At 36.7% G+C, this 72,089-nt stretch overlaps 1 protein-coding gene across 1 annotated transcript; it reads left to right on the top strand.

Annotated features, from left to right (window-relative positions):
• The first annotated feature begins 19,145 nt into the window (after positions 1 to 19,145).
• On the top strand, positions 19,146 to 65,195 carry trpa1b (transient receptor potential cation channel, subfamily A, member 1b). Its single transcript, XM_037534198.1, has 28 exons — positions 19,146 to 19,169; positions 28,137 to 28,234; positions 29,498 to 29,660; positions 30,829 to 31,004; positions 32,681 to 32,788; positions 33,149 to 33,257; positions 33,855 to 34,000; positions 35,545 to 35,681; positions 36,250 to 36,298; positions 36,423 to 36,522; positions 38,194 to 38,294; positions 39,349 to 39,518; positions 40,443 to 40,607; positions 43,581 to 43,695; positions 45,445 to 45,611; positions 45,873 to 45,963; positions 47,129 to 47,188; positions 47,310 to 47,408; positions 48,859 to 48,929; positions 50,028 to 50,181; positions 55,494 to 55,583; positions 56,606 to 56,775; positions 57,541 to 57,670; positions 58,447 to 58,629; positions 60,265 to 60,333; positions 60,474 to 60,581; positions 61,359 to 61,474; positions 63,759 to 65,195. The coding sequence occupies exons 2-28, from the start codon at positions 28,160 to 28,162 to the stop codon at positions 63,955 to 63,957; spliced, it is 3,321 nt and encodes a 1,106-aa protein (XP_037390095.1). The 5' UTR covers positions 19,146 to 19,169; positions 28,137 to 28,159; the 3' UTR covers positions 63,958 to 65,195.
• Positions 65,196 to 72,089: the final 6,894 nt, after the last annotated feature.

Genomic DNA, 72,089 nt, shown 5'->3' with positions numbered 1-72,089 from the left:
TATGCAGATTATTCGGGGCAGTCATGGGCTGGAGGTTAGGGAACCAGCCTCGTGACCAGAAGGTCGCCGGTTCGATCCCCAGAGCTGACAGCACATGACTGAGTCCGTGAGCAAGACACCTAACCCCCGGGTGCTGCGGATTGGGCTGCCCACTGCTCTGGGCAAGTCTGCTCACTGCCCCCTAGTATGTGTGTGCTCACTAGAATGCATGTGGTGTTTCACTTCATGGACGCGTTAAATGCAGAGGTGAAATTTCCCCATTGTGGGTCTAATAAGGGTCTCTTAATCTTATACCACAGATTAAGTCAGTTATTCATTATTAGGCTGTAGAGAAACTTACCAACTCAGATTTCTTCACAGTAGTAGTGATAGGAACCAGGGGTCATGATGTCTACAACACAAACACAGCCATTTTATTTACTATCCAAAACTATCTACATGTGTCTTCTGAGTTTAATACATAATGCTGATGATGGTAAAATAAGTTAAAAATGGTTAAGTTTTATTTAAATTAATTTTGTCTTACAACATCCTAAAAGTTTAAAATGACATTTAAGGTCAACATCTTTTTAAAACTAACGTAAAACAATGTCTCTGACATCATGCAGCAGATTCATAACCATGTCATGTAATGCCTTTTTGAGGGAGGTGGACATCTGGTTCCTATCAGCACCATGTGAACAATTCTGCTTCAGTAAGTTTCCCTACAACAGAGCATTTCTTGTTTACATCTTAACAGGGAATATATACAATTGGGTGGAATTCCTCTTTAAAGTTAGGTTGCTGAAGGCGTTAGCTGTGGACTGTATGTGTAATTTTAAATTCTTCATGTTTGTAATTTACTGTTTTTTCTCTATTTATTGTTGCTGTCCAAAGAAACCATGTATCTCCATTTTTTTATTTGTAGTTTTCTACATCATTTCAACAAACCTCTACATTGTGTAAAATTTTCATGATGAATGGACCAATAAAAATGCTCTAAAATCACTTGGAACAAAATCTCTTTACATTGACTTACACTGAAAGTTAAGAGTGTTTTTTCCTTCCCCAGTAAAATTAATATTTTTGAGATACTTGTTTCTCATTGTACAGCGATTATATACTTTCTACTTTTTCCTTTGTTTACTTTGAAAAGGTGCTATATAATTAAACTGTATTATCACTATTATTGTTATGATTCAATTCCACCTTGTGGTGCCTTCCTGCTATGGTTTGTAAGTAATGTTGTACCCCATTTAACTCATTTAACAAAAAGATTATCACTAAGAAACAAGTTGCTAATTTATTTGTGAGAAATGGTGATATTGCAGCCATTGTTAATGATGTTTTCATGCTGTTCCGTCAGCTCCTCACTGCACGTGCTGATCTATCAACATAGATAAACTCAGTATGTGTTGTTTTATTAAACTCCACCAGGTGGAGATGTGCTCATTAGCTATTTGCTTGGCTGCTTTCAGACTCTGCAAACTCACCTGGTTGACAAGTGAATCTTAAGCCAGGAAAGCTGTCTGAATACAGGTGCTGGTCATAAAATTAGAATATCATGAAAAAGTTGATTTATTTCAGTAATTCCATTCAAAAAGTGAAACTTGTATATTATACCCATTCATTACACACAGACTGATACATTTCAAGTGTTCATTTCTTTTAATTTGATGATTATAACTGACAACTAATGAAAACCCCAAACTCAGTAACTCAGAAAATTAGAATATTGTGGAAAGGTTCAATATTGAAGACACCTGGTGCCACACTCTAATCAGCTAATTAACTTTAAAAAGGCCTTTAAATGGTCTCTCAGTCTAGTTCTGTAGGCTAACACAATCATGGGGAAGACTGCTGACTTGACAGTTATCCAAAAGACGACCATTGACACCTTACACAAGCAGGGCAAGACACAAAAGGTCATTGCTAAAGAGGCTGGCTGTTCACAGAGCTCTGTGTCCAAGCACATTAATAGAGAGGCGAAGGGAAGGAAAAGATGTGGTAGAAAAAAGTGTACAAGCAATAGGGATAACCGCACCCTGGAGAGGACTGTGAAACAAAACCCATTCAAAAATGTGGGGGAGATTCACAAAGACTGGACTGCAGCTGGAGTCAGTGCTTCAAGAACCACCACGCACAGACGTATGCAAGACACGGGTTCCAGCTGTCGCATTCCTTATGTCAAGCCACTCTTGAACAAGAGACAGCGTCAGAAGCATCTCGCCTGGGCTAAAGACAAAAAGGACTGGACTGCTGCTGAGTGGTCCAAAGTTATGTTCTCTGATCAAAGTAAATTTTGCATTTCCTTTGGAAATCAAGGTCCCAGAGTCTGGAGGAAGAGAGGAGAGGCACAGAATCCACATTGCTTGAGGCCCAGTGTAAAGTTTCCACAGTCAGTGATGGTTTGGGGTGCCATGTCATCTGCTGGTGTTGGTCCACTGTGTTTTCTGAGGTCCAAGGTCAACGCAGCCGTCTACTAGGACGTTTCAGAGCACTTCATGCTTCTTGCTGCTGACCAACTTTATGGAGATGCAGATTTCATTTTCCAACAGGACTTGGCACCTGCACACAGTGCCAAAGCTACCAGTACCTGGTTTAAGGACCATGGTATCTCCATTCTTATTTGGCCAGCAAACTCGCCTGACCTTAACCCCATAGAAAATCTATGGGGTATTGTGAAGAGGAAGATGCAATATGCCAGACCCAACAATGCAGAAGAGCTGAAGGCCACTATCAGAGCAACCTGGGCTCTCATAACACCTGAGCAATGCCACAGACTGATCGACTCCAAGCCATGCCACATTGCTGCAGTAATTCAGGCAAAAGGAGCCCCAACTAAGTATTGAGTGCTGTACATGCTCATACTTTTCATGTTCATACTTTTCAGTTGGCCAGCATTTCTAAAAATCCTTTTTTTGTATTGGTCTTAAGTAATATTCTAATTTTCCGAGATACTGAATTTGGGGTTTTCATTAGTTGTCAGTTATAATCATCAAATTAAAAGAAATAAACACTTGAAATATATCAGTTTGTGTGTAATGTATGGGTATAATGTACAAGTTTCACTTTTTGAATGGAATTACTGAAATAAATCAACTTTTTCATGATATTCAAATTTTATGACCAGCACCTGTAATAAAGGCAATGTGTTTTCATGAACATGATATCACAATACAAAATTACAGACATGCTTTATTTAGTTATATTTACGTCTTATTTACAAATATTCAGATTATCAACACCTTATCACCTGCTAATTATCAACAGTGCTAGAGTTAGAATGAGATTAGATTTAGGTTTTGGTTGTGGGGTTAGAGTTAGAATATGGCCCAGGATTATGGTTAAGTTTAAGGTTAAGTTAAGTGTAAAGGTTAGGTTGAAGGTTTAGGCTTCAGGGTTTAGATCTAAGGTAAGGGTTAAAGTGAGTATTAGATTTAGGATTAAGTTTACGTATAAAGTTTATGGTTAGGGTTAGAATGAGCCTTAGCCTTAGGTTTAAGGTTATGGTTACAATGAAAGTTAGGTTTAGTGTTTAGGTTTATGTTTAGGGTTTTAGGCTTAAGGTAAAGCAAGTGTTAGGCTTAGGGTGAAGGTTAGACCAAGTGTTTGAGGTTAGGATTAGCATGAGTTTTTGATTTTAAGGTTAGGGTTAGAGTGAATGTTAGATTTAAAGTTTATGTCTAGGGTTCAGGTTAACGTTAGTGTTAGTATTAAGTTTAGATTTAAAATTAACATGAGAGTGTGTCTTAAGCTTAGGTTGAAGGTTAAGGTTAGGGTTGGAGTGAGTTTAGATTTGAGGTCAGGATCAGTGTCTGATAGTTCATTTTGTTGTAATGAAATGCTGCCCTGAAGCTGTTCATAATGAAGACTGAATGAGATACTATAAATCAGTTTATATGACATATATATTTATATCACAATACCTACATTTAGAGTGAGTTATTCATTCAACCTAATGAGAAACTGTAGAACAGACTCAGTTTATATCACAATACCTACATTTAGAGTGAGTTATTCATTCAACCTAATGATAAACTGTAGAACAGACTCGGTTTATATCACAATTCCTACATTTACAGTGAGTTATTCATTCAACCTATTGAGAAACTGTAGAACAGACTCCGTTCATATCACAATACCTACATTTAGAGTGAGTTATTCATTCAACCTAATGTGAAACTGTAGAACAGACTCAGTTTATATCACAATACCTACATTTAGAGTGAGTTATTCATTCAACCTAATGATAAACTGTAGAACAGACTCGGTTTATATCACAATACCTACATTTAGAGTGAGTTATTCATTCAACCTAATGAGAAACTGTAGAACAGACTCAGTTTATATCACAATACCTACATTTAGAGTGAGTTATTCATTCAACCTATTGAGAAACTGTAGAACAGAGTCAGTTTATATCACAATACCTACATTGGTTCCTCTTAGTGGTTCTTCCTCATGCTCTTGGAGAGTTTCTCCTTTTGAGTCTTGGTTCCTCTTAGTGGTTCCTCCTCATGCCCTTAGGGAGTTTCTCTTTTTGAATCTTGGTTCCTCTCAATGGTTCTTCCTCATGCTCTTGAAGAGTTTCTACTTTGGAGGCTTGGTTCCTCTTAGTGGATCTTCCTTGTGCTGTTGGCGAGTTTCTCCTTTGAGTATTGGTTCCTCTTGGTGGTTCTTCCTCATGCTCTTGGAAAGTTTCTTCTTTTGAGTATTGGTTCCTCTTAATGGTTCTTCCTCATGCTTTTAGGGAGTTTCTCCTTTTGAGTCTTGGTTCCTCTTAGTGGTCCTTCCTCATGCTCTTGGAGAGCTTCTCCTTTTGAGTGTTGGTTCCTCTTAGTGGTTCTTCCTCATGCTCTTGAAGAGTTTCTACTTTTGAGTCTTGGTACCTCTTAATGGGTCTTCATCATGCTGTTGGTGAGTTTCTCCTTTGAGTATTGGTTCCTTCTGGTGGTTCTTCCTCATGCTCTTAAAGAGTTTCTTCTTTTGAATATTCGTTCCTCTTAGTGGTTCTTACTCATGCTCGTAGGGAGTTTCTCTTTTTGAGTCATGGTTCCTCTTAGTGGGTCTTCATCATGCTGTTGGCGAGTTTCTCCTTTGAGTATTGGTTCCTTCTGGTGGTTCTTCCTCATGCTCTTAAAGAGTTTCTTCTTTTGAATATTTGTTCCTCTTAGTGGTTCTTCCACATGCTCTTAAGTAGTTTATCCCTTTGAGTCTTGGTTCCTCTCAGTGGTTCTTCCTCATGCTCTTAAGGAGTTTATCCCTTTGAGTCTTGGTTCCTCTCAGTGGTTCTTCCTCATGCTCTTAAATAGATTCTCTTTTTGAGTCTTGGTTCCTCTCAGCGGCTCTTCCTCATGATTTTAGGAATTTTCTCCCTTTGAATCTTGGTTCCTCTTAGTGGTTCTTCCTCATGTTCTTAGAGAGTTTTTTTGAGTCTGGCTTTCTTCTTATGCTTGTGGAGCGGGATCTGAACTGAAATGTTCAAATTATACAAAAACCCTTATCGCTATGCATAAATGGCATGTTTAGTAAAATCAGAAACTCCCTGCAGGTCTGAGGTCATTCTGCGCTCCTGAATGAGTCCTGGATGCAGTAATTGAATGACATGTCTGCAGGAATCCTCTATCAGTCTCTGAGGCCAATGTTCATTTTAGCCTGTCATGAATAAGTGATGAATGGCGGTACGCAGAAAGTGAGCGGCAAAGGTAATTCCGCTCAGATCTGCACTTAGTGAAGTGCACTTTTGATTGACACTTCTGTGCTTAATGCACTCTTAATGCACTCGTCTCATCAATCTAACACGCAGCTGCGTTTGTGTATGCATCATTTAGTCTGATTCTGATCAGAAGGGAAAATATTCTGCTGTCATTCACGAGGAGTTTCCTCAACCGAACTGCAGTGCAGATTAAATGTGGTCTTTACACAGCTAAAAAGGGTTCCTCATAAAGATGCATTTTCAGTTTAGGAGTGAGATCAGTCTGTCTCAATGTGTAGCTAGGTTTAACCCCTTTTATTACACACTGCTATAACCTAAAAGTTGTTCAATCCATTTGCATTGAAATACCTTTTGTTACTGAATAATAAGACTTAGTATGTAATAAGCCGGGGATTTTAAGGAGTTACCTGTCAGTACTTTTTAAAGCTACACTTTATAGGTTTTTCTGTTAAAAGTGACAGACGTAGCATTACTAAGTCATGAGAAAAACAAGCTAAACTGCAAGTTGCCCTGCAAAGCCTGAAATAATTACAACCCCAATTCCAATGAAGTTGGGATGTTGTGTAAAACATAAATAAAAACAGAATACAATGATTTGCAAATCCTTTTCAACCTATATTCAACTGAATACACTACAAAAACAAGATATTGAATGTTCAAACAGATAAACTTTATTGTTTTTTGCAAATATTCACTCATTTTGAATTTGATGCCTGCAACACGTTCCAAAGAAGTTGGGACAGGGGCAACAAAAGACTGGGAAAGTTGAGGAATGCTCAAAAAACACCTGTTTGGAACATTCCACAGGTGAACAAGTTAATTGGAAACAGGTGAGTGTCATGATTGGGTATAAAGGGAGCATCCCTGAAAGGCTCAGTCGTTCACAAGCAAGGATGGGGCGAGGTTCACCACTTTGTGAACAACTGCGAGCAAATAGTCCAACAGTTTAAGAACAACGTTTCTCAACATGTAATTGGAAGAAATTTAGGGATTTCATCATCTACAGTCCATAATATCATCAAAAGATTAAAAGAATCTGGAGAAATCTCTGCAAGTAAGCGGCAAGGCAGAAAACCAACATTGAATGCCCGTGACCTTCGAACCCTCAGGCGACATCATTCTGTAACGGATATTACCACATGGGTTCAGGAACACTTCAGAAAACCACTGTCAGTGAACACAGTTCGTCGCTCCATCTACAAGTGCAAGTTAAAACTCTGCCATGTAAAGCGAAAGCCATATATCAACAACACCCAGAAACGCCGCCAGCTTCTCTGGGCCCGAGCTCATCTGAGATGGATTAACGCAAAGTGGAAAAGTGTCCTGTGGTCTGACGAGTCCACATTTCAAATTGTTTTTGGAAATCATGGACGTCGTGTCCTCCAGGCCAAAGAGGAAAAGGACTGTCCAGATTGTTTTCAGCGCAAAGTTCAAAAGCCAGCATCTCTGATGGTGTGGGGGTGTGTTAGTGCCCATGGCATGGGTAACTTGCACATCTGTGAAGGCACCAGTAATGCTGAAAGGTACATACAGGTTTTGGAGCAATATATGCTGCCATCCAAGCAACGTCTTTTTCAGGGACGTCCTGCTTATTTCAGCAAGACAATGCCAAACCACATTCTGCACATGTTACAACAGCGTGGCTTCGTAGTAAAAGAGTGTGGCTACTAGACTGGCCTACCTGCAGTCCAGACCTGTCTCCCATTGAAAATGTGTGGCGCATTATGAAGCGCAAAATACAACAACGGAGACCCCGGACTGTTGAGCTACTGAAGTTGTACATCAAGCAAGAATGGGAAAGAATTTCACCTACAAAGCTTCAACAATTAGTGTCCTCAGTTCCCAAATGCTTATTGAGTGTTGTTAAAAGGAAAGGTGATGTAACACAGTGGTAAACATGCCCCTGTCCCAACTTCTTTGGAAAGTGTTGCAGGCATCAAATTCAAAATGAGTGAATATTTGCAAAAAACATAAAGTTTATCCGTTTGAACATTCAATAACTTGTCTTTGTAGTGTATTCAGTTGAATATAGGTTGAAAAGGATTTGCAAATCATTGTGTTCTGTTTTTATTTATGTTTTAAACAACATCCCAACTTCATTGAAATTGGGGTTGTATTAAAAAGTCAGAGCCATTGGGACAGGAGTTTTTTGGACCACATCATACAACTTTATGTATTTACATCACATGCACAGGATTAAAAAGAAGGTCTGACTGAATGTTTAGGTCTCAAATACAAAATAGATGTTATACTGATATGATGGAGTTTTTTTTTAATTCTCTTTGAGATTTGACTGAGGTCTCTTTAAGTTTTCACTGAGTTCTCTTCGGATACTCTTCCGGTTTTGACTGCGTACTCGTTTTGACTGAGTTCTCTTCAGATTCTCCTCAAATATTCTTAAAATTTTGACTGCATTCTCTTTGGATTTTCTTCCGGATTTTACTGCGTACTCGTTGAATACTCTTAAAGTTTTGACTGCGTCCTCTTTGGATATGCTTCAAGTTTTGACTGTTCTCTTCGAATACTTTTCAAGTTTTGACAAGGTTCTCTTTGGATTGTCTTCTGGTTTTGACTGCGTTCTCTTTGGATTCTCTTCTAGTTTTGACTGCGTACTCGTTGGACACTCTTCCAGTTTTGACTGCGTACTCGTTGGACACTCTTCAAGTTTTGACTGTGTTCTCTTTGAATGCTCTTTCAGTGCACTCACAATCATCAGACTCATTCACTCTGGGAAGGAGCCCAAAGCGCTACCCATGTTCAAACTGTTCTTCCGCAAGTTACATGCAATTACATTATTATCAGAGAGGTATCCAAATCCACAAAATCCACAAAATAAAATTAAAAGAAATATTTTTTTATCTTTTAAGTTGCTTCAAACAGAAGCTGTGGTACAATGGAGCACAGCTTCTGACTTTTATCCAATATTTCCTGATAACAAGGCATCTGCATAAACATGTACAGCCAAATCTATTACTAGTATATATACTTACTGGTCACTTGCTGGTGTACTTAGAGACTTTAGCTCATCCTTTGATGCACAGTTTGCATTAATGGTCAGTTTCAGAAGACCTGCTTCTGGGTGGATTTTTTTGGTTGGTGGGAAAGGGAGTAGGGGAGCTGACACATTTTGGTTTTTGCTTTTTTTTATACATTTGAGAAAGAATAATAATTTTTAATGCTCTAAATGAAAACAAACTTTCCAGTTCATACTGTCTATGAACAATTCAGCTGAAATTGGCATGAGTGCAAATTAGTGCTGGGCCATATGACAATATTTATTGATATTGTAATAAACTATGTCACCATAAGTCCCAGTATGCTTTTCTGAGCATAGTGTGGATATGAGCAGTACTTAAAAACACTTCCCAACTGCATCATTACAGCAACATCCTAATTAATCATGATTGACTGGATTTAGTACAGCACAGTGACAGCACATGTGAAATGTTGAATACAAATCATTGCCTGCTCTTACCAGATATTGTCACATATTGTGTATCTCACAAACTTCTTTGGATAGTTGTAACATTCTCTAAAAATCTGGTAAATCAATGACAGAACAATTACTTCTATGCTATATTCTACAAATTGTTTGACAGATAAGCTTTCAAAATGAATGCGATAAGTGAAAAGGACCATGTCAAACACTGACTACAACATGTAACAGCAAATATTAGCACAATACAACTGAAATCTATTTTATTTACTGCACATTTCTGATTAATCTGTGCAGATAATTTTCCAAAAAAAAAAAAAATAGACTGTTTTGAACGTATATGGGGCATATAGAGTTCTCTGAATGTTTACTTTGGGGACCTTATTTGTAACAGCATGTTAAACTAACTCCATCGTGTGGAGGCTGTACTTTAGCCTGGCTAGCTCTCTCTGTGAATTGTTTAACTGATTCTAAATGGTGCTGTATTACAGCCACCAAGAGGGACATACAGAACTGAATTCTGTGAACTCAGTAATCAAAAACACTTATGGTGAAAAAGTTACTTAAAAAAATCTGCGACACATTTTACCTGGCATTAGCCCTAAAATCCCCTAAAAGGACAAGGTAGGTGTTTCGAATGTTTAAAAATTGGACAGTGGGTGTATGTGAATATAAATGGCTTCATGTGATCATTTAAAGGATCATAAAAACAATCAAGAAATGAAAATGTATGGGTCTGTGCTGCAGGACATCACTGTAAGTGATGATGTGAATACATGTGAAAAGAGAGTGGAATAATGAGAGCGAGAGAACAGATTAGTTTCAGTTAAACTTGTTCAGTGTTCATGTGTCTTTACAATTACTGACAGTACAGGTCTGTGCTTCATGGAAGAAGATGACATGGCAAATGCTTTGCGTAATTCAGGAGTACCTTTTATGCCAAAAATGTCTGAGTATATAAGTAAAAGTTAGACTTTGTCCTCATGTACATTGCTGGATGTACACCATGCACACCTGAAACTCTTGCTTTATAATGCACTGTGTAAAAACATTATAATAGCTGGTTACTATGTTTATTACCATCCATCTTTAATCCTTGGGGTCAACTTGATCACAGCAGTTTTAACTTCCAGGAAAAATGAAAGTTCTCATGTTCTCAGCTCCCCCATGTGGTGTGAACTACCAGTAGATCTCAAACTACTACAGGTTTAGTTATGTTGGGTCAGGGCCGTCAATCACAGGGAAGTTTTTTACAGGACTCTGAAACATATCACCACATTAATTTTATGGTTCAATTTTACATTATATTTCTATTTTTATTGTCTTTCTTATGCTATTTTACATCTCATGTTATTTTTAACTTCTTTATTATCCCTATTATCTCATTTTAATTTGTCTGTAAAGCACTTTGTTAACTTGTGCTGAAAATATATAAATAAACTTTACTGCTTTTCCTCTCACACCTGTCCATGCAAAATAAATGTTTTACATGTTCCATATGGAAAAAACCATATCATTACATCGGAAACCTGGCAGTAAAATTATATCTGAACCTAGGCTGGGAATGAGCAGCTTTTTTTAATCAAAATATTACACCTCTGTATGTAATACATCAACATCATCTGATGGATTTGCTTTGCATTGCTAGCCAAACACTGAGGGCATATGCCAAGCTATTAAAGTGTCTGTACAGCTCAGAGGAACTGAAATATGACCTTGCAGAATAATATTAAAGTAAACATTCATTGATGCTAATAACCATTAAGGTGCACTGTGTAAAATGGAACAGTGCAAAGGTTGATTTGAACTGAAATTTGTACAGTTTTGATTAGCTGAACAGTTATTTTGCTTTACTTTACTGGAAAACTGTTATCACATGAAATGTTTTTTCAGTTATTAGTTACACTCTCAGAAAAAAACGTATGACACTGTCACTGGTCTGGTACTCCTCTTGTCACTGGGGTAGGATCCTCAATGGTGCATCTCAGTACCTTTAGTCAGGGAACATAATCATACCATAATGCATTGAAATGATATTTTCTAGGTTGTACTGACTCCACACAATCCATCTCACCTCCAGGCTTTTTATTTAATTGTTCTGTTTTAAAAGATTTGGTTATGAAAATTTTCAAATATGTACCTTTCACCTGGGAAAAACTTATTAAGGTTCACTATTGGACCTTAAAACCACTGTTGTACCTTTAAAGGTACATGTACATTGTGTGTACCTTGATGAACAAAAATGCTTTATTTCTGTACTGTAGTATACATAATAGCAGTATATACATAATAGAGATCTAGATCACCAAGAGAATGATCTCTAAAATGGTGCTGCATATAAACTGGAATAGTTCCCTATCGATTAGTAAATAACAATGTTGTTATAAAAAATGACTTCACTCACCCATTGTTGTATATTGCATCATCTTTAAATTAGCAGTGTTTCATGCGTAAACCTACCTTATAATTAGTTTTTGCTCACCAAATTTCTACAACTGTAGTTCTAATGTCCACCAGTGACTCAATGCAGTTGGGACACTGATTTTAACTCGTGTGTGTGTGTGTGTGTGTGTGTGTGTGTGTGTGTGTGTGTGTGTGTGTGTGTGTGTGTGTGTGTGTGTGTGTGTGTGCGTGTTTTAGAACCAGAATGATCTGTTTTATATCACTACATGTGTCTTTTGATAATCCTTAATTTACCAGATTACCACTATTATGATAATGCTAATTTCTGCTAGCACATATATAGGATTTGCAATGCCATGTTACCAGAGGTGTATGTTCACTTTCCTACATCAAGTTTAATACTTCTTATGGCTACTACTCTAGATTAAACTCTGAAGCTTGTAAGACACATAGCACTTTTTCCAGTAAATACTTCAGTACAATGTGAATGTAGGAGCCTGTTAGCCATATTTAATAAAACCATGTTCTAAAAAGGGGTATGATTAGTACAATTTCAAACATGACTTGCAGTTTCAGACTACAAATGCAAACTAAAGGCAAGATAGTCTTCTGCACAGCAGTACAGCAGGAGTGTATTAGTGGTTTGCTGTTCATCATCCTTATCATGTTGGATGCCACTTCAAACACTGATTCAGCAGCTCTTACACGCCTTAAGCAGATAAAACAACACCCTGCCGAACAGCATAATGATCTCAGCTCAGGTCCTTTTTAAAAGCAAACATCTATCTTTCTGAAATGGCAGGTTTTGGCCTTGGATGCATTTACCCCACCAAAACAACGAGCAAATTCTGACTGTTAACATCTCAGTACTTCATATTAGGGGTTTATATTAGGCACCTATTGTGTCTCCATGGAAATGGCATATCACCTAATTAAATCCATACAGCTCATCAGTTTACAGTTGTTCCGTTTTATAACTGTGCCCTTTGAACATTTTTCCTGATGGAAACATATCCACTTATTTTCATAGCCATGTGGGTTCCATTAATGTTATGTTGGGCATGGGCTTATTACACACTACAGAGTACTACAGACTAGCGGTGCGCATTAGACTTTTAACATTTAAATAATATTCCAAGGTATTTTGGCACATTGCATAATACATGTCTTAAGTGTAAATATAGAATATGTATGATAAGTATACTTAAGAAAGTATACTTAGAAGTATACTTATACTTAGTTCATCTATAACTAGGCTAACTAAAACCAAAAAGACTGATAATTTATTTGTTTGTTTTCGGTGTTGAATGGTCAACATGAAAAAAAGAACAAACGTCCACTGTAAATAGAATATTTGAGTGGTGCGGACTGGGCAAGCAGGAAGTGGAGCATTGTGATTTTGCCCAGACTGAAGTGTGGCTTTTTAGAAAGTTGTTCTCAAAAAATTTGCCAGTCCTTTTTTCCTCACTGAATACCCCTGTTTGACAGCAGTAATGTGGCAGCATGACAGCTACAGATCACACATGAAGGCCATTCATAAAGCAGAGCATTTATCATGCTCAGCATCACAAACTCGCTGTTTTTGGGGGCTGAAAGATATGAGGGGAAAAGGCTAGACTTGCCTGAGGTAACTTGCCATTAGCATTTTTCATCAAAAAGATTGACTGCCTTTCTCTGTGTAAATTTCAAGCAACATATCATCTACTATGGCTTTCTGTGGTCTCCATCTGGCTTTAATTGAATATACTAATGACAAATTGCAGAGTGGCATGTTGAGAAATTGAACAGTGTGCAGAGTGGCTGAGCACCAGCACTGGCTCGTGTGACTTAAAAACAATGCTTTGGAATTTTTGTGTGCTGTGGAGATGGTGCATCTGGTGGCCTTTAGCCTTGTGTTTTCTTTGGCTGCACAAACAATAAAGAATGTTGCATTAAAAGCATGTGGGTTTGTTTATATGGTGCAATTTTCTGGCTTGTAACTGGGTCATCGTTTTAAGTCTGTACCTACCAAAAAGTGTTTTGTAGCACAGTATATTTAACTTTTTTTCTGTTTAATAATGGTGTTAAATTATGTAGTTTGTGAAATAAAAGCTGTAGTGTTTTGTCCATATATTCAATACATAAAACAAACATCATAAGAGTGAATCATATGCATCAGAAATGAAGCAAGTTTTCTCTCATGTGAGCAAGGAGAAGGAAATAGAACCCAGAGTGGAGCTGGGGTTAAAAATAATAGGAAAACCATATTTGATGAAACAACCTAAAAAAAAAAACAAAACAACAACTACAAGCATGTATTGGTATGTGTTCATGAGCCCCAGTCTGCCTTGGAGGGCCATGGTATTATTTACAGTACTATACAAAGAAATAATGCACTACAGAATGCTGCATAGCGCAACAAATAACATTTTAAACTGTAATTTAATGCCAGAATGCCCCCTTAACTTGAGTCCAATAAATAATGATCAATTACAAGATCAGTGCAAATATATCAATTTAACCTGGAGAGGTTGCTGTTTCCACCAGTGATAGTAAAATCATACTGCAATTTTATTTGTGACTCTTAGCTTGCAGAAACTAAATTGTCTGGAAAATGCAGATTTTTTAACTTCCATTCCACAAGATATTTTTAATATGATCTATATTTGAAGAGTTATTGTTGTGTGTACAGTCTTGTTTTGCAGAAGCAAACAACATCCTTTCCATTGTTGCTGTTCGCCAATTTTTGACATTGAAACAAACCAGAAATCCAGACTTGAATGTGTCCATACAGAATGAAAATGTTCATTATGCACATAGATAATTATCTTAATAATTAATTAGATTTAAATACTCCACCAAACACTTTTTAACGTATTTATTGCTTATTAACCAAAGAAAACCTAGTCGATAATGGAAGTTTAGACAAATGATCATCAAAGGCAGAATTATTCCGGTAAGGATATTACTGTGACGGAAATTCAGTTATGAGATACAACACGTGGGCATTATAATGAATAATAATTACTCTTCATCTTTACTACTTTACTCTGTACCAGAGAGCAGATTTCATTTGCTTGTGTGCCAGTACCCTTTTCCAGACTGAAAATTCATGTTATAATCTTTCCAGTTGGCTTTTAAGGATATTTGCATAGTTAATTACAAATCCAGTGCCAAAAAAGCTGGTACAGCATGTGAAATACAAACAAAACCAGAAAGCAATGAATTGTATATACACTTTGTATATGTATTTAAATAAAAACAGTACCAAGACAGCATATTTATTATTCTATCTTATAAACTTTATTTTTTGTAAATACATATATGCTGAGATTATTGCTTCTATTATGCAACCTGGCATCCAGTAAACAAGCGAATCTCCCCTGATGAAAGCTCGAGCTGGGTGATTTCTCTGTAATGCAGCCTAATCCACAGTTAATGATATACCTTATCTGCTAATCCGTTTTGATAAACAGTGTCTCTTCCTCTAAGTCCTCTCCTCTCTGTCTCCTGAAGGAATATTCCATAATCCACATGCTCATCAGACACAGCAGGACACTTCACTTCTGGCTGATGTCATTTGGCCGTGCAGAGGAGAGGACTTGATTGATAAGTAAGCTTTATCAGTGTGTGTTTAGTGTTGAGGACAGATGTTATCAGGTTTGTGTGTGGAGTGACTTCACTGTCCTGGATGAACCTGGATGATGCATCTGATTCATTTAAATATTCATCAACAGACTCTTTAGGCCAGGCCTGTGCAACATAACAATTTAATCATCCCTACACAATCTTACACTATCACAATAATCAGTGACGTTTGCCATTTAACTCTCAAATTCACTAAATGTGAGAGATTTTACTTTCAGTTTAAGATTTTCTAGTTCTTGTTAGGTCATCTGCTGTGATCATGATTGCAGAAGTTGAAAGAAATAGCAGAATTAATCCTGATGAAATATGTGAAAACAAACAAGTCACAAAAAAAACACTTGGAATTTTCGCAATCTAAGGCTGGCTTTAAACTTCCCGCAGCTTTAGTTGTTTGATGTGGAGAAAATGATTGAATGCACTGAGTGTTTCGCATCAATTTAAAGTATTATTTTACAGCTGTACATGTCTATTACTGCACACTCCATCAGCAGTGATTGGAAATCAGAGTCAACATATCTCAAGACCAGCTGTTCCTCAGGCTCAGTTGTTTCAGACATAAACCTAAGAGTGGCTCTATAAGAACTACATAAAAACTGAGAGCACTAGTGAACATTTTCTGAGAGTTGCCAGTGCAAGAGGCAATTTCAGGCGGCCCAAATCAGGTTTGACCTCCCTCGGCATGCTCTCGTAATGGTAAAAGGCTGCAGCATAACTGCATCATTATTAATGTGTTATGATTGCAAAGCAATAGTCAATTATATTGTACTTCATATTCTTCTCTTTTATTACAGCTGCTCATAGCAACACCATAACGATCACTCAGCAATGTCCTTGCCACTTAGCAACACCATAGCAACCACCTAGACACCACCTACCAACCACAAAGGAACGCAAAGCAACCATCTAGCAATTACTTAATAACACCATAGCAAGCACCTGGGACACCATAGAACTATCACTTAGCAACACCATAGTTGTTGTTTACCAACACCATGTTGTTTACCAACACCATAGCAACCACCTACCAACTGCTTACCAACACCATAACATCCATCTGGGATACCCTGGCAAACTCCAAACAACAGCATAGCAACCACTTAGCAACCATTTATTAACACCATAGCAACCACCTACTAACCACTTACTAACACCATAGCATCCATCTGGGATACCCTGGCAAACTCCAAACAACGACATAGCAACCATTTATCAACCACCTAACAACCAGAGCAACACTATAGCAACAACCCAGCAAGAAGTAGGAATTTCAGCAATTTCAGCTGCGCAACCATTATGTTTCCTTCAGGAAATGCATGTTTCTAGTTAAGTTGGCTTGAAAAAGCCAACTTACTGTTCTTTTTTTTAAACAGTTTCTTGTCCCAAAGTATTCAAGCAGGAGCCACAAAACTTTGCAGGATTGTAGGGCCTATTCCCGATGAGGTTGCCTGTGCTTTGCTAAGCGATCTGACGTACGGTTTCCGGAATATTAATGTTCAAATTCGATTTTTTTTCCCATAGGGAATGAATGGGGAGGCTGTTGGCAGCTTGCCAGACATGATGTCACAATGGCTCCCTCTCTCACACAACACCTACAAACCACGCACGGAGCTCAATGTCTCACCAACTCCCAGCCTGATTCTCAGCAGTTCTGTTAAGGTTTAACTGCTTTTAAGGTGGAATTGCACCAAGATAGCACTGGATTTTAAGGTGGAACTTCAATTTAAGGTAGAACTAGCATAAAAATAAATGTAAGGTGGAACTTCAATTAAAATAGCAAAAAATTTAAGGTGGAACTGTTATTAAGATATCACTAAATTTAAGGTAACACAGTGTTTAAAGTGGAACTTTAATTAACGTAGCAATAAATTTAAAGTGGCACAGATTTTAAGATGGAACTTTTTGTGAGGTGGGAGAGAACTTAAGGTGGAACATTGCACTAAATTTAAGGTGGCACAGTGTTTAAAGTGAAACCTTTTTAAGGAGGCACAGAATTTAAGGTGGAACGTTAATTAACATAGCAATAAAATTAAGGTGGCACAGAACTTAAGGAGGAACTGCAAATAACCTAGCACTAAATTTAAGGTCGCACAGAATTTAGGATGGAACTTAGTTTAAGGTAGCGCTAAAATTAACATGGAACAAAATTTAAGGTGGAACTTCATTCACAGTAACACCTAGCAACAAATTACCATCGATCACGGACACCGCAGCTTCTGCTTTACAACTTTTTCGCAACATTTCAACAACTATTAACAGTTTTCAACCATTTTAACATTTTAACATCTATCAACCGGTTTCAACCAATTTAACATTTTAACTAAATTAACTGGCTTTTTCAAGTCAACTTAAAGTTCGTTCACAAACTTTCCCTTTCTAGTTATTATTGCACTTCACACATGACTGAAATGAAAAGCTTGTTCAAGACATTATTCATTACTGGTTGATGGACAGAAACATGCTCTCACATGATGCCCCTGTTGTTTAAACCTAATAACGCTCAACAGCACCACTCCAGGGTGTTAAAATTTTATGTGTGTAAGGTTTCTTAAAATCTGTTCTAGATGTTTACATCATTAAAGAGATTTTTAAAAATGGTAAATCACATGCAAAAATGAATACTGCATAAGCCTACAGTCAGTGGGGTGCCGACCTGATCCAGCCAGCGGACCGATGGATTCTTGTTATCTGGGCAAATAGACATGCTTTAAAATTGCTTGGAATAAAATCTCTTTATATCGTCTTAACATTAAAGTTAACAGTAGAACATTTAGCCTTCTCCTGTAAAGTTGTTATTTTGGAGATACTTGTTTTTGTTTTTTGCTTTTTTTTTGACAGCAACAATTTTTCAATGTCAGTGAATGTAGTTTTGTGCAAATGTTTTAGGCATGTGAGATCATTTAAAAAGCAGTTTATCTAGGCAGGGAGTGTTTTTAGCTCAGAATAACACATATATTAGAATAAATACAGATCAAATGATTTCTGGGAGTGTTTTAATGTATGTTAATGTGTTTCTTTAACCATTTCAATCCTCTCCTTGAGGAAGTCAGTTATGTCCATCTGATGTCTGGAAATGTCCAGTAGAACATCTGGAACCAAACATTGTCCTCCAAACTAGATATCTACAAAGTTTTTTTAAATGTTCCGCTGTTTATATTTTTTTGCATTTATTCAAACAACATGTGATGATTTTGGAAACAAGAAACAAACACCATAATAATAAGTTACAAGTTGTAATAAGGTTCTCTCTCTCTCTCTCTCTCTCTCTCTCTCTCTCTCTCTCTCGCTCTCTCTCTCTCTCTCTCTCTCGCTCTCTCTCTCTCTCTCTCTCGCTCTCTCTCTCTCTCTCTCTCTCTCTCTCTCTCTCTCTATATATATATATATATATATATATATATATATTACTGTCACTCCCATGTCAAATCCCAATAACTTCATTATTGCACATTATTTGGGAACAGCTGCTCTTTATATTATGTAAACATTTAATGCAGAATGGACCAATAGAAATGTTCCAAAATGACTTGGAATAAAACCATATTACCTTAATTTCCACTGAATGTATTTTCTTTCTTACTTGTAAGTGTGACAGTATATAAAGAATGTAATGGGGCTTTTGATGTTATATACTCTGTATGTTATATGATATTATATGCAGAAAATATATAGACACACAAAACTTTATTTACTGAAAAAATTGAATTTTGAACTGATTTATGTATGTACATTATTTCCACTTAAATAAACCATATTACATCAACGCTACTGTTAATTTAAATTTAATGCATTCTTTTTTTTGTGTAATCCTACATTAACTGGCCATTATGTTTTAGAATTGCTTTAGCTGTACTTCATGTCATACTGGTGAGGGGTTTATGATTGCATCAGAGGAAATTAGCTCCAACTAAGAGCGGCTGAAATAGGATCTGAGGCGGTATATAACCTCCCCATACAGACGGAGTGAACAGCACACAGCTGACCACTGCTCAGTATCTGGACCACAAACAGGTATGAAATTCTGTTCTCTTAAGGACTTTCACTTACAGCAGCTGTTTTATTGGTCAGGGATTTATACCCACTGTGGAAAAAGCAATGTGTGTTGTTGTGCTTTTGACACTGAGCAGTTTTAGGAACTTCTTGTTCTTCTGAAACTCTCTAGTGCGCACTTTTGTGTGGAACTGCTTTGTAGATTCACCCTAGATAGATAACAAGGAGATATTCAATAACAGGATAAAGGTTCTCCACGGGTTCATCATAATTGCAGTGGAAGAATGACACATCAGAACCGTTTGAATGTGGAAAATGTTTCTTTTTACAAGTGCCATTTTTACAATGTTAGTTGGTTATTAAATCCTCTTTTGCATTTACTGTTATTATTACTATTGTTGTTATTATTATGCATATTAATAATGGACAGCCTATGTGATATTTTAAAGATCTTTTTAAAAATGTTTCCATGAAAAAGGAGCATAGAACCAGAAACTAATAAAGAGCATGGATTATAAAAGAGTACAATAGCATGTGCAGTTTCCCATTTTAGGCCTAAAAAATATAACAATAAATAAGCAAAAATATAAATATGTATATATTGTCATTGTCTAAAAAACAACATGTCTATCCATTTGTCCTACGTTTATTTTTCTGCATTATTTGAACAGAGCACTCTTCCATGGTGTGAAAATGTCATGATAAAGGATCCAATATAAAAGCTCCAAAATAACCTGCAATAAAATGGCTTTAGATTTACATACATTAGAAGCAAAAATGTTATCTATTTTGAACATAACAATTCACTTTGGAAATAATTCTCTCAATACTTCTTTATGTCTGTTTAGGGCTTGTTTTCTCCTGCAGCGTAGCTGAATTAGGTTTAATATAAGCAATACGTTGCCTCACATTGATTTGTTAATTAAATGCTGTAATATTACTAGATGAAACTCCTGCTGCATAACTGTGGACACGTTGAATGAGTAATTAGTAAGGTTTGGTTATTGGCTGTAAAACGTGCCAGATGGACTATTTATTGGGTGTAGTGTACGCTCTGTAGTCTCATAACTTTTGTTTGCTCATTGCTAGACAGCCAGGTGGCGAACAAAAAAGCACTTCCTGACTCATCAGCTGTCTGTTCAGCAGGCTTCGTATACACAATGATCTGCTATATGAGACAGTCTGGCCAAAATAACATGAGGCGACTAGCAGGAAGTATATTAAAACCTTTTATTGAGTTGGTCTGAGTGATAAATACTGTTTATGATGCTCTCTAATAAACTGATAACTGCTAGTGTGTTTGCCATGCTGTATTACTGTTCAGTGGTACTTAAGCTTTTGCTAATTGTGCTGTTTGTTTGCATCTAATAAATGCAGTGGCCACAATAAACGAGGGATATTATGTATGTTAGCTTTGCCTGTGTATAAACTGTACGTTGTGTTTGGGCTGATTAGGCCTCTGGGAATACAGATTTATATTATACTGATTTACACACTGTCTGTGATAAAGAAATAAACAAAGAAATTAACACACACATATTACATACAATAAAAAGGAGTTATATAAAGAGAAACGGCCTTAGAATTTGACAAAATATTCTTTATAAAACGGATAATTCTGGTACTAAAATCTCATTGGCTGAGCCATGTTCAATGCCATTAGAAAATCTACGATATACCACGACTATGACTGCTTCACAACACCTGTATTACTGTGCCACAAAATCTTCCGCTGTTAACGGATTAATCTTTGACTCTAATGCTGATCACATGAGGCATGGAGTGACTGATGAAGTAAGAACCTGTTTGTGTTTAAACTGATGGGCTGAACACTTATTTTCTTGTCTAGGACTAGGCGCCACAGCTAGCAAACAGGCTAAAAGATACCAGAAATGCTAAACAACTCCAACATTAATATCACAGGCTTGAATTAAAGTATTCATGATAAGATTCACTGAAAACTGTCAAAAAAGTGTCTTACTGCTTTAATATATTCAAACGGTCATTATGAACAACAATAACAATAATTGGTTAATGCACAGATGTTTAAATTTCGCTAATATTTATTTCAATTATACATTTATTGTACTCCATAAGAGCAGAATGTTTAGGGGATTTGCAATTATCCACAAGAGTTAATGTGTGAATCTGGCTAACCGTACTAAACAGTACTTCGGCTGAAATTAATACAGTGCTGGAACTGGAGGCTTAGGCTTCTCAGGCGATAGCTCTGGTCCTAGGAAGCCAAAAAATTCAGCAGCACAAAAATCAGCAGCGAGCACAGGGATACATTAAAAAATAACATTTATATACATATTTTTCCCAGTCAAAGAAATCTAGTTATTGGTTAAGGGGTAAATGAGGCTTAGCTAATAGTACAGTACTACTAATACTAATTAGTACTAATACTGCTAACCACTACAATTTGGATGCAGATGAGGACTCATCATCTTACACAAGGTCTTTTTGTGTGTCTGAAAAAATGTCTTCACGTCTTCTGGACCGAGATAACATCTGCTAGAGTGGTTAGCCTAGTTAGCTACTCGCTCCCATTCAGGCACTTGTGTTTGGAAGTGGCCAAGTGTAATTTACAGATTTTCTCACTCGCAAATATGAGCGAAACCATTCCCATGTCAGTGTATCTCTAACAGGCGTGTTCAGTAAACCCTGTACACTACATGGACTTACACATACTAAGTCTTATTAATAATTAACTATATGGAAAACAATACACTGATGGGGTTAATATCAGGATGTTTGCCATGAATTTATAAAGTAGTAATAGGAATAGAACTGATAAATAAGTCAGTAAGTCATTATGTTTACACACAGTAAATCTGTTTGTATATATTCAGTACGGCTTAAATGCTCTCCACTAACAATAGGCCAGATTTTCATACACAGAGTATAGATTGATAAAATCTTGGTTGTGCAATCAGAAAAAGTGTGATTTTGCACCGTAGACGTGTTTCATAGCCTTCATCTACATCACAGAATTTCTCTACTTTTATATACTTTTATTTAGCTATTTTATGAGGTTTTATTTTGCATATTTCTTAGAGTTTTAGATGTTTAAATGTTTGTATGACACATTTATTTGTATTTTATCTATAGTATATATTTTAAGAATTGTTTTTACATTTTATTTTTCCTCCTTTTTTCAGTGATTTTATCTTCTCTAATTTCTTGATTGCTGGTTGTTACTTGCCTTCATCATTGTAAAGCATTTCAACCTGTATTTTAATGTCTGAATGGTGCTATACAGATGCTGGGTTACTGCAAAAAAATTAAGTTCATTTTACCAAATTTTTAACCCTACAGAAGTAAATGTTCTGTTATGACAGCACAAAAATACAATTTTCTCAAATCTTTTTTTATTTATTCTTAAAAACAGTATATATTGTTTATATATAGTTGTGAGAATATATATATATATATATATATATATATATATATATATATATAGACTGTTCCCCCTTGATTTCTTCTTCATCATTAACCTCGATCACACACCCTCCTTCAACCTCCTCAGTTTCCTTCAGTTTCTTTCTCTTCATCTCCTTGCCTGTGTTTAAGTAACAGAGAAATGCTGTTAAACAGGAACTCAAGACTTAATCAGAAATCAATCAATGAGATGCACAATGCTGTCACAATGCTGCAAACATGTCATGGCAGATGTATGTCCTGTCATGAGCTGTCATAACAGATCATGTTCAATAATGTTAACATTGTGTAATATTAACATATCACAGTATTAATTGGCCATTTGACACACATGAAGCTGTTGAAAATGAAGGATATATTATTATGAAATACCAGTGGTGGACAGTAACTAAGTAAATGTAATTAGTTTCTGTACTTAAGTAGTTTTTTTGTGTATCTGTACTGAAGTTTTTCCATTTTGGGCAACTTTTACTTTCACTCCACTTTTTCCTCCGCTACATTTTGAGAAATCTCGTTCCTTTTGGTTTCTGTGTGTATAAAAACATAACATGTCAAAACTAAAGAAGTGCAAGGCAAGAACACCAATTAGGGCACAGCGGTCACTTTGTTTTGAACTTGTTTTGACCTGTTGGTCATACCGACCCAGTGCAGCACACAGTTCAACGTCAGTGCAGCAGTGTAAAATTTTGGGAGAGTCTGTTCAACATAAATGATGAAAAAATCAATGTTTGGTAACTGAGGAGACCAGTAGCTGTAGTTTTGAAAGTGAAATGTTTTGCCATTTTTGCTTGATACAGGATTTCAGCTGTCTCCTTTGTCATATTTTTCATATCATAATGCGCCAAATGTTTTCAATGAGTGACAAGTCTGGACTGCAGGTAGGTCAGTTTAGCAGCCGGACTCTTTTAATATGAAGCAGTGCTGCTGTAGTAAGTGCAGAATGTGGTTTGGCATTGTATTGTTGAAATAAGCAAGTCCCTCCCTGAAAAACATGTTGTCTGGATGGCAGCATATGTTGCTCTAAAAGCTATATAGGTACATGATATGCAATACTATAAAAACTGTAAAGTAGAATAGAAAAAAATTGATTTGTCAGACCACAGGACACTTTTCCAATTCCTCAGTCCATTTTAAATGAGCCCAATTCTGGATCCTGTCCATGTGGTTTCTTTGTTGCAGTAGAGTTTTAACTTGCGTTTGGGGATGCAGCAACAACAGTATTCACAGACAGGGGTTTTTTAGAAGTTTTGCTTAGTCCATGAAATGATTTCCACTACAGAACTGTATCCGTTTTTAATGCAGTGCCGTCTGAGGGCCTAAAGATCACAGCCAGCCGATATTGGTTTTCAGCCTTTTCCCTTGCATACACAGATTTCTCTGGATTCTCTGAATCTTTTATATTTTTTTTACTGTGGATGGTGAACTCCCAAAATTCTTTGCTATTTTACATTAAAAATGTTTATTTTTAAATTGTTGCAGTATTTGCACACACAGTTTTTACAGATTGGTGAACCCCTCCTCATCTTTACTTCTGAAAAACTCCTTTCTGGGATGATCAGAGAGGCTGAGTCTTTCAGAAGTAAAGATGATGAGGGGTTCACCACTCTGTGAAAGACTGCATGGCAAATAGTACAACAATTCAAGAATAACATTTCTCAACATTAAATAGCAAAGAAATTTTTTTGTTTTTCATCATCTATGGCACATGATAACAAAACAAAAGCAAACATGATTCTGTAGTGGAAATCACTGCACAGGCTCAGAAACAGTTGTCGCTGCATCCACAAATGCAAGTTAAAGGAATGCTGCCACTTTCTCTGGGCCCAAGCTCATTTAAAACTGATTGAGGTGAAGTGGAAAAGTGATCATGGGCATTGTGTCCTTTGGGCTAAAGACCACTCAGCTTCAGGTCAAAAGCCAGTATTCATAATGATATAGATATAGGTACATAATGATATAGTACATAATGATATAATGATATAATGATATATAATATAGGTACATAAGTGCACATGGCAGGGGTGACCTGCACATCTGTGAAGGCACCATTAATGCCGAATTATATTTACATGTTTTGGCAACATATGCTGCCATCCAGACAACTTCGTTTTCAGGGAAGGACTTGCTTATTTCAGCAAGACAATATCAAACCACGTTCTGCATGTTTTACAACAGCATGGCTCTGTATTAAAAGAGTCCTAGTGCTAAACTGGCCTTTGGTGTTTTTGCTTTATTAAAATACCTTTTTCATGCTGCTTTTTTGCAAGCTAAAATAAACTCCATAAAATAAAATAAAATTGTTCTGTCAATTAGAATTTTCATTTGTACAGTTGCTATATCAGGGCTTTCAACATTTAGCCTGCTGTTTTTCTTAGCTGTTAGCCAACATCTTGTCATGGACAAAATAATTTTTAAATAATGAAGAAAGTCAGAAAAACTAATAATTTACAAAATAATATAAAGCCTTCTATAAATGGTCCTTGCAACTCCCCTGGTTAAGGTTAGTAGAATATAAAGATTTTATGCATGTTATTGATAATTTTTTGGCCAAAAATGTCTTATATAGTGACAACAAAAGGTATACATCTGCAATATCTTGGATTCAAGTTAGTGCTGACCTGCATTTACTTTTATATTTTACTTTAGCTTTGCATAGTCGCTGACTCTACTAGATTAATTTCATCATTTCATTTTTCCAATTCTGTAATGTAGGAACACCTGCAGCTATTCTGAGTATTGAACAGGAGGACAGCTATGAATAACAGTAGTGGCTGAGGTTAATAACTCCCATACAGTATTAATAAGCTATCATATTTGGTGTAGCTTATATTTACAGCTTTAGGTGGTGAATATATTAGCACATCTAAGGAAAGTCAATGAGAACTAAGGCCCAATGCAGTCAGACTGAGAGTACTGATCAAAGTAATGAGGAATACTCACACATTTTTTATTTTTATTCTTAATCTGCTCCATCTGTAGCATGTAGTTAATAACCACAATAACCACAGACAACACGTTTCCCTCAATTTAGAATAGAGCAGAAAACTTGTAAACTTGAAACACAGTAGGAACAGAAATCAATGTGCAAACGCAGAAGCAGCTGTGCATTGTTTTTATTACACTTTATTTCATTATAATAAAGTAATAAAATAAAATGAATGCATACTATTATGGCATAGTCTGGGATACTCAGCATGTACTGCTCAGTATATTCCGGATTAGTTGGTGCATGCCCTTTGTGAGTCCTTTCCTGACTTTCTGCGAAGGTGAATTCCCATTAGATCTGCATCACAGTCCCCCTGCTGGGCCTGCTTTAATTGCTTTTGTGAACTGAGGGGGATTTAACCTTGTGCAAACTGCAGCAACATCCACAATGTCCTTTTTACCTTGCAATGAAAAGACCACTGTCCCCCAAACCTGCTTTCAATTCCCCAAAGACATAAACGGCTCTCATAGCAGCAAATCAATCTGCTGCATCTAGCGTTTAGCTTTTTACAGCAGATTATGGCTTTAACACATTTACCTGAACTCAGAAAAGAGCATAGAACCTGCTGACTCGAAAGTAGCATAATAGAATTCAGTGGGCAGTTGCAAAATTATGTGAATAAACATTTAAATGTTGAGTTGTCATTCTACCATCAGGTTCATATTAGGAACTCTGGGTCTAAGATAGCTGTCTCTATAACAAAATGGAGTGGCATTTTTAACAATTGCTGCTGTTTCTGTGGTATACAAAAGTGTTCCAAGCCTGGTTTTACCAGATATTAAATTTTAACAGACATTTTTCCTCAGAATGCCACTGGATCCTCTGAATTATGAGTTTGTTAAGTGCTAATGAACAAACACAGTGAAAGAGTGAAGAAGTGTTATTGTCTTTTTTTAAGCCAGTCACAAAGTTGCTTTAAATGAAGTCTTGTAGGCTAGCAAAAATGGTGGGAAAAACAGTAGACATTTACTACCAAAGTCTGTATGTGCTGACTTTACTCTGTTTGACTAAATATAATAGCAAGGTATAAACATTAATATTGTGAATTTTCTTTGGGAAAATAGGTTGTAGAGACACCATGTTTTCCTATGGTGTGTACATTACTGCCTGATTTTAGCATCAGTGAATTTATGGTACAAGTCCGCAGTTTCTTAGAATGTTTCCTTATTACTTGGCCATGCAGCATGTTGCTTTCAAATTATTTAATTTTGAAGGTACATTGCATTCATATACAATTATTTCATTTTAAGCAGGTTACTCAGTATGGTATCAGACTTGGTCTTGGTCAGCACAAAAAATATGTACATGTTCTCGGGCTGGAAAAAAATGTATAATGATGCATCCCTAATACATGAAAGCTAACACTGCCGCACACTGAGCCGCAATAAGACTGACTTAAACTGACATAAGACACAAAATAAGTTGCTTTGGCAACAGTAGAGCACATGAGGAATAGCTGGTGTTGGTATGTAACACTGTTGAAGTTAAGAAGCAATAGGAGAAATATGACTATTCCTTCATATGAGCTAACACTGCTGTGCACTAAATTGACATCATAAGACTGACCTCATCAAAATACCCCACACAAACCAACAAGCTTTCTGTAGTGTTGTAGTTTAGTGGCTTTGGCAGTTTTAGGCTGTAGGTTGAGTAGCTGGTGTTGTTATATAACAGTGTTGAAGTTTAAAAGTATACTTTTATGCACCATCATTTTAGTGCATAGCACTCACGCTTTTAGCATGTATGCAGCATTACTTATATTTTGGCTGCTAAACAATCTTTTAATTGAGAAAATCCAGTGACACTCGTACTCAGGACAAAACATAGCTTTGAAGCATTTTTGCTGACCACAGGATGTGACAACGGTGTTTTCCAAAGACGCCATTCAGTCTTCCTATAAAGAAAAGCCGCTTAGGCCTGGAGTTCCTAATATGGGCTACAGAATGACAACACAACTTCAGAGATCTACACAAGATGAGACAATAAGAGCTCAAGGAAGTGTTGTTAAACAATACATTTTCACATAAACCTTTATTCATGGAATTCAGCGACTACCTTTTGGCTTCTATAAACCTTTTAAATGTTTGTAAACAAAGAGGATGTTGCGAAGATGCACACACGTTCTGTCATTGTCCTGATATATATCTATCCAGATAGACAGATAGATAGATCTGTATTGTCACTTTGTTGTAATATTTTGCACACCTATCCTTTAATTCTGTCCTATATTTATTGATTTAGCAGTTAAAGAATAAGTAACCAACACTGTGGGTCAGTTGCATCTGCAATGCAGTTGTGTGTGCATCTTTCTGGTGGCATTTCTCCTGAAACCATCTGTTATGAATAAGTTTAGAGTCATCAGCTACTCTGTTCTGTTCTAAGTTGAAGAAAATGTGTTGAAATGATTGTCGAAATCAACCATTCACTACAGACTTAGCAGACTGAGTTTTCTTTGAATGTAAAAGAACAGTTAAGTATTAAATGTACCGTGTGGTTAACTAATACAATTCTCACCATAATGCTTCTCTGTCTGTTACTATCTGCTGGTCTCTGAACAGCTGAAAACATTATCAGTAACCAGATGAAGGAGAGCAGCTCATACAGTTGTGTTATAGATGAGGATAACATGACGTCGACCACCAAAAGTGTGTTTGAGGTGAGTGTAGAGAGCATCCGGTATGTGTGTTTGCTTTGTGTATTTAGGGAATGAGGATTCCGGGGGTAGTAGACAAACATTTACAGAGGAGCATGGCTAATGTATATAAATAAATGTATATATATATATATATTTACTGCTAAAAAAATAAAAGGAACACTCAAATAACACATCCTAGATCTGAATGAATGAAATATTCTCATTGAATACTTTGTTCTGTCCAAAGTTAAATGTGCTGACAACAAAATCACACAAAAATAATCAATGGAAATCAAATTTATCAACCAATGGAGGCCTGGATTTGGAGTCACACACAAAATTAAAGTGGAAAAACACACGACAGGCTGATCCAACTTTGATGTAATGTCCTTAAAACAAGTCAAAATGAGGCTCAGTGTTGTGTGTGGCCTCCACGTGCCTGTATAACTTCCCTACAATGCCTGGGCATGCTCCTGATGAGGTGGCGGATGATCTCCTGAGGGATCTCCTCCCAGACCTGGACTAAAGCATCCGCCAACTCCTGGACAGTCTGTGGTGCAATGTGGCATTGGTGGATGGAGCGAGACATGATGTGCTCAATCGGATTCAGGCCTGGGGAACGGGCGGGCCAGTCCATAGCTTCAATGCCTTCATATTGCAGGAACTGATGACACACTCCAGCCACATGAGGTCTAGCATTGTCCTACATTAGGAAGAACCCAGGGCCAACCGCACCAGCAGACACAGACAGACACAGCAAACCTTCTTGCCACAGCTCGCATTGATGTGCCATCCTGGATGAGCTGCACTACCTGAGCCACTTGTGTGGGTTGTAGAGTCCATCTCATGCTACCACGAGTGTGAAAGCACCACCAACATTCAAAAGTGACCAAAACATTAGCCAGAAAGCAGAAAGGTACTGAGAAGTGGTCTGTGGTCCCCACCTGCAGAACCACTCCTTTATTGAGTGTGTCTTGCTAATTGCCAATAATTTCCACCTGTTGTCTATTCCATTTGCACAACAGCTGTGAAATTGATTGTCAATCAGTGTTGCTTCCTAAGTGGACAGTTTGATTTCACAGAAGTTTGATTTACTTGAAGTTATATTGTGTTGTTTAAGTGTTCCCTTTATTTTTTGAGCAGTGTATATATATATATATATATATATATATATATATATATATATGTGTGTGTGTGTGTGTGTATATATATATGTGTGTATTATTTCCTTTGCACGGCCATAGTTACATTCTGAACGTAATTATCCATCTCTCTCTCCTCCAGTGTTCCATCAAAGGAACCATTTCAGCATTGGAGTGTCTAAGCGAGAAGGAGCCTGAGCTGCTGAAGTCTAGAGATGAGAGTGGAGCCAGCCTGCTCCATCATGCCACGGCCAACGGTAACCTAGAGGTCATCCGGCTCATAGTGACCACAGTGGGCCCCGAGGGTGAGGCGCTCTAAAATTACAGCTTTACAGTAAAAACACATTAGCATCAACATCATCTCACACAAAACTCTCCAAGTGCCCATTACCACTCCATTCGCTCATTAAAAGTGTAATGTGAGAGCATTAGAGAAATAAGCTGTTTCAGAGTGATCATAATTACACAAGATTACAAGATCAGAGCAGGAAAGCCCTGAAGACATGGGAAGAAGGGCTAGGAAGTACTAGGAAAGAGGTGCTCTGAACCCTTCAGGCTGGTGCATTGACATTTAAAAAATACAATAAAAATAGTTGCTGAGGCATTGCTCGGAAGTTGTTAGGTGGTTGCTAAGTCATTGCTATAGAATTGATAGGTGGTTGTCATGGTATTTCAGGTGGTTGCTAGAGTGTCGCAAAGCAGTTGCTAAGATATCCAAGCAAAAGCTAGGGTGTTACTGAGTGGTTGCTATGTTATCTCAGGTGGTTGCTGCGGCATTGCTAGGTGGTTGTAGTGTTATTTCATGGGCTTGTTAAGGAGTTGCTAGACCATTTCTATGTTTGACCAGGCAGATGCTAAGGTGTTGTAAGGCTGTTACTATGTTATCACAAGTATTTGTTATGGTTTCCCAGGTGGTTGCTAAGGCCTTAATAGGCTATTGCTGTTATCCCATGTCGTTGCTAAGGTGCTGCTAGGCTGTCGCTGTATTGATATTCCATTGCTGGTTGTGTTCTCTTGTGAGTGTAAGTTAGTTATTAGGTCGTTTGACTAATCTACGATAGTGTTCACTGTGAGCTAATGGGTCAGCCAGCCTAATAACTCAGTGAAACCTTTAATATTTCACGGTTTTGTAGGCTCTAATGATCAGTTTGCTATATTATTCGTTTCTGTAGAGTTGAATAGTCAGTTTGGTGTTTGGACAAAGCTGAATGTTAATGTTACATGTGACTGTTTAGTATAATTATACCAGGGTTGTGGGAAGTGGAGCAGCTGAGTGTGTTTAACTCTACTGTTTAGAGTTGAATGATCAGTTTAACTGTGCTGTACTCTGTAAAGCTGATTGATCAATGTAGTGTCTGTAATAAATTAAACAGTCATTATTCTCTTGTGGTGTTTGTCCAAGTTGATGGTCAGTTTAACTGTGCTATGCTATGTAGTGTTGAAAGGTCCATTTAAATGTGCTCTGTTTTGTAGAGTTAAATGCTCAGGATGACCAGGGCCAGACCCCTCTGCACTGGGCTGTGGAGAAGAATCAGGAGGAGAGCTGCTCGTTGCTGCTGGAGTTAGGGGCTGATCCCAACATCCTTAGCATGGCCCTCATGTCCCCGCTGCACCTGGCCGTCAGCCGTGAGTGCAACAATCTCGTACAGGTGAGTCAAGCAAAGTCCAGGTGAACATCCCTTGGATTGGAGCAAGAAAGGAAATGTTACATGTGGAGGACGGCACTGTTATAGACCTTTGAAGTCATGTGTCATTCTGTAGTGAACTTTGCTGCATGTGAGCTAACAGTGTTTGTGTTGTATACAGGATTATAAGACATGTGCACAAATTCCCCAAACAGACCAGCGAGCTTCATCCAGTGTGGTAGTTAAGTTGCTTTGGCAGCAGTAGAGTCCATGAGGAATAGCTGGTGTTGGTATATAACAGTTGTTGAAGTTAAGGAGCAATAGGAGAAATATGACTATTGCTACACGTGAGCAAATACTGCTGCGCACTAAATTGACATCATAAGACTGACCGCACCAAAATACCCCACACAAACCAGCAAACTTTGTGCAGCATTGTAGTTTAGAGGCCTTAGAGGCAGCTTAATAGTGAATTACCTTTATTTGACATATGTAGCATAATCCATATGTTAGCTTCTTAAAAGCTTCATAATTCAGAGGATCCAGTGACACAAAATGTATGCAGGACAAAACATATCTGCTTTGGAATGCTTTTGTGAGATTTTCCAAAAATCTGATTCATTTGTGTCATAGCGAAATCCATCTTGGACCCACCTATCTGTTCAATAATGTTTTTAACAAGCCCTCGTCTTCTTGAACTCTGCATTACCCCTCAGGGGAATCTTCAGCACTTTGTTAAGACTTGTTGTTGCTTGAGTGAAGGGTGTTAGATGAACCCTCGGAGGGGGGAGGGATGGAGTAAACATCAATGTCGACTGATGCGCATCAGACCTGAGGCATTTTCCTCTTCAAACCTGAAAATAATGGTGGACAAAGCTGTTTATAAGCTACAGCAGTAAACTACTTAAACCCCATAAAGTCCCAGGCTTATAACATACTAAGGCATATTATTTGGTAAGTACAGGGACTTCAGTGGAAAGTGTCTGAGCTATTCTTAGATTATAGAAGTGTGTAATCCGAAGGCCATTTAAGAAGTTAAAATGCTTAACTTAATGCTTTCAAAACCATAACATTCAATTTACTGGGCTTTTAGTTACAATACTCCATTTGTTGTACTTGACTGCTGATACATAACTTCACTCATCACTTTCCTATACTAGCTGGCTTGTTAGCATGCTCAAGTTTGAATAATTTCCTCCTCACTGTCACCTCCTTCCCTTCTACCATTATTAGCCACTTGAGTAACATAGGTGTGACACACATCCAAAGTGGGTGAGGGCAAGTTAAAAAAAAGCATTGAAATGGAGCTCCGGAATTGCTAATATGAACATTAGACTGACTACACAATGACACATGACATCAGAGGTCAATTCCAGTTAAGTGCAAACTGACACAGATGCTTTCTTTGTATATATACAGAATATATACAGAAAACTGCTAAATATATACAGAAAGCTATATACATGTTGCTATTTTTTTGTTATTTTCTAATTTTCATTTTATTCCCTTATTGTGATAGCAGCTAATCTACACTCAAACCTTTCAAGTGTTTATGGTTGGAATATGATTTCTGAGCACAGTTGACAGGGGTGTGTTTTCAGTGGTCTATATGCATATATGTATTGATGGCAACTTTAAAAATAAACCGAAAGCAGAAAGTAATGAAAACAGTGATGATATGTGTTTGTGTTGTGGCGCAGCTGCTGGTGTCGAGTGGCCGGGTGGATGTGAATTTGGAGGGAGATCTGGGGAACACTCCAGTGATGATGGCGTGCTCCCACAATAACTGCCAGGCTCTGCATATACTTGTGAGTGCAGACGTACAAATTACCTTCTGTTCACTCTGAGACCAAACAAATCAATACCAGTAATGAGTATCCATGAGTAATGGATGACTGAAGTGAAGGCTATTAAATAAAACAAGATAGATTTCATTTTAAGGCGGGAATCACTCAAGGCTTCACTGTATGAGACAATACTGGAGGCACTGTACAATGTTATTATGCTACTTGAGCCACATTATGATATCATGATAGTGAGCCATGATATATTACAATCATGATACTTGATCAACAATAAACTAAAAAACAAACAAAACTATTGCAATAATGGATTGTATGGATATTTTACTTTCAGCACTAACACACTTCTGTATCTCTCTTATCTAGTTCGAATACGGTGCAAAGCTGTGCCATCAGAACAAGCTGGGCCACTATGCCATCCATACCGTGGCATTTGCTGGTGCCAAAGATGCCATGGAGGTGATTCTGCTAAAAGGTAAAGCAGCTTTACTTCTCTGCATGTCCAGCTTGTTTAGCGCACCACAGACAGCATGTTCCAGAAATATTTGCTCCAAGACCAAAATATTTGTGAATTTTCTGCCTTCTCCTCTGAGTAAATGGAAAATACCCATCATTTACATTCCCGATGACAGTCCACATGTGTATGTGACTCAGCTGAGTTTATAAGGCAGAATAAGAATAACAAATGCCTGGTCAGTCAAAGTGCGGTTTATGTGCTCCATGATCTGAGTTTTGTTTGCAAATCTGTGGTCAGGAGATAAACAAATGATAAATGAGACTGGGACTGGTTAAAGCTCACTGATCCTTTCATTCTCTCTCCTACTCCTTATACTATATCTCTCTCTATACTCTCATATTCTCTCTCATATTCTTTCTCCTTATACAATCTCTGTCTCTACTCTCTCTGCCTTACGTTTTCTGTCTCATTACACACTGTCTTTCTCTCACGCATTCTCTCCTTATCCTTACACTCTCACACTCATGTTCTCTGTCTTTCTCTCGCTCTCCCTGTTTCTGTCTGTCTCTCTATTTTCTCTGTACACCCCCCCCCACCTCTCTCTCACTCTCTCAGGTGAAGAGCTGGGTGTCTCCACCTCTGTACATGTAAATTATCTGGATAAGTCTAAAAGCAGTCCTCTTCACTTGGCTGTGCGAGGAGGAAACATTGAAGTGATTAAGCTCTGTATCGCTAAAGGAGCAAAGGTGGACCAGCAACAGGTGACTGAAAAACAAAATCAACTTCTTCTCTTTCCCTGGACAAAAAACCTTAATCAGAATGTTACTTTCAGTAGTTCACTAACATTATTTTGAATGCAGAAAATGAACATGAAGGTCATGTGATTTTTACAGACTAAATACAGTTTCCAGTTTTCATCACCAAAGTCCTGTGAGAGCAACAGTGGCTGCATGCTCCAACCAATGATTGTACATATCATAAACATCATTTATTCAGTCGTGTGTCAAAGTTTGGGTGCCCCTTTCAAATTCCAAGTGTTGATTTTTAAGTGAAAATAAGTTCATGCCTAGGGTTAGGGTATCCCGATGTTTGTAGACATAGATGGGTAGGGCAAAGTGTTAGGGCTACATGGCCCTCCAAAAGGATGTTTATCAGAGCCACACTCCACATGGAGGGTTATGAGAAAAAAGAAAAACAGGCAAGATGGCTGAACAAGAGACCAAAGAAACCCACAAATGTGCGTATTTTCTCCGTTACAAAAATACTATCGCCATTGTTTGTCACGGATGTCTTAGTTTAATGTCATTTCAATGTATTATGGTCTTTTTCTTCATGACAAGCATAAAAATTACTAGAAGGATGTCTTGATAGCTAGCCAGCTCAATTTCCTGAGGTGAACTGCTGCACCATTTAAGGTGGAATGGGAAAATTTAAAGAAGAAGCTGGTGAGTAGCTGTTGAGTATGCAACAATTATTTATAAATAAATAAATAATTGCTGCATACTCCACCCCTCTTACCTTTGAAGGTATATGATTCCCTAAATTTAACTAAAGAGCAGGTTGCTGAACTTTACCCTCCTCTGCTATCACTACAGACTTGCAGGGTTGCCTACAGAGCACCACTAGTACCCTGTTATTTAAGTAATGTTCTTTTTTATTTAAAGTTTGTTCCATTTCATAGGGGAAGTACATGTAAATAAAAATACAGTACCTGTAAATAAAAATAGCAGAAAATGTACTTTTTGAGGCATGTTATGGATCTTATGGCATAAGAGTAGCGAGGCAGCTGCTCAGCAAGTTTGGCCCCTTTAGACTTGCACTATAATAGCTGCACATAAGCAAACATTTTTTAAAAATTATTAATCATAATTATTTACATTGCAATTAATCATCAGATAAAATGATACAATCACGACGGGCCTACCCACAAAGACTTAAATGCATGCACACACATACTCAGAGGCTGTTTCCTTAACTGATGCACCGATTCAGACTCCTCCGGCTCTGCTGTGCACTCTTAGAGCCCCATCAGTGCAGTTAGTATTGCGGTAATAGGCTCAGATTCAGGAGGAAAATTGATACAGATTGTGGGCTCTTATAGCCAAACTGACCGCAGCCTTTTCTCTTTTCTCTCCACTGCCTCCCAGAGTGTTCTCTCATTAATGGTCTGATGGTTTGTGGTGCTCATAGAAAGAGCAGTTGAGAGATGACCCATCCTCCTGACCCTCCAGTCTCACTTATCTCAGACTAATAACAGGCTCCACATCTCTCTTAGTGTGACTGTTTCATCTCCTCTTCTTCACAGTGTGACAAATCCACAGCTCTGCACTTTGCCTGCACCCAGGGAGCCATTGAAGCGGTCAAATTCATGCTCCTGCCCTACAAACAAATGGAAGAAATAATCAACATCAGAGACGGAGCCAATCAGACCCCACTGCACAGGTCAGTTCAGGGTCAATAGAGGTCATAAATGGCCCCGTTTGACCAAAGCAGCTTTGAAAACAATCGGGAAGTAAAGAGAAAAAGTAAAGTATGGAAGGGGTTTGCAGATTTTGGCCATTATTTACAATGACTAATAAGCATTTTTCAATTTCTTCAAAATTTTGAATACATTGCACCACTCAGTACAATCTCATTTCATCAAAACATCAACAAGAGTGCTCTCACAACATGAATACTTTATCAATCACAGCACAGACACCCCAGAAAGTCTCATTTTTAAAAATTTCGGCATAATTTAGTAGTTACAACAGAAACAACGCTTTCATTCACTGGAAACTGAGGCTTTTCAAAACTTTGTTTTCAGGGTTTTAGGGAGAACAGGCAAAGCACAGCTTTTTGCAAGCACTGACATCATGAACTCAAACATAACAGCAGCTGTTTTTTGTTATTAATCCATGTAAAATATGACTGACCACTAAGATGTTTTTGTGTGTTCAGTAGCATTATATCCAATTAACTGATTAGGAATCTGGGGTTTATTTATTATTCATTCCTCTTCTAATGACAGAGCCACGTTATTTGATCATGTCGAACTGGCTGAATATCTCGTTTCAAAGGTAAATACTGCAGAATGGATTCTATGCCTGTTTCTCTGACTGTAAGTGTTTTTCTCATATCTCATATCACTGTAAATTGTCAAAAGCTCATAATTCACTGGCTTTTATTCTGCTTTTTGGAAAGGGAGCAGATATTGATTGCATTGACTATAAGGGTCTGTCCCCATTGCTGCTGGCGACCTCATGTAGCGCCTGGAAAACAGTTTCATTTTTATTGTCAAAGGGTAAGTTATGATTTCTGCTACACATACTACATACTATAATACTACGTATTGTCTCCAGTGTTAATGGAAGCAAAGCTTGTTGAAAAAACATTCCCCTTAATTTAGTCCATGTTTATAGATAACAGTATGTTATACAGTGTCAGAAAACACATCATAAACCACAAAAAACCTGTATATCTACATAGAATATATTGTTATATAATATATTTTTAAAATATGATATATTGACATGATGTCAATAATACATTGCAGTTTAAAAAAAAAACAAACAAAACAAAAACAAATATTTCCAAAATGGTAACTTTATCGGATAAGCCATCAATGGCCTTATCTTTTAATGTAAGATAATATTTAAAAAAAAGTTTTATTCCATGATTTTAGAGTGTTTCCAAGAAAAAAAAACCTAGAGAAACTTTCTTTTTTGGATAGCAAAAATATTTATACTATTATATTTAAAATGAAAATAATTTATTTCACAAAATCTATTTTATACAGTATATTTTAATATATTTCCAATGTATTTTCAGTGATGCTATATGATGTCTATATATTCCAAAGCTATAGTACATTGTAATATAGTTGCAATATATTACAATTATGCCCTGCGATGGACTGGCGACTTGTCCAGGGTGTATCCTGCCTTCTGCCCGATGACCACTGGGATAGGTTCCAGCACCCCGTCACGACCCTGACGGAGAAGCAGCTTAGAAAATGGATGGATGGATGGATGGATATATTACAATTAGAGTGAAACTGTAATATATAACTATATAGTGTCCATATTTACCAAAACACAATATATTGTAATACATGTCCAATATATTATATTTCCATACATGACAACTTGTCAAGTTTCAGCAAAGTTCACTGATTTGAATGTAATAAAGGCCATTTACATGAATCATGTAGGTTCAAGGAAGTTTTTCTGGGGGGACTAGGATGCTCTTTGGTCTTAAAGAGAACAACAGTTTTAATTCTATGGACCAAGTTGAAGTAAGATAACACCACCGCCATGACCATCATTAAGCTCTGTATCTCTGGAAATGCAGCATTAGTAAACAGGGTTGAAGGCAAGTTGGTTTATGGTTTGTTTTCTTGTTTTTCCATTTCCATAAACTCCAGGCTAGTAGAACAGGTAATGGATAGAGTTGAGACACTAACCTGAAACAGGCACAGGTGGCTGCGGCAGCAGCAGCAGCGTTCAGCCAAACAGCTAACGTACTCAACAGAGCGCAGAGTGCATCTGGCTTGTCAGAATAAGTCTCCTTTCTGTTTCTTACCATTTAAGATGCTGTGTATCAAAAACATTGAGATTTCAGGAGGAACAGAAAATTTGCATAAGAAGAATACAACAGCCTCCTGCTTCCTTCAGAACTGGTTACTAATGAGCTGTCATATTCTTTCCATCCTGTAGTTTAATCGAATGTGCAGCAGAATGTTTTCATTTTCTATATTTTCCAAAACTATAACACGTTTGTAACTATAACGTAGCTTACAGCTATAATATACTTGTTAACTACATTTGTCTCATGGCTCCTGTGCTAAAACTAAAGAAACATACTTTAGAGACCAAAAAGTCATTTTGACTACATTTGGGGTAAGAGGGGAGGAATGGACTTTCACTGGACTCTAACTGTGTGAAAAGTAACACATTTCAATATGTTGCTGCAGATGCTGACTTTAGATTAAAAGACAAAGCTGGACGAAACTTCCTCCATCTGGTCGTCTTCCAACCAAAAGGGCTGAAAAATCTTCCTGAACACGTCTTACAGGTATGACAGAGCATGATGATAAAAATACAGACAGCCATACATTAAAGTATAAAACTGATTGCTTTGAAATTTTGATTTTATTGAAACTCAGATAGTAAATTACCAACAACCCAGATTATGATGCTATTTGAACAACACCTGTGAATCAACACGACTGTTTAAAAGTTTGGAATCACTGTTTTTAGTAACAATTAGCAGGATAACTTCAAAAAATATGGAAAAAAATGTAGAAATTGAAGTAATGAGAAAGCTGTGTAACATTTCTAATAAAACATCTAATAAAAGTTCTAATACAATTAGAGACTATATATATATATATATATATTATGAATTCTGTCATTGAATTCTGTTGTATGCAATAGTTTTAGTGGCCCAGTCAAATTCCATGTGTTGTTAGTTTTCTATTGAAAACTCTTATTAAAATGTTTTATATAGTACCAAAAAAGGGCTCTTTGGCTTGTAACAATAGTGGAACCCTTTTTGGTGCTACAGCACATTCTGCATCAATCTGAAGAACATTCACAATGCAAAGAATGCTTTTTTTCGTACGTTATTTTAGCATGTTCCCTGTAGAGGACGTGTTAATTGCTATTAGTTATGACCAGGTTGTATCTGTTATAGTTATTCTTGTTCACAAAAAACATCTTCAAATTCTTAAATAAATCTTAAATAAAATAATGGCAATTATTAACATGACAAATAATTTCTAACTTTTGAATGGTAGTGTAAGTTGACTAGAAAGGTAGAGTATGTTAAGGAAAAGTTATGCTCACAAAAAGGCTGAATGTTTCTGTAAAACATTCTTATGCTAGAAGTCCTTTGGGCTTATCAGACTAGTTTCCAGACCATAGTATTTTCAATGTGTAATCCCCACTGACATTACAGATTAGTTTAAGACTAGGCGTAGTCCATGTCCAGCAAACTAACCCTTTGCTTTTATTCATTTAAGTTTAAGCTTAAACTGATTTGTCAGTATATAAAGTGGACTGTGCCCCATGTACTCCCATATACACCAGTTGTATTAGTAACTAATGCTGAGCTGTTTCCTCTCCAGAGTAAAGCGGTGACAGAGCTGTTGAGTGATGAAGACTTTGATGGCTGCACTCCATTGCATTATGCCTGCAAACTGGGCATCCATGACTCCGTCAAAAACATGCTGGGCTTAAAAATCTGCCTCGGCCGCAAGTCCAAGGAGAAGAAATCCGCTCTTCACTTCGCTGCAGAGTGAGGCGCCTTCACTTTCTCACACAGTTCACTAATGAGAGCTGTGACTGCTTTATGTTTCACACTAAATCGCTTATCTGAAAATCAAGGGTTTGCTGTGTATAATGTGATGCAGGAAAGATTCAAATCTTTAGTTGTTTCCGTTTGAGTTTGTTATAAGTGTCTTGCTAACAACCTGTTGAGGATTTAGATTACACCGTTATGCATTGTATTACAATAAAATTAATATATTAGACATGATTATTGTCTCTTCAATTATATATATATATATATATATATGTATATATATATATATATATACATAATTGTATATATATATATATATATATATATATATATATATATATATATATATATATATATATATATGTAGTAAACCCTAGAGATGGCTGTGTGTGAAGATCCCAGTAGATCAGCAGTTTCTGAAATACTCAGACCAGCCCGTCTGGCACCAACAACCATGCCACGTTCAAAGTTGCTTAAATCATCTTTCTTCCCCATTCTGATGCTCGGTCTGCACTTCAGCAAGTTGTCTTGACCACCTCTACATGCGTAAATGAATTGAGTTGTGGGCATGTGATTATATATATATATATATATATATATATATATATATATATATATATATATATATATATATATATATATACGCACACATAATTATTTACATATGAAATGAAAAATAAAAACATATTGCTATATGATATCCATATTTTCAAAAATGCTATATATTACAATGTATCCAATATATTACAATTTGAATAATATGGCTTATGTTATATTGTTAGTATATTATTATTAATATTCATATTATTATTATTGCTTTCCCAGTGTGTTCTGGAAATGAAACTGTTTTGTAATGAAATGAATTAGCCTGCCTGTTAACCATTCTCTACACACTTTGACGGTGTGCTTTCCTCACAGATATGGGCGTCTGAACACATGTATCAGGCTGCTGGAGACCATTAGTGACTCAAGGCTGCTGAACGAGGGCGATGAGAATGGACTGACCCCTCTCCATCTGGCCTCCAGGGGAGGACACGCTAAAGTGGTGGAACTGCTGCTCAGGAAGGGGGCGCTGTTTCAGAGGTAAAGCAAAATTCTAATATTTACGGTCTTCCCAAAATCAGCTTTTCACCAAAGTTTCCATATAATTCAATGGTTAAAATGTACACCAAATCATTTAGAGTGGATGGGTCATCATAGAGAAACTTACCTACCTATGGATTTACAGTGCTAGTGTTAAGACCAAGCTTCAGACCAATCAGGACTGAATTTCTGACCAAGCAGGACCAAGCTTCTAACCAATCAGGGTTATGCTTCTAAAAAAAATCAGAGTCAAGATTCTGACCAATAAGGACCAAGCTTGTTTTGGACCCATCTTTTTTATTGCGATTGTTTTGTTTTTTTCAGTTTATATACAGTACTGTGTGAAAGTTTTATTCATCTAAGCCAATTTTTAAACAATTTACCTCAGCAGTGAGTTTATCACAATATACATTAGAATAAAGTCATATTCATAATTCAAATAAACATGAAAACAATAAAAAGTAACAAGAATTTCTTGGGTCCATATTTTTCCTTGACACCTTCACAGCCACCACAGAGGCTCATCGATTACATCACGAGCACAATTTAATGAAGCACTGATTGGTCAAACCAGGAGTTGCTTTTTAACTACATATAATACTGGCCTTCCTCGAGGAGAGGTTTGAAAATGGTTAAACAAACACACCATCCATAAAATCACAACATCCATAATATATATATATATATATATATATATATATATACACACACACACACACACACACACACATATATATATATATATATATATATATATATATATATATATATATATATATATATATATATAGTACTGTGCAAAAGTCTTAGGTACCCAAGACACATTTTCAAAATCTATTTATTTGTATAGTTTGTGTTTATTTGCGGAGAAAAGTGTTAATACTTGAATAAACAACGTTTCTAGAATATTAATTAGCATTAGTGTGTATATATATATATATATATATATATATATATATATATATATATATATATATTTGCATTATGAATATGACTTTTTTCTAATGTATATTGTGATAAACTTTCATACAATATATATAATCATTATTATTTAATATTCTAATTTTGTTTATTCAAGTGTTTTTCTCAGCAAATAAACACAAACTACACAAATAAATAGATTTTGAAAATGTGTCTTGGGTGCCTAAGACTTTTGCCCAGTACTGTATATATATATATATATATATATATATATATATATATATATATATATATATATATATATATATATATATATATATATAATGTATATTTTTCAGTCATTAATTTTTAAATAGTATAGTTAGTGAAAGTGTAATGTAGTTGATTTTTTGTACTCATTTGCCTTGAGATGTGATTAACAGTTTTGAAATACAAGGCATTCTGAATATTAACTTCATCCAGTCATTTTAGAATCTTCTACAGCCCTGCATGGTATTCTGGACACATCTCACATTTATTCAATTTTTCATGTATTCCTTTTTACAGCTTCTTACTATACATAAACCTGTGAAGTTGCACAGCAGTTGCTCTGCTTTTATATCAGTCTTTTGAGCAGTAGTGTATATGGCTCATTTTGTGCTGACAGTCAAAGATCACAATACAAATAACAGCACCTACAATTCACAGTGTTATGTGGCATATAAAAGTGTGGTCGTTCTCTAATATGCAGTGCAGGAATGTAATTATATTACATAAACATGCCCAGTGTGCCCTGCATCACTGCTGACCTACAGCTGGGGGTTTAAAAAGGTGCAGTAATGATGGCAGGAGCTGAGTGGATTCCTTGTGGTTGGAAAAGGAAGAGGACAATGTAGAAGTTTAATGGACTGGAGCTTTTAAGGATGCCACAGACGAATGCCCTGGTCTGCTCACTTTTGGTAAAGAGTCCATTACAGAGGCTCCAGGAATCTGAATGACACACTAATCAGCAGCTGTTCCTCACTTTTGGGGGGAAATATTCTACTAATGGTGATGGGTTTATATTTTCATTTACACATTAAACATGATATCTATCAACCTTCTTTCACCATCATTTGTGATCAGACCTATACGAGGCATCTCATCTGCAGGCTTTATTGTTTTCAGTAGTGCCCAACCCATATGACCGTTTTGTGGTCAATACCAGTTATAAAGGGCTAAACATTTTAATAACCAAATTCAATGCTATACTCTAGTGGCTTTGGTTAAACACTGCTTCAATGACTGATGTGACTGTCTGTTCTCAATTAAACTCAAATAACCAGCAGACGCTCACAGGTATATTATAAATAACATTATAGTTGTAGCACTGGAGGCTTCCTTTTCAAAAGCTGGTCATTATCAAAACAATAATATCACCAACACTAATCAAACTATAGATCGTCAGTACTGACCATAATTTACTGCCAACTGATATATCAGTCATACATCAAGAGAATTTACAAAAGGGTGTAAAAATGTATCCGTACATCAATCTGAAAGTCGGCGATTCAACTGTGTCAAATTTTGGACTGTTAAAATATATTCTAATCAATTATAATAGACAGTATTGCTGTATTGTATGTATGAGGAGTCAATACCAGCTATTGTTTCCAATCAGGACATCAAAAAAAAGTTTGATTGGAGGTGTTGATCTGTACTAAATAGGTTATTGATTGATTCTGTAGCAATTGCATTCAGGAAAAAGATATTATCATTGGACTTTCTACTCATTTATTGGAGGTTCTACTTATAATATTACTGAAGGCCACAACTCTTTTTCACAGTGGAATGTGAATATAAATCCTAAATCACAATATGAATCCTTTTCTTAATGAGCTGTAACTGAACTGAGTCATTAAGTTATTTTTTTCTTATTTTCCTGAGTTGTTTACATCAGAGATGCTCCTGTTCCAATATGCTGACAGTACAGCTGTAGTCTGAGATAAACAAGGAAAAGACAGGCTGGTAGGAAGCAGTTGGTATGTACTGAGATGGATGATTGTTCCTGAGGTCTGTTGCTGTAATCTGCAGTGATTATAAAGGCTGGTCGTGTTTACATTATGCCGCGGCTGAAGGATACACTCAAACGATGGTAATCCTCCTGGCAGCCAATGTCAAACTGCTGGACAACACAGATGAGGATGGGGTATGGTACAAATGCAAATGCAACAAATATACACATTACATATACAATCCTTCCTGTATAAATAAAATAATGAAATGCCAGTCAAAAAGAATTGCTCATGTGCACTCAAGTTATATACTGATATTTAGCATTCCTGTTCACTTGATGGAAGAAAACCAAAAACATAACTAGACTTTCCAAGATAGTGGTATCCATTCTTATCTGCAAAGGGCCAGTGTGGCTTACGGTTTTCACTCAAAATGAGCTGGAGCACACGGTTTTAGTTTTCAAACAGCTGATCATGTCAGCTCCTGCTTTGTTGGGATGAAAACCTGCATCCACACTGGCCCTTTGTGAATAAGATTGGACACCACTGTTCTAAGAGAATGCAACACTGCTGACTGCAGGCCCACTAGTGGCCATTCTGTCTGTGTAGCAGAAATCAACTCTGATCATCTTAATTAATATAACCAAACAAATATCTTCCTCATGACTCTCTCATCAGGTTAACTAGGACACTGTTGGCTGTCTGTATGTGAAGTGTTGTGACTTTGTGTTGAGCTGCTAGAGAGCAATGGGGTGAATTGGAAGTGGTAAGAACCCCCTACCATGATGAAAAAACACACAAAGATGGCCCTGCTGACAAACAAATAAACAAATAGCACAACACAGCTTTCTACATCAAGCAATCCTGCACAACTAAAGCTGCACTATTTAAGATTTGAGGATTTGGAGACCTCTCTGGTGGAAATGTGTAACTGCACACAGTGTTAGAACAGTTTCTAACATGGGTTATGCTTCAGACCCCTTCCCCAAGCAAATGAATCTGACGACTATGAGCACATTGAAAGGGAATTCAAGGAAAACTCAATAAAAACTGGTGAAGCTGTCTTCTGAGGCTGTAAGTGAATTATCTACTGTTGTCATCATATCTTCATTACTATACTGCTGTTTTTGCATTTGAGATCTAAACACTGAGCTGAACCTTTTTTTGTGCCTGGGTGAGTAATGCTAATAAAGATGTACAACATGGTCTGAAAAACTTGAAACCTGCCGCCTCTGAATTTGTAATTATTGGGCTAGATTTAAATCCTAAGAATTTATGAGACTATGGTTGGACATAGGTGGAAGAAAAAATACATTCAGCCTGTAAACAGCAGTGGAGAACAAGTGGGGAGCTTTCTTTTAGGTCATTTAAAACTTATTATTATTAGAAGCATTGGTATTTATTATTTATCAATAGATGTGCTTAGTGAGGAGTTTTCAGAATGGAGGTTTCTCCATATGGTGGATGGTTAGAGAAAGAAAGAATTGACTGTTTCACTCCTGGTTTTCATTTTTTAGGTTAGCTGGGCAAACACGCACCAGGGGCTGATTAGTGATAGTCCTGGTAGTGATAGCTGATAGTCCTGGGTCTTGGAAACGGGCTCCAAATGACATGCATGATCAGTTAGCTTACAAATAAACAAATACACAATGTGAGGTGGTCATAAAGGCTGGATGATGACCTACGGAATATTAATAAACATTCTACTTAAACATGCTTATTTATATATTTCCTATGTTAGCATTCCTTTTTGATGAATATTAGTTACCATTACAAAGAAAAATAACCTTTGAGCAATTCCTTTTGACTGCTAATGTTTAATATGTTTTCCAAAGGCATCATAGCACAGCATTCATGTCAGATAATGCACTGACACAGATGGAAAAGATACAATACGTGTTTAGTTTTACATTTTGCCCTGCTAATATTCCTAATTTTTACAGAACACGGCCCTGCACATTGCAGCACGACAAGGTCACGTTGCAGCGGTGAAGCTGTTGCTGAACAGAGGAGCTCAGTTAATTCTCAACAAAAACAATTCTTCCTTTCTCCACGAGGCCGTGAGAAATGGCAAGAAAGATGTAGCTAATGCTACTATTGAGAATGATAGGTGAGAGTTCATAGAATAATATATGTGAGTAGGGCTGGCTTGAGTAATTTGACTACTCGAGTATTTATGCTAAATGCTTTATCTGAGAGACACGTATGGCAGGGTGCTCCTTGAATTTTTAAAATTTCTTTAATACTTAGTTACTCTGCCTATAGATTTGTACTCTACTACAGTTAACATCTTTCCTGTTGTTCTCTGTGCTTTAACTGCTCCTCTCAATTGATCTCACCAGCTGTTTCCAACTGTGTCAATTTATTTCAGATCCAGTGAGGCTTTAAGCTTGTTTAAAAAAGGCTCAAACGTTCGCTGCGTTGTTCTGGACTTAATAGAGTTCCTCCCGGAGTCTACCAAGGTACACCTGTTTGTTCACATTATGACTGTTTGTATACATATGCAGAAATGCACAAATTTGTCTGCACATTTTTAGTATTTAACATGCACGTTTAATTTTTCTTATTGCAAGATGATGTACAGTTACTGTTGGCATATTTAAAAAGAATCTAGGTAGGTAGTTTTTTGTTTGATTTAGGATTTGCAGTGAGATCATTTCACTACATGAGACCACATTATATCAGTAATCTTCTGTAAAGTTCTGTAAAGACTGCAAAAGTAAATACAGATGCTCAGAGTTCTTGAAAGACTATAGATGGCTTCAAAGATGCCTGTAGTTTTGGAAAGACTACAGAAGCCTAAGAAAGTTCTTGGAGCTCTAGAAAGGTTACAGAAGGCTATGAAGACGTTTGGTGTTCTAGAGTAACTACAGAAGACTATGAAGAAGCTTGGAGTTCTATGAAGACTACAGAAGGCTATGAAGATGCTTGGAGTTCTAGAAAGACTATAAAAGGCTATGAAGATGCTTGGAGCTCAAGAAAGGTTACAGAAGGCTATAAAGATGCTTGGAGCTCTTGAAAGACTACAGAAGGCTATGAAGAAGCTTGGAGTTGTAAAAAGACTACAGAAGGCTATGGAAGTTATTGGAGGTCTAAGGAGAGTATAGAAGGCTATGAAGATGCTTGCAGTACTAGAAAAACTACAAAAGGCTACAGAAGATGCTTGGAGTTCGCCAAAGACTACAGAAGGCTACATAAGTGCTTGGAGTTTTAGAAAGATGCTTGGTGATTTAGAAAGACTGCAGAAGGCTACAAAGGTGCTTAGAGTTTTAGAAAGACTACAGAAATCTATGCAAAAGCTTGGAATTCTAGCAAGATTACAGCACACTCCAAAGATGCTGGGAGTTCTAGGAAGACTACAGAAAGCTACAAAGATGCTACAAAGATGCTCAGAGTATTTTTACAGTTCTTGAAAGAGTGCAGAAGGATAAGGAAATGCTAAGAGTTCTGGAATGTACTTGTTTTGCTGTCTGCTGGTGCTCTGTGTTGGATGTTTCACCTGTAGTGAGACAGAATGCTAATGAAGACTTTGACTGACATATAAGATGTGTTCATTGGACAATATATCGTGTCAGTGTTGGTGTTATTGCAGAATAAGTAAACGAAACTGTATTTTTTACCATGCAGCATCTTCTGGACCTCTGTATGGTAGAATCAGAGCATGACCCCAACAACGTCAACTACAATGTAAGATCCTAGCAAACCTGATGTGGTTTAGTACACTACATCCAATGCACCAAACTCTGTATACTGCTAACTTTTATATTATTACTTATGACATTATTTTCAGTGAAATGCTTTTTTACAGATCACTTACAATTTTAAGTGGCTTCAGGCTCCAGTACATCTGAAGAAGCTTGAAAAGATGGACAAAACACTATATATTCAGCCTCTAGCAGCACTGAATGTGAGTTACAGCATTGTTTTTATTTACACACAGATTTTCCCACAATACAAATTACTACTGAGAGATTTGGAAGTCAATGTGTATTTAGGATCCTGGCATCTTTACAAAGATGGTTAAAAGGAGAGCTTTTTCTCTAACTGAGAGAAAGTATTCAGAACACATTTATAAGTCTACATGTAGGAACAGGGGATCACTTAAAGTAATATTTCAGACAATCCCCTGCCACTTATTAGCACAGTGTAGTCTACTTGCCATAGACAGGGATTGAATCCGAGGTGGAAGTTTAGAGCACCAAACAACTCTGAATGAGCTTGTTTACATCTCAACCCTTTAATTATGTAGAATTGGTGGAATTTCCCTTTTAGAAGCAATAAACCCAAAAACACATTATCGCTAAACTGGTGATAACATAACATTGGAAACTGCATTACTGTAACACTGCAAATCTGTGAATTTACCATGTCATAAATATCTCCATCTTAGGTTGGGTCCTTCCTGTTCAAAGCTTTATATTATAGGTTGTTTTTGATTATGTAGCAGTTAAATATAAAACTGTGGAACAGTAGTAAATCGTGCATCTGTCAGTATAGGAACTGAAGATTGTGTGGTTCTATTCTCCTCTGTAGTAACTGAATATGAATGGCAACTGTGTAACTGAGTATCCTCTGCATTTAATATAATAAAGATCTATAAACAGAGCAATCACTATCAATTTCATTCATTTGTTGTTTTTGTTTCTTTATTTTATTTTCATTATTACAATGATATTAACATTGTTTAATGCTGCTAATGAACTAATTTTTAACTAATTCATTGTGGTTTGTGTTTTTATCATTTATGTATTTATGTCAGTACATTTGTGGCATAAACATAAGCAAGTCTGCTTGTTAAAAACACAGATTTCTTTGAGTCTACACTAATTCACAGTGCAGAGCGGCTATATTCTCTGCCCTTTTATGTACAGATGCTAATTAGCGGGGTATAGCTCTAGTGCTAAAACTAAAGAAGCAAATGTTGGACACCAGACATCTAGCCTGATGCACTGCATTTGGATTAAGAGGAGGAAAACTGTGGGAATTAGATTTCATAGAACTATTTCTTTACATATATTACTTCACAGCTCAATGTCATTACCAGAGCTGGTGTTATTTCCCCACCTCCTGCAGATCAAATCAGGTAGTTGTTCCTAAAAAAGGCCCTTAAACATCAGCCAGCACTCACCTCCACAAGCATTTCTGATTTATTTTTTGAGAAAAAAAAGTTCAAGTGAATCTCATAAATGATTCATTAAAGAGAAAAAAGGAAAGCTCAGGGTATAAACAGACCATCAGCTCTTTCCCTTAAAGAGTAAAGCAGCCCAATCATGATAAGTCAAATACAGCCTGAAGCAGTCTGGATAAAGATTTCGTTATTTTCTGTGGTATTGACTTGAATCCTTTTGTGTCCTCAGGCGATGGTGCAGTACAACCGGCTCGAGCTCCTCACCCATCCAGTGTGTCAGAAATACTTAGAGATGAAATGGTACGCTGACTGTTAATTTTCATATTGAACATGATGGAATTTGACTAGTAAATAGATTTCACTTTGAATCAGTGATGAGTAGTAAATACATCCATGTAGTAACATATTCTTGAAGATGAACGTGCCAATAGCAGTTGAAGAACCACTTTCAGTTTCCCAGTTGTTCTTTGGAGCAATGCCACTTTTGGTTCACCAGAGATTAAAGCCACCGAATAACACCTTTCACTTTCCCAAAGAATCTTTCAGTGGATTGTTTGTTAAAAACTCCACTGTATTATTCACACAACTTAAAAAAAGTTCTTTAGGGAACCAAAGGTTGTTCCATTTCACTGTTCAAATGAACCTTTTCTGGCACCTTTATTTTTAAGACTTTTACAATTTAAAAACACCCATATTTTTAAATGCTATGAGTCTAACAAATATTTGAATTTTCCATTCCACCTTAAATGGTGCAGCTGCTACATTCTTCCTCAGTTACATTCTTGCCTCAGGTGCCACTTAACCATTTAAGGTGGAATGGAAAGTTTGAGGAAGAAGCCAGTTTCAGCCTCATAGTTCCTATAAATGCTGGGCAGACTAAGAAGTTCTATTGCAGTTCTATCAGCTCCTCAGTACAGTTAATTACCACAGACAGTAATGTTAACACATTTGAACTTGAAAGATACTTATTATTGAAAGCATTGAACAGAAGCTGGATTCCTGGGAATAAACATTTGAAATAATGTATGTAACTATATAGCACAAATTCATGATTACAGCCATTAAACAGTACACATCTTCATTTGACTCAAGAATTGATCAAAGTATTCTATGAAAATATGAAATAAGCTGCAAAACAGCCTGAGCATTTTAAATTCATTGTTTTTGTGACGTCATGAAAACCAAACCGTTTATCTATATACAATCTCTTCAGCCTGCAACAGTTAAGCTCTGCCCACTCACACTGAAGTTATAAGGAGTGTTTCAGCCTGGACTGAGTGAAAAAAGGGCTCATTTACATATAAATTTTACATGCAGCATATAGAGATTAGGTTGAATTCCTTTAACTCCACACTGGTTCACATTTCCATACTGATGGTTGTGTTTCCTCCTCTGCAGGAGGGCATATGGCAGTAAAGTTCATTTACTCAATCTGGCTGTTTACCTGCTTGGCCTTCTGCCCCTGACGTATCTCATCATCAGCCTCAAACCCACTTGGAGCGGCTCCGCTAATAGCACATCCTTCACCATAGAGCCTGTATCCTTCAGAACGGTACGGACACAGAATATATACCGCGCTCTCTTTGGGTTCACAGAGGAAAAAACGAAAAATCATACATTATTCAGGTACAGAGTCGGAGTGTTTGAGGCAGTGTGGATGCTGACTTGCACAGTTTTGGCTGAGAAATAACAGCCTGTGATGCTTATTGATAAATAATGAATGGGGGAATGGAAGTTGTTGCAGTTATGCGGAGTTTAGAGGAGTTTAACTTTGAAGGAAACTTTTTTATAAATATGAAATCACATAGGCCCCCTAGTTTGCATTTCAGGAGCTGGAGTGAAAGGCTTTGCACCTTAGATTAACTACCAACATAATTAGGAACTGATAAACAGAGCCAGTCACACTTTGATTTACAATGGGACCCAAAATCATCACTCTATTCCATATCCTGGTTCTAGCTGGCACTGTGGAACAGGAAAACAGCAGCAACAGCTTGATACCAGAACTCTTTACTGAAAGAGCTCAAATGTATCAAGTTTCATTCAAAGTAAAATTCCTCCACAATAACTGCCACAACTTCCATTCCTTCATGTTTTATATGAAAGTTTTGAGTGTCCGTGTTTTATCTAGAATGGCCAAACAAGGTTCATGTGAATCACTGTTAGCTTACCACTAACATGCTCATAGAATCCGATAGGGGTGCTAGCAGAAATCAGCATCATCATAGAGGTGTTGTTTTCCTAGAATTTTAACATTTATGGCCTAAATTTCTGAAATACTCAGACCAGCCCATCTGGCACCAACAACCAGGCCATGTTCAAAGTCACTTAAATCACCTTTCTTCCCCATTCTGATGCTCAGTTTGCAAGTTGTCTTGACCACCTCTACATGCCTAAATGCATTGAGTAGTGGTTATGTGATTGGCTGATTAGCTATTTGTGTTTACAAGCAATTGAACGGCCAGTGAGTGTATATTGAAGCTATAAGGTAGGCATTTCTGATCAACTGGACACTTGGATCAATGACAAAATGAGAATTTTTAAAACCTTTTATTAAAAAGGACAGAATGTGCATTTTTCTATTTGAAAATATGTTTACATTTATATCTATGTGCATTTTATTTTCTTACATACAGTTAGTGTTTTCAAAATTTTTAATTGTTTCACTTATTAAAACCGTTCTGGTGGCACCATTTGACTTACTGATTGTGCCACCTTTTCAGACTAAATTCAAATGAAAGGCATCTACTCAGATACCCAGAGAAACTTGTGTCCTTGAACTTGAGGGTATACATACATTTCTTTCAAATAAATAAATATTACTGTAATAATGTATAAAGTAATGTTTTCCTGAGTTCATAGCATCTGTAATGATGCAGTGAACCATTTTAAACACTACTTAAAAATAACATTTTTGCCAAAATTTGTGACAGAGTCACTTTGGCTCTTCTTTATGATGCAATATGCTGGCCCTTCGTTTGTAAAAGCATGTCAAATTAAAATCTTTTGTTTTTGGTTGTGCTGCCTGATATTTGAGGAGCTAAGAACTTGCAGACAAAGGTTTTAAGTGAATTGAGTACTTTAAAAGCGTTGCAACTTGGATATTATTTCACACTTTAATGTTTTTGCAACTATTTTATTTAGAACTTTATTCAAAACAAATCTTAACTAAATGACCATTTTTGATAGGTCATTTAAGAAACATATATGATTGGATGTTGGCATTACCTAATTTTTTTTTACTTTTGGCGGCAAAAAGAAATTAAAAGGAATTTCAAATGGATGCACTGAAAAAATGTTTTACATAAAAGATGTATTGTTATATAATTTGATATATGGCTATATTCCATGTATTTATTAAATTATGTCACGAAAAATGCATGTCATGTCAATGACCCATACATTGCAAAGCAGTATTCAAATTAAATTGAATACATTTCTCTATAATGTACAGTACTGTGCAAAAGTCAAAACACACCTTTCATTTATTTAATTCCTTGTAAAATGGCCATTTCTGACAAGATTAGATATAAGATATTCCACTTGCATAGAGAAGCAGAAAGACTAAGTGGATAAAAACAGGAGTTTCCAAAACTGGAGTTCAAAAACTGATTAAAAGCTACATATAAAATGGGACTCCTAACAACCACCTGCAAGTCCTGGTAGAGCAACAACACAGTCCCCATCAGATAAACAGCGCTTACAGTGTTTATCTTTGAGAGAGAGGAGAAAGTTACTAGAGTTTTGCTTCAGATCTGAACAAACTGGGTGTTTCTGTCCATCCTTAAAAGGAATACTAGAATACTAATCAAAATAACATTTGGTCTAGAACGGTTTCCTAAAAGTCTCTTACTATTTAGATCATCTGAACTGGTAGAGTGTACAGTAATGAAAGTAGTGAAAGTGTTCAGTATGAGGAACCATTTTTGTGCCAGGATAGTTTTAGGAGAACCCAGGAAACCCAGCCCTGGACATCTGAGACATAGAGTAAGGTTTCATGGATGGTAAGGCAAAAAGTGGACACAATAAAAACGTGAAATTCTGATATTATATTTAGTTATTAAGGTTTTTGTGCAATGGGTAAAAGGGTGACCTCTGACTTTGGCACAGTACTATGTATGGTGAATACAGTGAGGAGTAAACGTAGACTTTGCTAAAGGTGTTCTGGTAATGTCTCCTCTTCAACATTAACCTTCTCGTGTTTCTCATTAGCCACGCCTGACAGCTCAGAATGACCTATAATTCATGTGGCCTTGTTGGCCTGATGTGTTTTACTTTGACAAGCTATTACATGCTATTATTCATAATGCTCTAAATCATCATTACATATAGGTTCCCTTGATAATGACCTTGTCCTTGTCCGAATACTTCATTTGGTCACTTTCATTATGATCCATCACCTTTCACTCTCAAGGGTACAGTGTCCAAGTCTCTGGGCAAACTAATGTAACTCTAAAATCACTTATAAGACTATGTTATTACATTTAGTATGAATCTTACATTACTTATAAGAGTCCATGATGAGAATTGTGTTAAGCATGCAAACACACCTATCAGGACACCTTGTTTTCTTTTAAAATGTTTCATCTCATGTTTGAGTTACTTTTAATCAAAAGCTCTGTGCAGATGTTTCATGTTATTTATCTTCAACTTCAGCTACATATTCATCACAGTATCTATCTTGGTATGAAGAGCAGATATTGCCTAAATAATGACACTTTTCTTTTCCAAACCACTGTTAAAAGCACATATATGAAACTCTTTTGGTCCAGAGGTGGTTTAAACTCCTGAAAGGTTTAAGTGCCAGTGAGTGCTGACATCACACAAATTGGGTATGGCCATTGGCTTTATTCCCAAGGTTGCTCTTTCTGTAATACTTGCACAAACATTTACATGTTTGATATGGTTTTTCTCTAAATAAACCATTAGGCTTTGATATAGCCAGTTTCTGAAAGAACGACTAAGAAATAATTATAATTTGTATTAAATACATTTCGAAAAGTCCCACATTTGCTGGACAATATATATAATATATGTATGTTAGTTAGTAAGTTATGTAAATTAGTATTATGTCATAAGTACTTTCAAATCAGTGTTAATTCACAACATTTTAATGGCACCAATTAATGTATGCAAATACAGAGTAATAATTTATAGTTTATTTGTACTTTTAATTCTAGTTTTCTTAGCGTTCATACAGATATATTTGACATTGAACCCAAACATGCAAGTAAAAGTGATACAGATGAAAAGCCTGTTAGATTTTAAGATGTACTGTTAATTTGATAATATTTACCAGATTTTTTGAACTGTGCTGTTTTTTGGCGTAATTTCATTTCTTTTTTTACAAATGTCAAACTAAAGTAAAAAGCCATGAGAGGCTATGCGTAATCATGATCATCATAAAACAGGAACCAAAGCTACAAGTTTATTTGTTTGCGTATTTGGTGAGCACTTGTTCGAATAGCTACATTCTCACTTAACAATCCAATCAGACTTTAATTTGGTCTGTTTTGACAGGTTTGAAGACACTGGGTGCACATTAACTATTACTACTATCTCCTAACTATTACTACTACTACTATTAATATTAGTAGTATAATAACTTTGTAGGTAGCTTGACCAGAGGAGGATGGGTCCCCCTTGTGAGCCTTGGTTCCTCCCAAGGTTTCTCCCTCAGCTCTGAGGGAGTTTTTCCTTGCCACTATTGCCCCTGGCTTGCTCACATTCATGTTAAAACTTTGCCTGTGAAGCTGCTTTGTGACATCAGTTGTACAAAGCGCTATACAAATGAATTTGATTTGATTTGATTCGATTTGATGATGAAGCTACTGAACCACAGACCACCAAAAATCAAGGGTCTCAGGTTTAACATGGGTCCATCCAATACTGGTTTTAACCAGCGCTCAGACCTCTTTTTTTGCAATGTAAAATGTTTTGCACCACAAAAACCCTGAACTGTTCTGCAGCCTAACAGAGAGCCATGGTAGGGTTTGTATTAATCAAAGCAAACTTGCCTTGACTTTCTCAAAGTTGCAGCTTTCCGATGTTTTGCTTATTTTTTATTTTGTATTTGAAACACTGAACTGTTCCTATGTGTTATATATGTACGTATTCTTTATTTTTTCAGTTATATGTTCATTCTACCAAATTGCTTCAAAGTCAGAGTTCAAAACTCCTTTCAGACGTTTGACTGACTTGGTCTCGGTCAGACCAAAATACTTTAGCTTTGTGTGACCCTATACCTTCATTGTGTTTATTAAAACAAATGGTTGGACATTCCATTTTGTCACTACCAAAACAATCATAACACATTTATCTCAAACAGTGAGAGAACTGTTCTCTATGTGGCCATGAGGGACAGGGAGGCAGCCAAACTCCTCTCTTCCGCTCTAAAAGGCAGGTGTGTGTCTAAAATAAGGCTGCACCTATGAACTAAACTCTTTGTTTAGGTGGTGAAATCATTTTTTTAAATTAAAGTTTTTTTATTTCAAAATAAAACTAATGAGAAATCTAAATCTTTCAACTTCACTTTAAAAGAAATCAAACAAATCTTAAAAAAAAGAAAGTTTTTTTCACAAGTTGGAATTTAAGGGTTAAAGTTGGGGACAGACACCTCCTGATAGAAAGTACCCCATAACTGATGATTTTGTATATATTTAGGTTATTATTATTATTTCACTTAATGCATTGGGTTTAGGCAGATCATAACATAATGAACATAATGCTTTTAAACCTTTTTTACTGTGGCTCCACACTGTGAAGTATTTCGGTAGAATGATCCATATACAGTTGGTGTAAAATGTCATTGTCATAAAAAGATAAAATTTTCTATCTTGTTCTCAATGTTTCTCTCTCTCTCAGCAAAACTACATGGTCTCAGTCTGCATGGTCATGGTCCTTGTCATGAACGTGTATGCCATTTGTAAAGAGGTGGTCCAGTTGGCTCAGCAGGTAATGGCCGTGTCATCACTCCCCCTTGCTGCCCTTGGCTATAAATTCTCCTCAGTGCTAAAGGAGTCCTTCAGTCCAGAGCTCTGTAGAGGACGACTAAGCCATCATCATCATGCGCTGTACAATATACACAGCCTGATTTACACTGTAGTGCACTGAGCACCGTATCAGGGAACACCAGTCTGAGTCACTCAGGAGAGGAAATAATAATAATGTGTTTTTAACTGATGGGAATTCAGAGGCACTTTATGCACAGAGCACACATTTTCAGTCCAGCAGGGAACAGAACGCTGTCTCTGGAATTTTGTTGCTATGTCTCTTGATAAAGTCGTACAGAATATCTCCTGGGGAATCATCAGGCCAACCATTGCTCTTTCTTTGAGAGGGCAGAGATGAAAGTATTTTCTGATGATATTCACTCATACAAAATTATTTCTTTTCTTTTATTACACAAAAGCCTTTCCAGAGCAATGGATGCTCTTATAGCCAGGAAACAGGGCCCAACTCCATATTAATGCCTGTGGTTTTTCAGTCGGTGACTTTTGATAAAACAGCGATAGGACATGACTGATAGTGGCTTGTGGCTGTGTAGATGTTGCCATGGTGATAGTGTCTGCCAGTTGCTTTTATTTATTTAAGATAGATCCAAGAATCAGGGCTTTTCGCTTCATCCTGTACTATAAAAGCGCAAGATGAATAATATTTTAAACTTCTTTGGAGTACTTAGAAATCTTGAGGCTTCACTATCTGGCGTCCTGGTGCGGGGACGTGGGCCCCAACAGGCCCCTTAGCTACACCCCTCCTGTACACACAACAATAACTTTTTATCAAATTCAAACCATAATAAAATATCTCCTCTTCTGCTTAGAAACATTGTGATAGAATGTTTACAATCTGTACTTTACACACAATTTCTCCTTGTGTTAACGTGAACTGAAAAAATCTTAATGAAATTACAGCATGCTTTTGTTATGGGGACCACCAAACTTTTAAGGTTTGTGTTTTCTTTTTGCCTCCTAAAGCGTTTTAGTTACTTCCTGGACTCCTCTAACCCGTCGGACTGGGCGACAGCAGTCTCCTCTCTGGTTTTTGTCGTCCCTATGTTCTGCAGCACTGCGAGTACATGGCATTGGGAGGCTGGAGCATTGGCCATTCTGTTTGCCTGGATCAACTTCCTACTGTATTTCCAGAGGTACAGTGACATTGCTCAGGGAAATTACAGCAAGTACAGCAGACACATACAAAGTACCTGCCCAAAATGTGCTCCTTCTTAGCTACTGTTGTAGGGTTGGACAAGCTTTATAGAACACTGGTAAAAATCTCAACAACCTAATGTGAAACTATAGAACTCAGTTCACGACTCAGTTTATATCACAATACCTACATTTAGGGCAAATTATTCATTCAACCTAATGAGAAACTGTAGAACAGACTCAGTTTATATCACAATACCTACATTTAGAGGGAGTTATTCATTCAACCTAATGAGAAACTGTAGAACAGACTCAGTTTATATCACAATACCTACATTTAGAGTGAGTTATTCATTCAACCTAATGAGAAACTGTAGAACACGACTCAGTTTATATCACAATACCTACATTTAGAGGGAGTTATTCATTCAACCTAATGAGAAACTGTAGAACAGACTCAGTTTATATCACAATACCTACATTTAGGGCAAATTATTCATTCAACCTAATGAGAAACTGTAGAACAGACTCAGTTTATATCACAATACCTACATTTAGAGTGAGTTATTCATTCAACCTAATGAGAAACTGTAGAACAGACTCAGTTTATATCACAATACCTACATTTAGAGTGAGTTATTCATTCAATCTAGAATGTGCAGTACTCCTGAGGTTCAGTTTAGATAAGTAATATCAAATAAATAAATAATCATGTGAATAATGTGGATTCAACATAGTGATTTTTGATGTGATCTGTTTTGCAGATTTGAACGATTTGGTATTTACGTGGTGATGTTTGGGGAAATTATAAAAACACTGATCAGCATCATCGTCCTCTTCGTCTTCCTCCTACTGGCATTCAGTTTGTCCTTCCATGCTCTGATGCTTCATCGAGTAAGTCCTGATACAGAGATTAACATTAATGCATACATAGGGCTGAGCCTCTTTCAGAATCTTTTGATATTGATAGCGATACCTAGATGCCCATATAAGGAACTCTGGGTCTATGCCAATTTTCTAAATTGAAAAAATGAATGGTGACTTGTTTAAACTACTTTTGACTTTAATAAAAAAGGTTTATTTGCTGAAAGACAGTTGTTTCTTCATCTTGGTTGTTGCCAGGCCAACAGCATGCACAGCTGTGACTGGTCACTTAGTTCATATCGCACAGAAAGAGAATAAAGTAACGTCTGGTGTTTGGTGTGCAAGGTAGTTTCAGTTATAGACAACTGAATTCATTTATTGTCAACCGAATACATTGCATGAATAAATTGTGCTTGTGTGTAAAAGTTTTAAGCACACCAATATTTTTGGTGTGCTCCTCATTTGTTTCAATTTTATTTAGTCATTCGTACATATTCAAACACTATTTGTTTATGCAATGTTTACATCTGCTTTGGATTATCCCGACTGTTTAAGTCACTTCAGCCTTTGTGGTCTGAGACCCCTGACTGTTCAAGGCCTCTAGGCTTTGGCCCCAATGGCCTGGTCCATAATCCATCCCTGCACAAGCTTCAGTCATCTCCATGTCTCAGCACTGAATGCATTTGATTAATTTATACAAGAGTAAAAAATCTTAGCATGAATATATATTTGTTCACATGGAGCAGATGTACATATTGTGTGCTTTTTTGTTTGTAATAATTTTTTCTGTTTGTTTTTAACTTCAGGTGGAGTTTAATTCTATCAGCCTGTCTCTGGCTCAGACGTTTGTGATGACAGTGGGGGAACTGAACTATCAGAATTCTCTGCTGGAGGCGTATGAGCAGAACCTGCTGGCCTTTCCTGAAATCACCTATGTCATCTTTGTGCTCTTTGTTCTTCTCATGCCCATTCTCCTCATGAACTTGATGGTAAAAATAATAATTTACTTAAAGTAGTTTTTTAATGTTTATTTTGTACAGTGTCACCTACAAAAACAATCTCAAGTAGGAGTCAGTACTACTACTACTAATAATAATGATAACAACAATAATAATATTGTTGATTATAGCAATAATAATATATTATCGAAACCTTATCTAAGCTGAAGGTTGCCTTCAAAATCAAGTGTAAAAAAACGTAAATTATTTGAATAATGTAATCCTTTTTCCAAAAAATTTGGGATGCTGTGCAAAATGTAAATAAAAACAAAATGCAATGATGTGCAAATCATAGCCCTATGTTTAATTTATAACAGTACGAACAACATATCAAATGTTGAAACAGAAATTGTATTCTGAAAAATAAGTACCTGTTTTGAATTTCAAAAAAATTCAACACGTGACAAATGACTGCTTAAGTTGTGTAACGCTAACAAAAAAAAACAATAAACACCTAGTGGTTAACTTGCATCAGATCTGTAACATGATGGGGTATAAAATGAGTATTCCAAAAACAGTTCAAGAATAAACTGTCTCAATGCAAAATAGCAAAGAACTTGGGGATTTCATCAACAATGGTACATAATATCATTAAAATATGCTGAGACTCCAGGGAAATCTCTGTATGCAAGGTATAAGGCTGAAAACTAATACTGGCTTGCTGTGATCTTCAGGCCTTCAGGTGACCCTGCATTAATAACAGACATGATTCTGTAGTGAAAATCACTGCATGGTGCACAGTTCATTGCTGTGGCCACAAAAGTTAAAACTGCAAAGAAAAAACATTTATAAATAGGATTCAGAAATGCTGCTGCCTTCTCTGGGCCTGACCTCTGAGATGGACTGAGGGGAAGTGGAAAAGTGTCCTGTTGTCCAATTAATTGAAATTTTTCATTCTTTTTTGGACGCTGCATTCTCATGGCTAAAAGCTACCTGGCTTGTTACCAGCACAAAACTCAGTATCAGTTCAAAAGCCAGCTTCTCTGATGCTTTGAGGGTGCATTAGTGCACACGGCACAGGTAAATTGCACATCTGTGAAGGCACTATTAATGCTGAATGCTATTTAGAGGTGTTTGGCAACCTGCCAATTTGCTGCCATCCAGTCTTTTTCAAATAAAGCCTGTCCTAGCCAACAGCAGGGCTCTGTAGTAAAAGAGTCCAAGTGCTAAACTGGCCAGCCTGCACATTTAAAAACAAAATATATGACAAAAGAGATCCTGAACTGTTGAGCAGCTCTAATGTTAAGCAAGAACAGGAAAATATGTCACTTTCAAAACTATAGCAATTGGTCTCCTTATTTCCCAAATGCTTACAGAGTGTGTTAAAAGAAGAGGTGATGCAACACAGTGGTAAATATGCCCCTGTCCCAACTTTTTTGGAACGAGTTACTGGCATGAAATTCAAAATGGGTACATATTTTAAAAAAACCCTGATGTGTTGTCTTCATACTATTTTTAATTAAATATTGGGTATACATTATTCATATATCATCATATTCTATTTCTATTCACATTTTGCACAACATTTTTTGGAAACAGGGTTACACTAAAAACAATAGCCCCTGTTCACTGTAAATCTGCTTGTTAGCAATGTTAGTGGTATTTGTTTGAATTTGTCTGTGTTAGATTGGTTTGGCTGTTGGAGATATCGCAGAGGTTCAGAGGAACGCCACGCTGAAGAGGATCGCCATGCAGGTGGGACATTATCAAGAGAAAATTGAATGTTTAGTGTTTTGCAAAACCAAAAGCAGCAAAACTGCTTATTTAAGCCACATTCTCTTTAAGCTTGATCCTGTATGCTAGAACTTTCTCACAGTTCTGTCATTGTCACACAGATTAATCTTCATACTAACCTGGAAGAGAAACTGCCGTATTGGTTCATGAAGAGAGTGGACAAACCCAGCATTACCATCTACCCCAACAGGAAGTGCGCACAGATTTATGTCAGTACTATTCATTATGTTTAAAACTTTTTCTTGACAAAAGCTACTTAGATCAACATTAATTCAGCATTCAAACTACACTAGAAATACCATTTGAAAGAGGAACAATATCATAAAACTAAGATATCTATAGGACTGTATTCCTTCTGTATTTTTAATACTATAGTACAGTGTTTCTCATCCCTGGTCCTGGAGTCCCACTGCCCTGCAACTTTTTAGTGCTTTCCAGCTTTGACACAGCCGCTTCAACTCAATAACGAACTGTTAATGAGCTAATTAGTTGGATCAGGTGTGTTGGGAACAGAGAAAAAACCATAAAGTGCAGGGCAGTGGGCCTCCAGGATCAGGGTGGAGAATCATTGTACTATAGTGTGAAAAATACAGAGAAACTACAGTACTATATATATTAGATGTATGTTTCTGTTCTTTTATTCAAAGAAATATAATCAGTGATTTAAACCTCGAACTGCATTCTTATTATCTGAAGACCTATTATTTAGTATATTCTATTAATTATTCGGTACCTACTACAAATTTTTCAGTATCTACTATGAAATATTCTGTATACAAAAATAAATATGAATTATTGCAATTTTGAGATACGCTTGACAAAAAGCTGTACTAAACCATATTTTAAGTAGATGTTAGTTTGTGTCCAGGAGTAAAATAATAGCTGTATTATTTATTATTATTTTCTTACAAAATGCCTATAAATATTGCTGTCTTCCTATAAAGCAATTAAAAACCGATTAGTGGATGTTTAATCTTGTTATTCAGGGGATGATTGAGCAGTTCTGGAATTTCGGAAGAGAACCTGAAGTTCGAGTTCGCCTGAACACAAACTCCCCCCACACCTGCCCACTGGAGAGAGAGATAATGAAGCAGAAAAACAAGTGAGGCTATTAAATGTATTTGATACCAACTTATAGATGCTCATAGAGCCACACAATATATTCTGTGTTCCATTACTAAAGCACTTTGTAAGCATAATGGTTTGGACATCAATGGTAGCAGTTTTGTGTTAGACCACCATCTAGTGCTGAATGAGAGAATTACATAGGAAAGCAGCCATGTAGTTATGTATCTATGTTAAGCGGTTCAGAACACTTTATATAATGATGCAAATAACAGGTGCATTTATCATAAAAATATTAATACAACAGAAGTTCTATAAAACTAAACTACAAACCAAAAAGTGATAAAAATGTTCTGTAGCTTTTTGAACCTGTAGTTTTAAAACTCATATGTACGTTGAATAATTTTAGATATTTTTGTGTAGACCAGGGGTGCCTCAGTTTTCTCTCTTGGGGGCTAAATGTACAAAAAGATGGTTCATCAAGGGTTCTTTAGTAAAGACAATGGTTCTATGTGGAACCATGAGCAATCAAAGAACCTTTTATGTGATTAAAGGTTCTTTGCATTGTGAAAGGGTTCTTAAGGTTGATGGAGAATGTGTTGGCTCTGTACAGCACCAAAAATGTTTTTTCTTTTGTTGCAATGTCAAGCTTGTAACAATAGAAGAACCCTTTTTGGTGCTATATAGATATACAACACATTGACCATTCAAAATGCAAATTACTCTTTATTTTTTGAGTGCTCATGATTTTATATAGAACCAGAAGTACTTTAAAAAATAAACATTTAATGAAGTAAAAAAGTTGGGGCACTCCTGCTAAACATACATATAAAGGCAATTAAATGGTCTTAAGCTGTCAATAATTAAGTAAACTAAGGGTGTAATGATACATATGATACAGTGGCGCCTTGATAAAATATGTTTTTTGATGTTAATATTAATACGTTAATGTTGGCAGTTGGTTTCAGTGAAAGACAGTAAATGAGAGACACTTTGGAGAGAGTGACGGACGAATTAGACATACAGTATTTCATCTGCATTCTCTGTTTACATTTACATTCACTGCTTAAAATCATTTCACTCTACATTAGAATCAGAACACATTTAAATTTGGCTACAATTTAGATTTTATTTCTGTTTTGGATTGTATTTCTCTTAACATTGTCCACCTTGGACACCAATAATCTGGAAACTTCTTTCATTTGTTCTTGGTGCATTTAGGCTGAATACGCAGGAAATATTTCCACTTATTAATGTTCACAGTTTGCTTGAGGCTGTTTCTGTGTTTCATATTAATGCAGTGTGGAGTGTGGAGGAAGTGTGTGTAATTACAGTATTGATTGTATCATTTTAGTGGGTAAAGGTTAAAGGACATTTCCTCTGTGCTGAAGAAACTGTTGTTATACATTTCTAATGAAGGTGTGGGATAATCTGTAGCAGGGATGTGGGTAGTGTAGGGGCTGAGTGGGCTGCAGCATTCCGAGACTTCAGCGTAGTTTAACTGCAGTTGTTTGACTGTAATCTGCAGTACCTTTACCATATTTAAATTAATGTTACATTTTCATTTATATATTGATAATAGTGGTTAAACTGAGTCGTGTTCTACAGTTTCTCATCAGGTTGAATGAATAACTCACTCTAAATGTAGGTATTGTGATATAAACTGAGTCTGTTCTACAGTTTCTCATTAGGTTGAAAGAATAACTCACTCTAAATGTAAGTATTGTGATATAAACTGAGTCTGTTCTACAGTTTCTCATCAGGTTGAAAGAATAACTCACTCTAAATGTAGGTATTGTGATATAAACTGAGTCGTGTTCTACAGTTTCTCATTAGGTTGAATGAATAACTCACTCTAAATGTAGGTATTGTGATATAAACTGAGTCTGTTCTACAGTTTTTCATTAGGTTGAAAGAATAACTCACTCTAAATGTAGGTATTGTGATATAAACTGAGTCGTGTTCTACAGTTTCTCATTAGGTTGAATGAATAACTCACTCTAAATGTAGGTATTGTGATATAAACTGAGTCGTGTTCTACAGTTTCTCATTAGGTTGAATGAATAACTCACTCTAAATGTAGGTATTGTGATATAAACTGAGTCGTGTTCCACAGTTTCTCATCAGGTTGAATGAATAACTCACTCTAAATGTAGGTATTTTGATATAAACTGAGTCTGTTCTACAGTTTCATTAGGTTGAATGGCTTTTTACCACCATTCTGTAAGACTTGTCAAATCTCATGATCAGTAGGCTTGAAAGACACATTTGTGTGTAGAGCCTGGGTCAGTTACAATATTGTTGTTTTGTGTTCTGTGAAGGTTGAAGGAGATTTACTGTGTGCTGGAGAAACAGCACAGCCTGCTGAAGCTCATCATCCAAAAGATGGAGATAACCTCAGAGGCTGATGACCACGACGGCCCTCAGGACTTCAGAGCCATTTCCTCCGCTATGCCATCATCCACTGCCCGAAGGTCCAGATGGGTCCCACTGATCCATGCACTAGGGGTCAAGAAGTGAAACCAGAAACTGTAGTAGGCATATGAAATTGTTTTAAAGTGATAGTTCAGCCAAAAATCTAAGTTACATTTGTAGCCCTCTACTCCAAATCAGCCAAGAAAGGGTGCCTGATATTAGCTTATTTCATCCACAATAATGCTCATTTCTGTTGGCACACCTATGAGATTTCTACTAGTGTTCTGCACTTGAACATTTTTGTCCATCCTAGATTAAACACAGAAGTTTGAAGCTTGTTATTGACATTAAAAGGGAAATTCCATGGATTTCTTAGAATTTGACATTTGAACAATATAAACAAAGTCATTCAGAGTGGTTTGGTCTGAAATGTTCCATTTTAGAGGAACATAGCAAGGCAGAATTGATGACAGGCAGAATTGATCACATTGAACATAAATATTGTACCTGATGCCTGAGACATTGTTTTATGAAGGTTCTGAGATAAGACATGACTAAAATGTCACTTAAAAAAAAAATACTAATAGCAGAGGAATATGCAGCAGGTTGTATGTGTCTGATTTACAGTAACCCATTGAAGCATCTAGAACTTCCAGAAAGCCTAGAGTGATGTATTATAAGAGTATTTCTACAGTACTTAAAACAGAGTTTAAATACATTAAACGTGATTCTATTAAATGATAATGAAATAAAAGTTTTTTTGCTGAATTATCGCTTCACATATAACAAGACCAACAAATTTGCAGTGGAAGATTTTATTTCAATTTTATATAGAATAAATATATAATCTATGTAACTGGTTGCAGAGTTCTTCTTGATATTTAAAGAGGCAGTCTCAGCTGCTGTTTTTTCTATGCTAATGATATATGTAAGCATCGCTCAAGGATTTTTAAATATGTCCATGATCTATGATAAACTCATTTAGATCATGATAAACTCTATGATAAACTCTATGATAAACTCAGTTAGATCATGATAAACTCTATGATAAACTCAGTTAGTCCATCTCATTTATTGTTTGTAGCTAGTTTATTTTTTTAAACCTCCATTTGAAGGTTAAGTAAAAATACATAGTCTGAGATTTGCTTCTTTACTTCACTTTATAAATCACTGTGTACTGCAATGTTTCCTAACTCTGGTCCTCGAGGCACTAGGCTCGGGCGTTTTGGGAGCAGAAAATACCCTGAAGTGTGAATGACAGTATGTCTCCAGGACCAATTTTGGGAAAATTGTATTATTATTATTGATCATTTCATGTAAGCATTTGCAATGTACCTCAATATGCAAACTATAAAGTGATTTATTCACTAATTATTGTCCACGAGTCTTTGTTTTATACATTTTATAGTTTATATTTCTACTGTTCCATTGCAGAACTGGCTACCCGCGCACAGTGATAAAAAATGATGGTTTCGTTTTTAGACATAAAGCTTCTGTCTCACTCATGTTTAGCAGGCTGAATACTGTCCACTTGGGGGAGCTATAAGCACTCAAGTAGCTTCTATGTACATTACTGAAAGGAATTAAACTGGCATGAATCCTCAACTGAGCTCACAAATGAAAATATTTCTTCTCATAGCATCAAAAGTGATAACCACTTCACTACGTGACATTTTCTTTAGATCTGTCGACAGTCTAACAATCTAACACTGACCATTAAGTTTGAAGTTTTGAGAAGGTAAATACATCATGAACATTAATATTATTACTAAAATCACTAACAGACTGGCTAGCTTGTTGGTAACACTTTCATGGAGGTAATAAAGGGCTATGAAACAATCATGAGCTTAGTGAAGCTAACATTTCTAACCAGCTGCATCAACTAGCTAGCTAATGCTAATAGCTGTTTAAACAGTAGTTTGTTTCACCTTTTATTATTCTTTGGCTGTTGTTTTTGTGATATATGTGTTGAAATGTTTTGTCCTCTTGATGCTCCCTAATTTTAAACAGTGCTTAGAATCATTTAGATTGATGTTTAATACAACAGAGGAGATAGATATGCTCCTGGAGGAGCTTTTAGGACACCAATCATGTAACTGCTACTTAAGCATTAACTTTCAAACTTTTCAAATCTATAGTAAAGAACGCTACACTGTTAGAAATAAACATGCTATGCAGGTACATGATTCATTCATCAAGGTACAAACAACGTAAGTGTACCGTCAAAGGTACAACAGTGGTTTTAGGGTCCAATGGTGTACCTTACATGAGTTTTTCCTCATGGAAAAGTAGATATTTGTACCTTTTCATAACCAAATGTTTTAAATCAGAACATTAAAATAAAAAGCCTGGAGATGAGATGGGGGATGTGGAGTCAATATAACTTAGAAAATGTAATTTAAATAAATTCTGGTTCAGTTATGTTCTTTAACTAAAGGTACTGGGATGCACCCCTGAGGGGGACAAGACGGGTACTGCCCCAGTAACAATCTTGTACCTTTTTTTCTGAGAGTGTAGACAGATAGATAAGACAGATATACAGATGAAAAAAATATATGAAGATGATAAAAATGCTGCAGATATGATGCACGCACTTGACAGTCCCATATTGAAGGCCTTGCAGTGTGATGCAATGCACAGAACAATGTTGAATTTATACATTCAGGATGTCACTGAATTGCACAGAGCTTGAGTGGAGGATAATTCAAAAGCACTGGAATCTCCTTACAGCCTGATTCAGATGTTTAAAGCATGTTACAGGAAGCACTACAGATACCAGTTTGTCACTCCATCAGTCAGAGTGAAAGAATTCCCTTTGGCTGCAGGCCCAGACCTCGTAACCTTACACAGCTTCATAGCAGCAAATGTAAAACTCACCTTGGCCGCAATGAGCACGTCTCAAATTTACGTCACGCTGAGCATAATTCACCACTCTGTTAGTAACACAGTGATATAGTTCTCATGAAGCAGACATTAGACTGAATCGACTTGCCGATCAGGCTGTAAATGTTGATTTCACAGATTAAATAAAAGCTCCTTCATCTGCACCTGCACTGAACAACGGCTGTAAAAACTGTCTTGTGAATTTGCCTGTGCATGATGAGATGTGACAAATTTGATTAGGTGGATCACACAGTCATTTGTGATGGATTTGCTGATACTAGCATGAAACAGAACTACGATTTCTATCATTATAGACGAATACAGGAACCATACAGCATCTAACATAGCCCATATCTTGGTATCATGGCTAACCAATCAGTACTTCAGTAATGCCAACCAATCAGCATTTAGTAGCAGTAATGCCTATTGATCAGAACTCAGTAGCACTAAGGCTAAAAAATCAGCACTCAGTAGAAGTAACGCCAACCAATCAGCACTCAGTAGCAATAATGCTAAACAATCACTACTTAGTAGCACTAGCACCAACCAGTTAGCACATAGTGGCAGTAATGCCAAACAGTCAGCACTCAGTAACAGTAATAGTAGGACGATTCTAAAGGCCTGAGACTGACAGAAGCCCTAAACATTACTAGAACTTTAAGTATTTTTTTATATGAAACCATTATTAATAAAATATTTTATTTGCACAGTACTTACAAAACTAACGATTTTTTTCTTGCTTTTAGCAATAGTAAACATCTAGAGACCGCCTATATTGCCCCTCCCCCTCTATTTCCATGAAATTGTTTGGTCCAGTCCCCAAACCAGGTGCAAACAGAGCTTGTTGGCAGTATGAGTGAGGAGTGTAGGTTGTGTGTCATGTCTTAGCTTCCTAAAGAAAAATCTGGCTTCCAAAAATGAAAAGAAAGGAAAGAGAAAAGAAAAGGTGGCATTCACTTCTTCTCAAAGAAAGGTGGGCGTGGTCTGTGAAGGGTGGAAATTAGCCTCTTAGCAAGCTTCTTTGTAAGTATTTACATTTTGCTCCTTTTGTAGCCAACATTTAATCAATGCTGGCAAACTTTTAGCAAGCAATTCATACTAAATTAGTTATCTCTGCTACTGTCTGCTGCTAGACCCTACAGATACAGCTTCAGACTCACCAGCCCTGTCTCCCCATCAATCCCCCATAGCTCTACTAAAGAACCAGCTCTACTCCTAGGTGAAGGAGGAGGTGAGCACTGGTGTGCTGAATGACATATCGGCTAATGTAATCACATGGAGTCTGTGGGAATTTTTTTGTTATTATGAAAAAAAGAAAAAAGACTAAATTGTTCAATGATAAGAATTCAAACACTTATTTTTCCACAGTTCATTTTCTGATATAGCTAAGTGTTTACATTTACGGCATTTGGCTGACGCCCTTATCCAGAGCGACTTACAATTTGATCATTTTACATAGGTAGGCCAAGGCGGTGTTAGGAGTCTGTGTTAGGAGTCTGAGCAGAGGTCTTAACCACTACACTATCCCAGCCACGTTTAAAAATGTCTTGTGTTTGTTTTTTGTAAAAAGATATGCCTTCATATTTGTGTTTTTTAAGCTAGTCACTGTCCATTTTACAGCTTTCATTATGTTGATGAATAAGCATGCTAACCTTAGCTAATTTTAAAGCCCACCACCCCATCACTATGAATGAAGTAGTGCAAATTTTTTATGTTGCTGATACCACCACATTGACCTAGCCTGCAGTGGTGGGGCCCAATGTTATGTCTTTCTATGGGGTCCAAAATCCCTGGCAGCAGCAGTAGCAATAATTTTAAACAATCAGTACTCAGTAGTAGTAATGCCAACCAATCAGAACTCAGTAGGACTAATGCCAACCAATCAGCACTAAGTAGCAGTAATGTTAACCAATCAGAACTCAGTAGGAGAAATGCCAACCAATCAGCATTAAGTAGCAATAATTTTAAACAATCAGCAGTAATTTTAAACAATCAGCACTCCATAGCAGTAATTTTAAACAATCAGGATTCAGTAGCAGTAATGCCAACCAATTAGCACTAAGTAGCAGTAATGCCAACCAATCATCACTAAGTATATTTACATTTACAGCATTTGGCAGACTCTCTTATCCAGAGCGACTTACAGTTTGATAATTTTTTACACTGCTAGGCGAAGCTAGTGTCAATCGTCTAACTCTTATTTTGTATAGTGTAGGGTGTTTAACCCGGCGGGGATTAAACCCCAGTCTACAGCACAGAAGGCAGAGATGTTAACTACTACACTATAAGTAGCAGCAATGCCAACCAGTCAGCACACAGTATCAGTAATGCCAACCAATCAGGACTCAGTAGCAGTAATGCCAACCAATCAACACACAGGAACAGTAATTTGAAACAATCAGCACTCAGTTGCAGTAATGTTAGTGTCCTGGTGTCCAATACCCATTTGCTGTGGTAAAACAGGAAGATACCACTAAGGGTTTAAAGAGTTTTTTTTGTTGTTTTTTGGAAAGTTAATAAATACTAATAGAAATGAGTATTTAAATGCTTTTATTTAGTACATTTCTATCTTTAAGGATCAATGCTCTTTGTGGGGCTAACTGGGGGACTTATCACTGCTGTGCTAGAGTGTTTTTATGCTGAAATGAACTGATTGTATAGGAGACATCTACACACTCTAAACCACTGTTTACCTTCTTCTGTCTTACACAACCCCTGTGGGAACAGCACAAGTCTTCACAAGTATATTACAGTGAGCACTCATCAATCATTCTGATTTTATGGTCTGGCTGCTCCATCCATCTTTCCAAATGAAGCTAAAATGCTTATACAGTGGTTCAACCAGGGTTTGACTGACTTTACAGTGCCTGGAAGCAACATTTGCTGTGTTCAGAATGGTTCACTTGTTAACATGTTCACTATTCACTATGCAATATTTGCTCTGGACTGACTGGAAAATGACTGAGGGATTGGCCAATAACACTGACAATTTATTAATTTAATAGGGAGCAACACTTCTAGGATTTTTTTCAGGACTAGGTTAAAGGTCACACTCCTGAATGCTGAAAATGCCACAGCTTGTGATTTTATTAGTAGATGGCAATATGATATTAACAGATAAACTAAAGTGTGCCTGGATGACAAGATATAACTACATGTGCATTTCCTGAAGGACCTGCAAGAGTACTTAAAAAGAGCTGCAAGTGTGTGTGTGTGTGCATGTGTGTGTGTGTGTGTGTGTGTGTGTGTGTGTGTGTGTGTGTGTGTGTGTGTGTGTGTGTATGTGTGTGTCTGTGTGTCTCTGTGTAGGTGAACAACACCTCCTTAGGTATGTGTCTGTTTGTGTGTGTGGTGTGTGTGAGAGGGAGAGATGTATGTGTTTGAGGGGGGATGGTGGGGGAGTCATTCAAATTAACTGTCACTCAGTTATTATGCAGCTCTTAGTGGAGAAGTCTTGTTTTAGCCTGATTTGCACCCTCTGAACAAACAGTCATTACTCTATCGCGTAACCGGATAGATGGTGTGAGATAAGACACCTTGAGGATTATTTTTGGTGTAATGTTGTGTGTACTGAGAAGAAAATGTTTGAGTTATGACAAGTTAAACACAGAGAAAATCTTGAAATAAGCAGATTCTGATTTTGAGAAATTTACATGGGAGTGAATGGGGCAGTTTTCTGTGCCTACTGCCAAACAAACACTCATAACTCTAAAGCTAATTAATAAAATGATGAGATATTTTGAGGTTTCAGAATGGACAAGTTTCTTGACCATTTAAAACTGACATGGAGTTTCTAGGTGAAAATTTAAGGATTTTAAAGTAGATTCCCTGTGTGACAGCTGTGTCTGTGAGACTGAGTGGCCTGCTGTGACAACATCGATGTCAGAATTTGAAGTTCTGAACATTGCGCCATTCATTCTTATGGGAGGATTTCAATTTTTAAACTTAATTTTATTAAAAACTACCAATCTGATCGACTCCAAAAAGACAGACCACAGTCACAGCACCGAGACCTTAGAAGTGCAGTTTGAACGGAGTGTGTTCATTAAATGGTTCAGACTGTATTAATCGCAGAAAAGTGTGGAAGAAAAATAAGAAGTATGAGAGATTTTTCAAGCACTCTAATGATTGATGGAAAAGTACAGTAAGTGCAGAGGTTTTAGCACCCATGGTCAAATTCCAATTTTCTATGGGAAAATTAGGCAACACAGCCTCCACAGAGAACACATTTCTACACATTTTACTGCCTCATAAGTATTATAATTTTGTCTTAATTCATTACAAAAATGTCAACCTAGCTGAGTTATTCACAGACAACACATTACTAATACATAGATAGATTAGATAAAGATTATTTACAATAATGTATAATGTTATTAAAGTTCTAAATGCTGAATAAAGGTCTGTTCAGTAGTTCAGCGTCTTTACTGAGGACAGCTGAGTTTACTAACAGCCGTTTTTGATGCTGTTTTACACCATTTGTTCTATGTTGCAGCTGTGAGATCATGGTGACCATGGGAACCAGGGCTGAACAATGATGTCATACCCTCGCACCTGTTACTCAAAGAGAGAGAAGAGAATAGAAGGACAGAGCAGAGGAGGAGAGAGAAAGACAGAGGGACAGAAAGAGTAAGAGGGGAGGGAGAGAGGAGAGAGAGAGATAGAGAGAAAGAAACAAAGTAGGATAGAGTAGGGTAGATGAGAGAGAGAGGGGGCAGAAAGAGAGAGAGAGAGAGAGAGAGAGAGACAGAGAGAGAGATGCCCACTGAATGACCCTTTAACATGCTCACTGACAGACATTGTTGAGTTTCTCATGAAAAGCAGATCTGTTCCCATGTAATTAACAGTTACATGGAAACTGTGGAACATCTACATGTGCTGCTGTTTAATCCTATGATTAGTGCTGAAAATGCTCGTAAAACAAAGTAGATCCATCTGCTGCTCGCTTCTAAAGACTTGGTGTCCAAACATCTCAGACCGAACAACATCTTACAGTGCCTCCAGAGCAGAGAGGGGAAACCTTTAACCTCAAAATGATTCAGTTTGATTATGATTCTTTAGGACACCACTTGATTCATCATGACATTTCAGTGATTTTTCTCCTCTAGTAACTGTGTAGTTACAGATGAATAACATATGCAACAACACTGTAAATACTGATGATTTAGTCACCGTTATAGATGGATTACAGAAGTATAGATTATGTAATTACACATATGTAACAACTTCAGTTTTTGCCTCATGTAATTAAACAAATATATCTTCTACACAGAAATGGGCCCACGTTATATTACGTGTCTGCAATAACTGTGTAGTTACATGTGAACAACAATGCAACAACAATGTAACTACTA

The sequence above is a fragment of the Pygocentrus nattereri genome, chromosome 24 (assembly GCF_015220715.1).
Source record: "Pygocentrus nattereri isolate fPygNat1 chromosome 24, fPygNat1.pri, whole genome shotgun sequence".
Lineage (NCBI taxonomy): Eukaryota > Metazoa > Chordata > Actinopteri > Characiformes > Serrasalmidae > Pygocentrus > Pygocentrus nattereri.
Note: the sequence above shows the minus strand (reverse complement) of the source record. Positions and strands in the feature narration are given on the sequence as shown.

Bases quoted from the DNA above. Each gene is read 5' to 3' on its own strand.
- trpa1b (XM_037534198.1), top strand. From the start codon at position 28,160: ATGAAGGAGAGCAGCTCATACAGTTGTGTTATAGATGAGGATAACATG. The intron at 35,682-36,249 runs GTCAGTTCAGGG...TTCTAATGACAG, and splicing joins AATCAGACCCCACTGCACAG to AGCCACGTTATTTGATCATG. The intron at 56,776-57,540 runs GTACAGTGACAT...TCTGTTTTGCAG, and splicing joins TTCCTACTGTATTTCCAGAG to ATTTGAACGATTTGGTATTT.